Source organism: Patella vulgata, chromosome 8, assembly GCF_932274485.2.
Source record: "Patella vulgata chromosome 8, xgPatVulg1.2, whole genome shotgun sequence".
Classification (NCBI taxonomy): Eukaryota; Metazoa; Mollusca; class Gastropoda; family Patellidae; genus Patella; species Patella vulgata.
Window position 1 is genome coordinate 30,096,595 of NC_065886.2, and position 55,831 is coordinate 30,152,425.

Genomic DNA, 55,831 nt, shown 5'->3' on the forward strand with positions numbered 1-55,831 from the left:
TACAAGCCAACGTGCACAAGGGACCTCGGTTGTTCCTACCGCTCGATGTCTAGACGATGGTCACTGTTGGACCACCCGTCCAACACCACTGACAAGAGGACGCCACGCTGAAACTTTCTCGGCCAACACCGCGATCGAACCCGTACCCCCTGTTTAATAAGCGAGCGTTTTCACCGAAAAAGTGAGTAGATACTAGGCTTAAATTATAATTGATGACACACAAGCTACACAAGACTATATTTGCTAAATTTCTTTTATGACAATCTTTAATTCGTAAACGTTATATGAATAGCCTGTCCTGTGATTGAGTGTATTGCATGGTATGCTGTGCATCTAAATCTTACACAATGCATCTTTAATTTGTAAAATTTATATGACTAATCTGTCTTGTGATTGAGTCTATTGAATAGTGTGTTGTACATGTACGTTATCTGATACAGTTTACTGTTCTCTTTCTACCTAGGTTTCTCGTCTTCTTGTGTTTATAACAAGACATTGGTAGCCAGTCGCCGGTACGTGTGTATTGGTCGATAACATAGGCTGCTAAATTCATGACTGATAAATTGGACTCAATTCTTTATTTATTCTTGACAAATTGTAACATGAGCTATGTTTATGAGCATTATATAGAAGTGTTCTGTTTATAAGGTAAGCACGTATTTATATATGTAACAGAGATTTCTTTAATAACTTAGATAAGGGTACCTTTTCCTTCTGTGTAACTTTTTGTTACGTGCATGGGTTTACTTTTCGTTGTTCTGAACGATGTACTTTATAAAATCACTGACCACTGAAGTTTGAACTCAATTATTTCTAGAATTTTAATTGAATATTACGTTGGAAATTTATTGGTTTTCTACGTACATTGATAATGTGCGCGAGATATGATAGGGTTTTCCTTTTCGCTCATCTGACAACACTGACCACTAAAGTTTGCAATTCAATCATTTGTAGGATTTTATATGGACATTCCATTCTTTCTAAATAAGATACGTGGGCCAAATCTTTTTAAAATAGACTCGCGCAAAGTTTGGAAATACGTCTATGAAGCAATTATGTCTCAACTGCTGATTATCTCTGGAACAGAAAGTCCTAGATTGCTGAAAATGAACATGGTCTATCCTTTCTGATTCCAATGCTTCACACCAAATTTGAAAAACAATAGGACTAATCGCCTTACAGTCATAATGTTTCCAACCAAATGTAAAAAGAAAAATAAGTAGTCTCAGCTCTCCAAACCAAATTTGGAAAAAAAATATGTTAAAAACCGTTACATCTATCGTTTTAACAAGGTTGTTGGAAAAGGGCGGATAACTCCGAACCTGAAGGTCACAGAGTGCTGAATTTCAAGAGAGTTCATCTTCTCATCGTGTTAACATGTATTTTCGGACAAGGGGGGTAACTCCGGAACGCAAGTGCTGAGAATCAATAGGGGTTGTTCTCTCATGATCCCAACTGAGACCAAATTTTGGGAAAAGGGTGGATAACTCGGGAGAAATGAAAGGTCGCGGAACGTTGACAATTGCCCAGCGTCCTCATTTTATGACCATAATGCTTCACACCGAATTAGAAAACAATATGTTAAAAAATGTAACCTCTATCGCGTTAACAAGCCAATTGTTGACCAACAGACGGACGGACATGACTGACGTTATAATACACCCACTTTTCGCTGTGACCATATGTTTGTGTTTAATTGAGACTTGCATCGAACGGCTCTAGTTTGAGATACGTCGCAAAATTTATATGTTTACCGATTACTAACATTCATCTGTGTCGAAACCTCACCTCATCTTAAGAACTTATCTAACTCATCAACTCTAGAAGACAAGTGCCCTTTAACGACAGTAAATTATGGCAATTTACAGTTGTATGTTCGTTCATAATTAATTAATAATTCTTATTATATTATACGTCATGTTTGGTCGATTAGTAATACATCAAAATATGACATTGGTGGGTATCGTTCCCTGGCTAACTTATTTTTAAAAAGAAAATCTGTCGATGTTTATTAGCGTTTAATGAAACATCGTTTCATTCTGCACAGGTTAATAAAAGTCCATGTTCTGTAAATGATCAGAACAAACTTGTAGTGTCGGAACTTTCATTCTCTTGCGGAATATTTCATGGGATTGTCAAAAAATAGTAGTATATGTGGACATTGATTAGACTATCCGGGGTATGCACAAGAAAGAATTTCCTTTATCTTCCAGATATAAACTGATTTGACTTCGCTGTTTAGTCATTATGACCGTGAGGTCCGTCAGATATTACAAGAGTCTGGAATGGTTCTTCAAATCTTTAATACTGGAAACTTATAATAACAATTATCTACATACACTTACAGGACCGCGGATAACCGACTAGTACCTTATGCTACTAAGTCGGATAGACCTAAATGACTGACGTATCAAGTACAATCACATATTTATATGGAATTACTTCTAATCACTTGGCTAGATCAAGTGTTGACGTAAATAAGCATTGATGTAATAATGTACAATATAAGAAATAAAACAATGGTAAATAAAACAATTAATAGATTAATCATACGATTGACATGTTCACCATGCAGGCCATATTGTCAGTTACTTTCTATCTATAACAGTTTTATAAACAATAAGGGATTATAATAAATTAACATGTCATTAGGATTACATAACATTTCACCCTTGGCTAGTCACCTTTTAATAGCACACATACAATTAATGTTTTAAAGGAATAGAAGTTATTGTCCCGAGAGTTTAAATAAATTCAATTTGAAGGCTTTCACTTTTAAAATTAATAATACATTATCTTAAATATTCAAGATTTAACTTATAACGTATAACTACTATAACCTGCACGGTTATATCATTCTTATTATTTAGATACTTGCTCTTACGCCACTATAATATTGTATTATGTTGATATCCGATATTACGTCTCTATGAGTATTATTATTTTGATATCTGATATTACGTCACTATTGTGAATTATTGTTTTGATACATGACATTACTTCACTATAGCGTGTAATTATTTTGTTACCTGCTATTACATCACTATAGAGTATTATTATTTTGATATCTGATATTATGTCACTATTGTGTATTATTATTTTGATATCTGATATTATGTCACTATTGTGTATTATTATTTTGATATCTGATATTACGTCACTATTGGGTACATGTATATATTAGTATTTTTTTTTTTGATAACTAATATTACGTCACTATTGGGCATTACTTTGATATCTGATATTAAGTCACTATGGAGGGGGGGGGGATGGCCTAATGGTTAGCACATGCGCGCTGTATCATAAGGTCTGTCATTCGATTCCCCGATTGTGCGTGACCAGGAGTAGTGACGCCTGTCCAACCTCGTGGGTTTTCTCCGGGTCCTCCGGTTTCCTTCCACTGCTAAATACCCCTACGCGCAAGCGAATTATTAAAATAAAACTGAACCATGTGCTAGTCCCGAAATGACCTAGTTTGTGTCGAGTGGACGTTAAAGCCCATTTCTCACTCTCTCACGTCACTATTGGGTATTATTTTTTATTCTAATTTCTCATTTTTCAATTCTACTAATCATTTCCTCTCGTTTTATGATTTATTTTTGAGTTTTATTACGTATATTATTTCTAATTCCTTAAATAATTTTGTTTTGGGGCTTCAATGAAGCCACAAACTGCCATAACTAAAAAGGATATGCAACAGATAGAGTTAATTAGTAATAACAATTACCAGTTGTCGCCAGCACTTTTCCATTTTTCGTGTCACTTCAAGAGTTTGATTTATTTTTAATTTCAGTTAGTTTGTGACAATGGAAATATAGTTCTGTGATTTGGGATATATTCATCAAATGAGAAGACAAGAACTCTGGATATTAAGTGATCATCTCTGATTTAAAAAAAAATGAAAGTAGAAGGCTTCTCTACACTTCTCGTGATTTTCAGGTAACATTTTATTTGCTACCTGCATAGTACTATTGTTTACGTGTCATATAGGAATAACACATGATACAAATATATAGAATACGGGTTACTTGGAAGTTAATTCCAACTTATATCCCATATAATTTTTTCATGTTTTATTCTGAGTCAATGTGTATGACATCTAGCTGTTCGTAGATATATATATATATATATATAGGTGTTGTAGTTCTTATTTCAATATAAATATTGTATTCTTATGTATATATACGTATTGTAGTTCTTATTTATATATACATGTAATTATTGTAATTCTTATTATATATAATTATTGCAGTGCTTATTTATATATTAGTATTGTAGAATATTGTAGATATAATTATTGTTGTTCTTATTTATATATAATTATTGTAATTCTTATTTATATGTAATTATTGTAGTCCTTTTTTTTATATATAATTATTGTAGTTCTTATTTATATATAATTATTGTAGTTCTTATTTATATGTAATTATTGTAGTCCATATATTTTAATATAATTATTTTAGTTCTTAACGCCGCCTCTAATCTCGAACAAAATGGCGCGTTTTTGGCATTTGGCAAATCTAACCCAACCGTATATTAGAATTTATGGGAATAGCTTATTCGTAACCATAGTAGTTGCCAGAGAGGGAGAAAAATGGGGTTTAACACCTACTCGACACAAACTAGGTCATTTCGAGACTAACATGGTTCAATTTTATTTCAATAATTTGCTCGTGCGTAGGCGTCTTTAGCAGTGGGAGGACCCGTAGAAATTCCTCGAGATTGGACAGGCGACCCTACTCCTTGTTATGTTAGTAGTTACCAATTAGGGCAACTTTTTTTGGGACACTGTATAATAAACAAGAATAAGGAGCCTTTGGTAGCTTCTATGAGTGAGGGCTAGGTGATAAATGATTTGTTTTTTTACAGATGCTCTGTGTAAGATTCAGATAAAGAGCTGACAGTTCTAGATTTAATATATTGAAACATTCAGTCATATTATCTTATTATGAGCGAAGTAGTCTGCGTTTAAGTTTTGATACGAATAGCATATTCTCAATTTGTAATGCTACTGTTGTTACGACAATAAACAATGTTCGTTCGTTCTTGGTGTTTAACGTCTGCTTCCACATAAGTGATATCGCAGACAAGACATAGGAGAGCCGAAGCTGATTCCTGTTTTTTAGAATATGATTTTGCAATCTTTGCATTTGGCCTTAGGCCATGGATTTGGTTTAGTGGGACGTTCTTCCCTTTATTTAATGTAAAACATATCGTTTGGTAGATGATCTCGTCTGCTTCTGGATTGGTAGATGTCATGTTAGTGTTTAGGTGCCAGGCCCGTCTTATCGTGGCCTCCCCTTACTCCACTATCCCACTCTCTGGGTTTGATATCAGTTTTATTTGCGGAATAGTGTTTAGGTGCCAAGTTCGTCTGACCGTAACTCCCCCTTACTCCACTATCCTGCTAGTTTGGTAGATGTTTAGGTGCCAGGCCCGTCTTATCGTGACCTCCCCTTACTCCACTATCCCACTCTGTAGGTTTGGTGTCTGTTTTTGGTGGAATAGTGTTTAGATGCCGAGTCCGTCTGATCGTGACTCCCCCCTTACTCCACTATCCTGCCAGTTTGGTATAAATCCCCTATGTAGTTTAGTGTTTAGATGCCGGGCCCGTCTAACCGTGACCCCCTCTTACTTCACTATTCTACTTAGTCCAACTGTGTCCATTAGGGCGTGGATTTGTTCGAAGATTTGCAGTTTCAGATCTGGTCTCTGGAAGAGTAGGTTCTTAGTGTCGAATGGTATGTTGTTGGACTCCATTGTTCTCACTAGTTCCCTTGTCTCCTCCTTGTAAACCTCGCAGTCTACCAGGACATGGTTGGTGGTACATTCTTCTCCGCACTCACAGATGATGACTTGGTGTTTGTAGTCTCGCAGCCGCTCTTTCACCCTTAGCTTCGATATAAGTCTACAAATATCTCTTCTAGGGTGATTGAGTGTTGTCTTTGTGTAGATCTTGTCATCCAGCCGGAATCTGTATGTGTCAAGTTCAACGAGATTTAATTCCCAGATTGAATTGACGTGTCTTTTGACCATACTGTAGATTTCCGTGGTGCGGTAATCTATGGTGCGGAGTGGTGCTGTGTCCTTGAGACCTTCATTGGCGAGTCGATCTGCCTCCCCGTTTCCTCTAATGTTGACATGTGATGGAATCCACACGAGTTCTACGTTGCTTCCCTTCTCTAAAACCCTCTGGTACAGCTGCCTGATTTCCAAAATAACTTCTGGTCTTGAGTCCGAGTTGTCATTTTGGATTGAAATCAGACTGCTCAGAGAGTCGCTTGGAATGACGAACTTATTAGTCTTTTGATGGGAAATCTATGATATAGCGTCACGAATGGCCACAAGCTCTGCAGTGTACACCGAACAGTTATTGGGCAGTTTCCTGCTTATTCCCTGTTCCCCGTTTAGCAGGTATATTCCAAACGAGCTGGTGCCCCTTTCAGGATTGCGTGAGCCATCCGTGTACACATGGTACCAGTCATCAGACGGCCAGTTGTCTTCCAGGTGTTCTAGAGAGAAAGCACGTGCAGCAGTGGGGTTGTTTTTCTTGTCGGTTTTCTGTAGTAGATCTAGATTAACCGGCGGTATAGGGAGCGTCCAAGGGGCGATCACTGGGGGGTCGTGTTCATTTATCACGAGCTCCCCCAGTCGCAGTTCCTTCCTTGTTTCCTGATACCCTGGCCGAAGCTTTTCTTTCTAGGATCTCTCACATATCTTGTATTTTGTAGACTGACATAGGTTGGGTAGCTTTCGCCCAGTTGCGAGATCTTAGCCCAGTACCTTGTCGCTAGTTCTTTTCTTCTTAGGGATAGGGGCAACTCCCCGACTTCCTGTAGTAGTGCCTCTCTCCCAGTCCTTTGCCCTACGCCAGTCGCAATACACAGAGCTTTGTATTGGATGGTGTCAAGCTTCCTTAAGAGTAATGGCGCGCAGTTCATGAAGGCCAGAGAGCCGTAGTCTAATACAGATCGTCAGCGAAAGCTTTTGCAAGTAGATCTGCCTTTTCATTGCCGTTGGTGACGTACTCATCTCCATTCTTCAGGTTTGGTATGTTGAATGATCTGCGCTTCCCGTTCATGGCGTTCAGCTTCTTCCAGACGGCACCTGTTTGCGTGTTTTGATTCAACGCATTACAGAATGCCATCCAGTGTCCGCTTTGTGCCTTCCGGATCGTGTCTCTTGCGGCGTATTTCAACTTCCGGTAGTTTTGGTGATTGACTTCATTGTAGTAGCGTTTCCGTAGGCGTAGTGCCTTCTTTCTTTCGTTAACCGCTTTCTGACATTCTGGTGACCACCAAGGTTTTCTAATCCTTGATTGCCCTCCAGAAGTCTTGGGAATGGAGTCGTCTGCGGCACCTATAATAGCACTCGTGATGTTGGCTGCGTACACGTCGATGTTAGCCTCTTTTATTTTCCAATTGGGTTTCCCGTTATAGACTTCCCTGGTTGTTTCACATTGGATGCAGAGTTCTATCAGTAGATGGTCGCTACCAAGTGTTTCATCTTCGTGTACTTGCCAGTCGCAGCGGTTTGCCATACCAAGCGTACAGAGTGTGAGATCCAGGTGTGAAGGTGGGGCATTTCCTCCAACAAAAGTAGGGCTCTCGTCGTTCAGTACGCATAGGTCGCTCACTTCTATTATTTAGCATAGGCTAATCCCCCGACAGTCATTCCTCGGTGACCCCCACAGGACGTGTTTTGCGTTGAAATCCCCGCAAAACACAAATTCGCCCTGCGGCAGCTGGTCGAGAAGTGACTGGAAGTCAACTGGTTTTCTCGTGACATCTGGGGGTACATAGACATTCACTATTGTCAATTTTGTATTATTGCTCAATGTGATGGCTATGCCCATTGCTTCTAGAGGGTCCTCTACGTCCAGCGAAACAGAAATATAATTTAAGTTATCACTGACGTAGATGGCAAGACCGCCGCCACGTGTCGTGCTGCCCGGTCTGTCCCTTCTCTGACAAGCGTATCCGGGCAAGTAGATGTCGTTCTTGGTTGGTAGTAGCTTGGTTTCTTGGAGGCATATTACATCTTTGGGGCTGCAGGTGATGTATTTTCTCAACTCAGCACATCTCGGGGCCAGTCCATTAACGTTTAGTTGTAGAACTTTTACCTGGCCAGCCATGATGACTGCCCGGATGGATGCCTCTCTGTCTTGTCTATTTATTGGTCAATTGGCGTTTCACATTCCATAGGAGGTACCTCATTAGTGTTCGTATTTGGTGTTAAAACCGGCAAGCAACTGGGCATATCGCCAGTGCTGTAGTGACGAACATGAGATATCCTTCTACGGAGTGCGAGGTTTGCCGTTTGATCGCCTTTTGTGGTTTCTTCGTCGTCGTCTTCTTCTCTTGATCTTTTTTTACCGTGTTGATTGAATTAATCATGACACACAGGACATCAGGGTTGACCATGTGTGTCCTTATTTTTCCGAGTAGGTTTGTCATCTTGGTAGTTTGGTCCTCATTGGACACGGCCACCCTGAGGAACTCGATCATGAAGCCGCTTTCCATTTTAAATTTAGGAATGAAGTGTGATTCATGAACATTCGTTTTCGGTTCCTCTTCCTTCTTGGATTTGGTCTTGTTCTTTGGTGTTGGTTTGTCTTTTTGGTTGGGTGCCGTGGTGGGTTTTTTCGGCGTTATTTGGGATGTCAATGGAATCGGCTCCGGAGTTGGTTTTTCAACCGGAGCCCTATTCCTGACATCTTTTGTCTTCCCTTCCTTCTTTTTCAGCATCAATGAGGCTTCATTGAAACTTACTTTCTCTTTTACCTGGATCTTTAGAGTTTCCTTGGTGTTCTGGATTTTCGGGCATTCGGGAGAGTTCGCTGCGTGACCGCCTTTGCAGTTCGAACATTTTTTTTGAATGCCCGCCCTGCAGTCGGTCGCCGCAAGACTCCCCCCACACTGGGCGCACACAGTCTTTCCTTTGCAGTACTTGACTGTGTGCCCCAGCGTCTGACAGTTGGCGCACTGCCTTACCCTCTGTACATAGGGTTAGGGCGACGCTTCCCTGGTCCTTCCCCTCGGCCACTTTAAACCGATATACCTCGGTTGCTTGGTACCCCCTCTTTATTATATCCTCCAGAATTTCGTCCCCGGTATATTCGGCCGGTATCCCATGAACAACCACCTTGTCTATTGACAAGGTGGACGGTTCGGACACTGTCACGGTCATACCGAGAAGTAGGTTCTGGGCCAGCGCTAAGTCCATGTCAGACCTACTTTTTAGGGCAAGTCTAACATGTCCCGGCACTGTGATTTTTATGTCGGGTATGTTGATAATACCCCACTTACTCTTCAATTCCTTCCCCACGGCCGTAAGTTTGGCTCCTTGGAAGGACTTACCTTCCAGTGGCCTCACAAGTACGACGTGGGTCTGTTCGTCTCTCCTTTTTGTCGCAGGAAAGAACTTTGGTGCAGGGCTGCTTTTAAAAGCGTCAGCCATTGACATGGGTGAGCTAGCCTCTGTCGCCATCGTTCTTATGCAGCCGAAAAGTAAAATCGAAAACAAAAGGAGTGACTGAACAGTGTTGATTAAGGTTGTATGCTGTTGTTAATTAATGACGTAAGCTGATATAACTGTCGTTAACCCGTTCCACAAAGAGCCGCTAGAGTTATGAAGTTGGTATATAGGGAGAATGAAAAAACAAATAACAAAAAGTAAAAAAGGGTGAGGGGAAGGTAACTAAATAAAGTAGATTAAATAAAGTAGATTAAAAATGTAGAAAATAAAATAGAAGGAGGAATTAAGGAAATAAGCTTATATCTGATATAAAAAGAAAAAATAGTATCCTAACAATGAATCAAAGAGAAAAGAAGCAAAAAAAAGTGGAAGAACAAAATAAAATAAAATAAGGTAGATAGAAAAGAAAAAAATGAGAACAGCTTATACCTTGTGAAGGTATAAAAATAAAGACAACCTTAAAATTACTTATGGACTGGAGGATCTTTGCAGAATCTAGTAGTCCTGGGTTTGAGGAGTCTTTTGGAGTCTGGGCTAGGCTACTTTATCTATGATAAACTCAGCAATAGCTTTGGAGCTCTGGTGCACTAGGTGTTATCAGTACGAGTACTCATGACGAATAGGGATAAATATAAACAATGTCTCGATTTCATCCCACAACTTATGAAACCGATGCACATCCTTTAAAAAGTAAAGAGGTTAGTACCACAGACGTTCTCTCTCAATTCGTTCTGTAACATATCAATGAATTGTGTGAGCGATGTATAAATATGGTTCAACAATTAAAGGGAAGGAATTGTATGATGGATAGGCCGATTGTTAATAGCCTCAAGTTTGTCTGGATTATATAATGGATGGACAAAGACTGTGATAATAAATAAACTCTACTATTTACTCCACATAGACAATATCAATTATCTAAGCCATTTAATTATTGTAATTATGTACTTATTCAGTTTTAGAATTAATACATGCCTCGTGTCATTGTAGACCACTCTGCTTGTGTCTGGACATTTTAAATACGTCCGTGACAGAATGACACTCACCAGAACACTACTCATCCCGATGTTCGACATTTTGTGGCCAAACCTTTGTTCGTTGGGGTTAGCGATCGCCTCCATCTATTGTGACATCGTTGAAACGTTGCACTATTAACGTTGCTAGTGATTGGTATCCATAAAGTTGTGTTTGTGTATTTCAATGATTTTCCTATCACTAAATGACTTACAAACTAAAATAACAACTTAACTTTTTATGGCCAATACGTTTAAAATGGTGGGTTATCGTCTCTAATAATTTTGTAAATTATTTAAAGTTAACCTTGGTCTTTTGCATATAGCTAATAGGAATGAACATGGTTTGATGAATCAGAATTAATTAGAATATACTTATCCCTGGAGTTGTGAATTTATTTTTCCTGTATCTAAATATTGTTTTACTGACGTTTGTAACGGGTGTTGTTGATAATTATATGGTTTTACATATTCAAATAGATATGCTGATAAAACTGTTATACCAATTGTATTTTAGCGCCACTGAGCTGCTTAAACTTGGTGGTAGCACACACACACTCAATAAATGCATTATTACATCTTGCATAACATCTAAAACTATAAAATTAATGTTGGACTTTAAGTTTTAGCAGAGTTTTGAAATGATTAACGTCCAACATTTCTGCACTAACGGTGGTGAGGAAGACGACCATATATGTATTATGGTAAGGGCTAATTTTGATCGGATGCAGGACGGAGGGGCTGACAAGGAAAGCTGTCTAGTCGTTCGGATGGGACGCAAAACCGAGGTCCCGTGTACACATTGGCGTGCACGTAAAAGATCCCTTGGCAGTTGGAATTCGATATAAGAGTAGGCCGTAGTGCCGCTGTCCGGGCAAAATTTCCCTCATAGCACACTGTATGGCGTATGCCCGTCTTCATTAGCCCAGGTTAGGAGCAGAACAGTAGGACGTTAAACTCCATTTCATTTCATTTCAATTTTGATCAGACAGCGGCCTGCCAATTTTTCGATGCAATTCCAACTGTCAGTAAGGACGCCTTTTTCCTTGCCAGCCCAAGGGAAACCATTCTTGGGAAAATACTGTGGAACTGTCACAAAGCAAGCGTAATACTCACTGACCCACAGTGGCCACCATAGCCGTTTGGATTAACCAATGCCGGAGCTTATCGCTATAAGGTTGTGATCAGAACATGACATGCGGTTAATGTTGTAATATGTATTAATGCAATGCATAATCTTACATGCTTTTATACGAAACTATCTTTGTCAACAATTTTAACCCGTAGTAATATTGTTAAAAAATGACAGATTCCCATGAATACTTAATTATTCCGTCTAATTAACCAATAATCTTCACATGATTGCAATAAAAGATAGAATTATAAGCATGCTACAAGAGCATCAAAAGGTGAATCAGATCATAAAAAGGCCATTCTTACAATTCTACTTTATTGTGTTCTTGTCTTCTTCTACACAGTGAGATTAAAACGGTTCAATGCGCATAATCATAACCTGTTTAGGTATTCCCTTTATACACACATAAACCATTCTGTTTTTCTCTGTGTGAAAAAAAGGGGATTTGTGGTTCACAAGCAATTTTGTTTTAAACGTTTGTAGATCAAGGGACTAAAACAATGGATATTATTGCATTCACGGAACCAAGATATAAATGATTAGCATAAACTCCAGGTTTTTATTGAATTACGAATGTGTAATATTTGAAAGAACTATTCGTAACAAAGACATAGCCAGTCTGATTGATATCTAATCGGCGCTGTTACGTTTAATTTAAATATCGCGAAAGATATGTGGAATATAATATATTTTCCTGATAATTTGAAACTACTTCATATTGAACCGACGTGTGATATAACCACACAGAAAGCTTATTCTTTGATTTAATCCTGTTCTAAACACTAAACTTATTGGGTATGTACTCTTGACCATTTGTTAACATTTTAAGACAATTTACCACAAGTCAACTGGATAATGGGGTAAGATGTCAATACCATTGGTGAATATTATTACAGCAGTGTGTAATGCCCAGTACAAGTCTTACAACTGTGTGTTATATCATACTCAGTACAAGTCTCACAGCAGTGTGTTATATTATCCTCAGTAAAAGTCTCACAGCAGTGTGTTATATCATCTCCAGTAAAAGTCTTACAACAGTGTGTTATATCATGCTCAGTACAAGTCTTACAGCTGTGTTATATCATGCTCAGTAAAAGTTTTACAACAATGTGTTATATCATGCTCAGTACAAGTCTTACAGCTGTGTTATATCATGCTCAGTAAAAGTCTTACAACAATGTATTATCATGCTCAGTACAAGTCTTACAGCTGTGTTATATCATGCTCAGTAAAAGTCTTACAACAATGTGTTATATCATGCTCAGTACAAGTCTTACAGCTGTGTTATATCATGCTCAGTAAGAGTATTACAACAATGTGTTGTGTGTTTTATATCATGCTCAGCACAAGTCTCACAGCAGTGTGTTATATCATGCCCAGTATACAAGTCGGTCAATGGAATGTCTCGTTACGTAGATAAAGGCCCGGTTCCACTGCACTTACGGATGCAAAGAGGGTGTAAAACATGGAAAAAAAACGTGCCCACGGCTATGGTGGCCACTGTGGGTCAGTGAGTATTACGCTTGCTTTGTGACAGTTCCACAGTATTTTCCCCAGAATGGTTTCCCTTGGGCTGGCAAGGAAAAAAGCGTCCTTACTGACAGTTGGAATTGCATCGAAAAATTGGCAGGCCGCTGTCCGTTGTGTACTCATTGCATGAGTGTTTCATACGCTCTATCCATCGAGCATCCGTTCACTTTGATTTCATCCGCGCAAAAAGTTTTGAGCTGCACAAAACTTTTATAACGGATGAACTTTCTGCCGTGTACGATGTAAATGCGCGACATATACGAGCACCAAACGTTCCATGTCCGTTATCATCCGTTAAACGTCCACTGTATCCTCTCTGCATCCTCTGGGCATCCTCGCAACTCACATCCGCTCCAGCTGAAAACGGAAAGAGGGAGGACAGATAAGGTACATGGAACGTCTATACATCGTTAGTTGCACGGAAATAGAAAGGATATAAGCGTATGCATCTCGTATATAAAGTTTTCAAAACGGACAAAGCGTTTCTATCTGGTATATTGAAGGATGTCTGGAGTTTGCCTAGAGTATGTAGAAGGATTTCAGGGGCTTCAGCATCAGGGCCTTCGGGGGCTTGAACATCAGGGCCTTCAGCAGGAGGTGGGGTGCTGGTTCTGGCCTTCTTCGCCTTGCTAGGGCTTGAAGGAGTAGGCACGGGCTTATTTTTCTTGCCTGACTGACGCACCATGGTGTAGATACCAGATGTAGTGGAGATGTATCGACGTAGCCCACCAGCACGTCTTTCCACTTTATGCGGACTGCGCGCTCGTTCGTTCGTTTCTGGTGTTTTACGTCCACTTCCACCTAAGGTGATACCGTAGACAACGAACGTGCTGCATCCCTTTATATCTGCGGAGCGAACGCAATTCATACACCCCGCATGCGCAGTGAACAGTATGCATCCGATATACATCCGCGCGGGATCCCCTTTGTTTCCGTATGGAGTACGTGATGCATCCGCTTCACCCGATATGCTTCCGCCCTTTCCGCTATGCGTCCGCTTCGAAATTATCCCCGATAACTCCTTCGGAGCTGTCCTCCACTTCCATCCGCTTTCATCCGCTAGACTTCCGATGCACATCCATTTATCATCCCCGATACATACTTCCCACGTTCGTTCTTTTCCGTTCTGTTTTCGCAAATTTTCGTCAATTTTGTCCATTTCTGGAGCGGATGAAAACGGATGGAGCCACCCCCGAAAGTTTGCTCGTCAGCTGTGTCCTTTTTGCATACGTTTTGTGTCCATCGGCCACTGGGAACGGGCCTTAAACGGGTTCATTCGTAATCTTCTAGCAAGCCACCCCAGCTTCTTGAATCCAAGTCGCCTTAGCTTCGGAAATCAAAGTCGCCTTAGATTCCGAAATCAAAGTCTCCCAAGCTTCCGAAATCAAAGACGCATACGCTTCTGAATTACAAGTCGCCTTAGCTTCTAAATTCCATGTCGCCTTTGCTTTTAAAATCAAAATCGGCTTAGCTTCTTAAACCCATGTCGCCTTAGCTGCTTAAATCTAAGTCTCCTTAGCTACATAAATCCAAGTCGCCCTAGCTTCTTAAATCCAAGCCATTCTATCTTTGTAAATCCAAGTGCCACTATTAGCAAACATGCCCATGCTACCCCGAAGATCAATAATAGCTAATCCCGTTGAGCAAATGTTTTTCAAATTCAACAGAAGTTTTAAAGAAAACATGGTGATTTACGATCGAAAATTGAAGTTATATCAATAGATCTGCTCACAAGAGTTCATACATTTCAACATAAATGGAGATGTAATTCCGAAATTGGCGACGAAACATTTTGAAATTTGATAGAGTTCTTTCTTTTGATCGAATGAGTAATCCCTGCATATTCAAATATAATTTGACAAGAACTATGACCTGTGGAGTGTTTACAAGAAAACGTGGGCGGATCGGCGGACAAAGATGGTGTCCTTAAATAGAGACGTATAAAAATGATTAAAATCAGCGAAATGGTCATTACAGAACATACTAGAATAATAAAGGACCGACAATTTACCCTCGAGTTAATGTCGAGAAAGAGAGCTCTTCATACCAGTGAAGAATCAATTAGACACGTTTACACAGTAAATCAGATTCTACTTGCATCAAGGAGTTGTTATTAGTGATTTGTATAACTTACTTACTGTCTATCATTTTTCTCTATGGTTTGTTCGATTGTTTCAGATCGATTGACAAACCTAACACAATAATTGTCGATGTAGACATATTGTAAGCCGCTGCTTGACACTGATGACCGACAGCCATTTAATTATTACACTCTGTCAAATCACTGATAGAAGTTGGGGATAGTTCGGTAGTGATCAATGGTCGTAGTGTCAGACGCAAGGCAGATTGATTTAGACACTATATTAATTTTCTGGCATGCAATATATTTGAATTCACAAATTATTTATGCATATTTTTTTGAAAATTTTCGGATTGCTATATTTTATATTAAACAGGATAAACTGTTTTGATCTGGATCAAAAATGAAATTGTCGATTTCATTGGTATTCTGTATTTGTTCATAAATTTACGCCTATAGATAATGTGCATAATGGATTGTGTGTTCCTGAGCGTGTGCATTAGATCATACGGTCTGTCATTGAGGTAAGTGGCGTAGTTTCGATTCCCCCTTGTACCTGACAAGTAACCGAATGCTAAAGACCCGCGCAAGTGAATTATTGAAATAAAATTGAACCTTATGTTAGTCCCGAAATGACCTGGTTTGTGTCGAGTGGACGTTAAACCGAAATTCGCTTTCGAGTTTCGTCGCTAATCGAAATAAAACATGAGATCCACGGAATGAAATGTCTTAATTTGAGTTATATCAAAGAGGTTTACCTCTTTTAATTTAATATACAGATTAAGAGACCTGTCACTAATCGGAATAACACATTCGAGCAATCCTCTTCTCAATGTTTTCAATATATTCATTTTGCATTATCTATTTTCGAAAAATCATACCAAGAACGACCAGCTCTTTATCTAAATCTTTAAGTGTCACAGTTGTTGTGATGGGACGAAAAATCGTGGTCAGGTGTACACATTGGCGTGCACGTAAAGGAAAATTTGGCATTTGGAATACGAAATAAGAGTAGGTCGTACTTGCGGTATCCGCGCAAAATTTCCCTATTCGAACCATAGCACACTGCATGGCGTATGCCCGTCTTCTTTAGCCCATTTTTTTTAATTTCCTAATTATACTTATATAATTTTAACTATAGAATAATTGGGACGAGTCTGTCAATTCGTATCCATTTTTACTATATCATTGATAGATATGTCAGTTTGGTGATGGCCAGACTGCTTGTTTCGGTATTTTAAAACCTTTGTAGAATATATCCATTTTTGTGATAGTCCTTGAATATAAATAAAGTTTATGTCTGAGATTACTTTAAAGTAGCTAAATCCGTAACTCAATATGATCCAAAATCTTCGACATTGAAAATACGATTTTTTTTTTGCAATTTAAATCAGCATTGGTGTTGTGATCTTACCTGGAAAAGATGGGCTTCTTATATCCAATATTTAAGACAAAATAAACATTTTACCATTGGTACACGAATCGTGTACCATAATGCGTTTCAGCACCATTTGTAACAAGGTGCTCAAAGAATGAGGCTAGATATATATCACAAGTCATGTCAAACGGTGATATCATGTTCTTATTTGGAGAGCATGCGCAATAAATAATATCGGTGTTGACTGGAATAACCAGACACTAGAAACTGACTTGCGGTTGAGACGTATGACAATCACAGTAAAACGGACACGATTGAATGTAAAACAGTTTATATAAATTCATATTACATTATTATATGTGTTGCGACCCATTTGTGCCAATTTCTAGGACCAAAATATTAGCGATTTAGCTCCTTTAAGTCTGGTTATCTCATTAATTAGATCACCTAATGAATATACCATGCCATGATATCCGTTTCTAGAGATGTTGTTTGGTAGTTCTGTGGTATATGTAATTATTGTATATACAAGTATAGGGAAGGTTATTCGTAACCACAGTATTAGGGAAAAGTTTCATTGGGACATTCTGTATAACAATAAAAAAGTATAGGCGTTAGGTGTATTCTAGTCTGACTCCATAATTGTCATTTTTTCCAAAGGTATTTGCAATTTGGGGGAGGGGGGATGGCCGAATGGTTAGCGCGTGCGCGTTGTATCATAAGGTCTGACATTGAGTCAGCTGGCTGGTTTCGATTCCCCGGTTGTACGTGACAAGTAGTAGGGTCGCCTGCCCAACCTCGTGGGTTTTCTCCGGATCCTCCGGTTTCCTCCAATGCTAAAGACCCTTACGCGCAAGCGAATTATTGAAATAAAATTGAAACAGATGTTAGTCCCAAAGAGCAATCTGATTAAAATACAGATCTATATTTCGTTTCGTCTTTTTATACTTTCCATGGCCAACATCTGACAAGTTATAGCCATAGGTCACGTCAGGGGTCAAAAGACCGACTTATGACCCTATGACGTCAGACATTTGATTAACCAATCAGCATTGATGTTACTAGTGGATTACCCACAGTTCCGTGCAAAACACGCCTAAAGCTCGCCGTAACAGACCGTTTCATTGGCTTATCCCTGACACCATTCAGAACACGAGTTAAATAACAACTCTTCCAGATACAAGTGTAGTAAAGACAAGTAAAACGAAATTTTGAACTATAAAAACAAAACGAAATAGGATCTGTGTTTTAAACAGATTGTCCCAAAGAGTGGACGTTAAACCCCATTTCTGTCTTTCTCTCTCACGAGAATATCTTTATTCGTGAACATAGTAGTTGTGAATATTCTCTTCCTATCTTATTAGCTGTTTATTCAGACCACGAGTTATGTAGGAACGAATTTGTTAACTATGAAGGTAGCTCGGGGGAATATGTCGCTGACTCACTAACCGGGAGATTCTGGGGTTAGCTGAGAAACTTAGCTAATCAAAAAGAATCAAGGTTAGCTAAGAAACTTAGCTAATCAGTACTGTAATCAATACGAATCAAGACTATTGTAATACAAACTTTTGTTGGTTTCTCTAATTAATCTCTATAAGTATTAGATATCTTATTACCTCTTTAATCAGACCATGAGTCGATATGTTATTGTCTATTCAATCAGACCATCAGTCAATATGTTATTAACTCTTTAATCAAACAACGAGTCAGTAGTATTACCTCTTTAATCAGATCACTAGTTAATATGTTATTACCCCTTTAATAAGACAATTAGTCAATGGCAATACCCCTTTAATTAGAACACGAGTCAATATGTTGTTACCTCTTTATGTAGCCTATGAGTCAATATGTTATTACCTCTGTAATCAGACCATGAATAATATCGTATTACCCCTTTTATCAGACCACGAGTCGGTATGTTATGCCCGCTTTAATCAGACCACAAGTCAATGTCGTATTAACCCTTTAAACAGACCACAAAGCAATATGTTATTACCGCTTTAATCAGACCGCGATTCAATGTTATTACGTCTTTAATCAGGCAACGAGTCAGTATGTTATTACCTTTTTAATTAGACCACTAGTCAATGTCATTACCCCTTTAATTAGAACACGAGTCAGTGTGTTATTACCAATTTAAACAGGCCAGGTTCCAATCCGTTATCTGCAGATTTTATATCTGGTATTCCTATGATCAATGGTACCGTATTTTGTTATCTCTAGAACTGGTGGCGACTGGAGTTTCTATTATCTCACAATATTGTTCTTATAACACGATTAGATCACTTTTATTATACATTGACCACATTGCTTTCGTCTCTCCCATCAGATCTTTTCTTTTCTGACCACCGAATATAGTCATGGTAGACACCGTTTAAGTATATAGTTTACTCCAGCAATAAGGCTCGATCAGGCTTTGTTGCCCTCACTCATACAATAAATGTAAATACATCATTGCTGTAGCTGACCCGGAAGACCTTTGGGTATTAATGGTGGTATAAATGGAAACCGTTTAACAATCCACATTATTATTACTGGAAGTCCATTCAGTGTTTGATGTCCCAGTGACTTACTTTCGTGGTAATTTAGCACTGATTGGATGTACGTTTATGAGTAATTAAGTTGTATCAATATTGCCTTAAGTCGTCTAATGGCACAAATAAAAGATGTTAGGCCAATCGCGTCCACCTTCCCCCACGTACCATGTTGTTTAGTGTGCGACTATTAACAATAAAGTTCGTTATTGCAGAACATCACCCATATTATAACTTTAAAGGTACATTCTGATTCTTCTGAGCTCTCGCGTAGCCCTCGGCTAAGCAGGAGACGGTCATGTTTAAAAGCCAGGGTGTGCGGATCGGCGAATTCCTTGGCCAGGATAGCAGCCGGTGATCTTTTCTCCACATCTCTCACCAACCCCAAGACTGCCATTTGCTCGATACCCGATAAGGAGTATCGCGATATCCACACGAGCTCAATACCTTTGCCGCAAAGCCCGTTGCCTCGGAAAAACTGTCGTATCGCCTCTGCTTCTAAGATTTACTAGTAGCAAAATACTCTTAAGCCATCCACAGTAGCATTGTCTTGCATGTGGAACCCAAATATCTAAATGTGAATATCAAGTATCTAACAATAGAACAGATATATTTGATTGACACTTCTTATCGTTTTAAGATTTTCAACGCATTGACAAACCAATAGTATTTTCAAATAATTAGTGATAAACATTAATGACATTGTAGGAGTCTTTCTTTGCATTATTTAGATAGCTTGGTTGATTTAACAAACCCGTGAGTAACGTTTAAACAGATGATGACTTTAGAGCGTCAAAATAAATTGTATAAAATTAATTCCATTACAGGCTTGGATTTATGTTAATCATAAACAACATTTAACTGGGATGAGTCTGCAATTTACACAGATACCCTTTTAGCTATCCTGTGACCGCATATAGAAGCTCTCACTAAGAAACGATTTATATACAAAACTAGTGTATACACAAGAATTCTGCAACACCCTGGAATAATTTGAAATAAACATTGCTTTTGTGTGGATGAACAAATATTTATTTAACAACTGTCTATAATAATATCTTGCAAAAGTTCCTCAAGCCAATGAAAATTTAATAGTCAAAAATTTGTTATTGTACTCCCTAGTCTCGATGCTGCCGTAAATATATATTATCTTACATCTGTACACCTTTTATTGCAACTTATTGATAATCTTTTCTTGCTTTCAAATTTTCTGCACCTCCAGGGATAATGAAGATCGGCACAAGCCATATCACATGCCGTGTGATATGAGGGAAATTTGGATCGGACGTGTACAAGTCTATAATTGTATTGGAATGTTCGCCAAGATAACATTTCTATATTCTAGTTGATTGTTTGACAAGAAAATATTTCTACATTATATTGTTTTGAAATAACATACATATGCAACATTTTAAACGTCATAGCATTCAATAACAATTACAAATTCGTCTTTCAAAAATTCTTGTTTTTATCTTCTCTAGAATATGTATGTAATTGTGCCATGCCGTATGCTGCACTTTTTTGCTTTCGTTTTTTTTTTTGTTTTTTTTTGTGTTGTACATGTAGTTTTTTTTCTCTCAGTTGGGATTGACCGTAATCCGATTATAGAATAAAGATTAGAAAAAACGAGGACTTGAAAAGAAAAAGGCATGAAAACATTTTCCACCAAATTAACCCTAGTTGACATTTTATGCAATTCAATTGATGTCAATAGATTAATGTACGTGCCCATTGTTGCATGTGATAACAAAAACGTCTTTGAAGATTCATGTCGAATTGAAGAAAAAATCGGGTGATCTGATAAAACTTCTCTCTGTATTTTCTGAACCATACTCATTTCCGTGAACTTTAAACAAAAAAACATGCTATATTTTTTTCTTTCATTTGTACTCCAAAGGCTATAAATTGCTACGAGAAATAAAATCTCCATCGACCATTCACAGTAAATTAAATAGTGTATGTACAAGTCAATCTCGTAACATCCCTGAAGGGAACTGGAAAATATATTCTCTTTGTAATCCTTGTCTCTTGTGATTTACTTTTGAGTAGAAATTAATCTGGCGATTACATCAATGAGTATTAAAACAATTAATATAACACAAGATAGAAAAACATTTACAGTTACAAATGATGTAAGGGACTTTTATTCTCAAAGGCTATCTCATTTTCTCAAGGTATAGTGTAATAGACAAACCTGCAGACAAGACAAACCTGCTAACACAGACATTGCACGAAATGCACAACAAATATCAAATCCGTGGGTCAGCCGTAAGCTCCCACTGCGCTCTAGGCCTACAGTCTGGGACCTGTAATGATACAGGATTCAATCAAAATAATATCTGTGAATCTTTGACCATTGAGTTAAAACATTATAATCAGTTCGCTTGTCGAATTTGTAGTCTGATGCAGGTTGGGGTCGACACTGTTCAACCGAAAGGACGATTTACCCAATGCTACGCAATCTATACTAATATTTGTGACTGTCGTTTGTCTGTCTGTTTGTCTGTCTGTCTGTTCGGGGTTGGCGGCTACACTAGGTCTGCCCCGTGTCTGAAATTTGGGGTATAGGGGTAGCTCGGACCGGGGAGTAACATAGGCCAGGTGGCGTTAGTCTAACACTTCCGGTTTCGGGGTTATGACCCCCGAGCGAAGCCGGGCATTCTTCTAGTACCAAATAATTACAACCCAATACTAACTAAATACTACCGAATACCACCACGTCTTACCAACTAATACCAAATAACACCACATACTACCTCGTTATTGTGAAAAACTAACAGAAAAGTTGTATTCTATGCATAAGCACAATTTTTATGATAAACTGGGAGAGTCTATTTATAGTAACAGTAGTATCAAGAATGTGAAAGAATATAACCAAACATTCCTTCCTTCATTCATTCATGTATTGATTGATTTATTTATTGATATTATTTCAGCTCGTTCAAGGTGTGTGAGGTACACTGCTCTCAGAAGATGAAGAATATGTCGAATTTATTAGACGGGCTATTGCATGGATATGATAAAAGAGTCAGACCATATTCTAAAAGTAAGTCAAAGCCAACCGAAATGAGGCTTAATGCCATACCCCTGTGCACCAACCGAGATAATGAAGACAGGTAACGCCTTATAGTGTACTATGGAGGGAAAGTTTTTTTTTCAGGACAGCGGCGCTACGGTCTACTCTTATTTTGAATTCCAACTGCCAAGGGTTCTTTTACGTGCACACCAGCCTGTTGTACGCATTACCTCGTTTTTCTGTCCCATCCGAACGACTATGAAGGCTCTATTGGCCATTTTATATTTAATTGCAACTGTCAAGGATAATTGTACGTGCACAGTAACATGTACACGGACATCCGTTTGTCATCCCATTCTTTCCTTGCCAAGCCCTCCAACCGGGTGTCAGTAGTGGTGAACGGTTGAGGGGGTGGCAAAGAATATCGTCTAGTGTTCGGCTGGTGTGACAAACCAAGGATCTGTGTAAATGTTGCCGTGCACGTAAGAGAACCCTTGGCAGTAGGAATTCGACGAAGAGTAGGCGGAAACGCACAGTTTACCTCATAGTACACTACCCGTCGTCTTCATTATCCCGCCTGGTTCACAGAAGTAGGTTGTTAAACCCCATTTCATTTCTCTTATGTTCAGTTCCGGTCACAACTACCAAATCATATAAATAGTGAATTATCCGAAAATATGTACCAAGATCTGTGTAGATAGATAATAGTCACAGACACATTAAAAATGAATAATTTCACCAAGGGAACCTCGTTCCGACTGATATACTCAATTAAAACAATTTATCTAGTAAAACTATTGGCATTGGATCGGCCTTTACAGATTTCTCAAAATGATTACATTTTTTAATCTACTTTACACCTTTGTCATGTTTGCTGTTTAGGGACTATTTTTGATGGATTTTTTTTGATGAACTAATTTTTTCTTGATCGCAACGCCATTTGTTTGGGATTATTCTAACCACTTCACTGTTTACAGCAAATGGTTTAATCGTTACAGTCTTTGAACATTTAAAATTTATTAAAACAAGATAAAAAAAACACGTCCGTCAGAAACAATAAATACTTTATCCCGTTTTTTTCGCGTGACAAGGGAAGTGAAATGAAATGGGTTTTAGCGTCCTATATTTACATCATCCACGTATCTTGCTCTGATGGTCTGACATAGATAGCTGTCTAGTCGTTCGGATGGGACAAAACCCCGATTTCTCTTATACACATTGACGTGCACGTAAAATAACCATTGACAGCTGGAATTCGATATAAGGATAGACCGTAGTGCCACTGTCCGGTAAAAAAATTCCTTATGGCATACTGTATGGGGTATGTCCGTCATCATTAGCCTAGTTGGGACAGAACAGCAGGACGTGTCGTTTCATTATCTTGATCAGAGTAAATGTGAGAAAGACTGGGCATAGAATTAACTACTTTTTTTTGTCTGGATTTCTTAAAAATTAAATCATTAAAATGTTCAACTTGTATATACATAAAATGAAATAAAATTAGGTGTAATTCTTATTTCGTCTTATTCTAACTGCCAGGGGATAATTAAGGTACCACCTATGGTATATTCGTTACTTCAGAATTGTATTCAACTCCAAACGACTAAGCGCTCTGCCATCAACCCCTCAGGGCCAGATACGTGGATGATATAAACATACATGTATGTATAGTGTTAAAGAACATATACTAAGCAGCAAAAGAAACGTCAGGCTGGTATGTTACTCTGAATAGACGCATTGCATAAAACTTGCCAAATATTTACTGTATATTTGTGACCACATCTCCAACTGAACTGAACCCAGGAAATGTTCTCAAAAACGCAACCTGACTTCTGAGATGGTAATGTGTTCTCCATGATTTTTATGTAACTCATGCTGCACGTGCTGTTCACCGGGACCAGCCCTATAAAATACACCCCCATACGTGTTTGAATCATTCACACTACAACGTCAGCAGCATGTCAAGACTCACGACAGCTCAGAGGAACCAGGCGCTTGGAAGACCCGGCGCTGGCCGCACTGCCCAAGCCGTTGCCAATCACTTCCAGGTCAATGTTCGGACCATCGGCCACCAACACCACGGATGATCGCCCCGAACTGGTAGACCAAGGGTTACAACAAGGCGACAAGGCCGCCATGTTGCGCGACAGCACATACAGAATCCCTTCACACAGGCATCTGAGACAGCATGTCAGACAGTGGGAACACACGGAAGACCCATCAGTAAGGATACAGTGCGCCGACGTCTCACCAGAGAAAAAACCCATTGGCGTAGACCTAACCGTGGACCGATCCTCACCCATCGCCATCGACGTGAACGTCAACAGTTTGCCTGACAACACCAGACCTGGCGACACATGCAATGGAGGACTGTTCTGTTCACAGATGAAAGTCTGTATTGCGTATTATCAACTGCAGATGGTAGGACCAGAACATGGCGTCGACGTGGCCAGTGTTATTCTGACCAATGTGTCATGGAACGAGACTCATTGGGAGGTCCAAGCATAATGGTTTGGGGTGGAATCGGCCTGAACAAGAGAGTGGGTCCTGCGGTGTTTCAAAATCTACTTCGATCTAGCTCTCAGGCCCCACGTCATACCACATTTCGCACGTCATCGAAACAACGTTTTCCAGCATGACGTAAACCCGATTGAACATCTTTGGAATGAAATTCAGAGGAGACTTAATAACGTCGTACCGAGACCAAACACAGCCGATGGACTGCACCAGGCTTTTCTGAGAGTATGGTTACAGGTGCCAATAGCGTTCATCAATCGTCTGGTCCACTCCATGTACAGACGCTCGCGGTGGACACGCCAGATACTGATGTGTAGACTGTGTACAGACTCTAAACCTTCTCGTAATGTCTTGGTATTGTGATGAATTAATCACTAACGTGTCAACATACTGTTCACAAAATATTGCTTTGACCCATTTAGTAAGTCGTTTTCTAGACTGATTGGATTAAAGTGCCTCTCTGATTTTGAAATCGTACTGACGTTTTTTTTTTGTTGGTTTTTTTTTCTGTTTTGTATATAAGTTTACAGAAAGAATATAATCAGCTGGTTGATATTTGTTTAGTTCATCAATCTGTCAAAAGCATTTACGAGGTAATCGTAATTGACAAATACGGTATTTACGAGGTAATCATAATTGACAATACAGTATTTACGAGGTAATCATAATTCACAAATACAGAGAGAGAGAGAGAGAGAGAGAAATGGAGTTTAACGACCACTCGACACAAACTAGGTCATTTCGGGACTAACATATGGTTTTTTAAAATTTTATTTCAATAATTCGCTTGCGCGTAGGGGTCTTTAGCAGTGGGAGGAAACCGGGGACCCGGAGAAAACCCACGAGGTTGGACAGACGACCCTACTCCTTGCCACGTACAATCGGGGATTCGAAACCACGCCAGTTGACTCAATGACAGACTTTATGATACAGCGTGCACACGCTAACCATTCAGCCATCCAACCCCCCCTCACAAATACAGTATTTACCGGGTAATCGTAATTCACAAAAATACAATATTTACGGGGTAATCGTAATTCACAAATACAGTATTTACAGGGTAATATTACATCGTAAACACGATGGTTATGCTCTTTAACTCTGTTTTATATCCTATAAAAACTAATCAATATTCAAAAATAACTTCTGCTAAAACAACAAAAAAAAAACAACAAAAAAAACCAATCATTTTTCTTTAATGGATTATTCGTCAATACTCTGATCTTTTTACTTTTTAAATCCAATCCTATTTCATCGTTAAATAACGAGGATGATTCCGTATTAAATAATAAGAAAGTGCACAATGCAAATCAAATTCCGATAAAGATACTAAAAAAATGACAAATCGGCTAATGGAAGAAACTACTGATCCAAAAGCGAAAAAATCCTATATTTTTCTCTACATAGGATCAATAATAATGATTCTGATTTGGACAAACTTGAGTAAAATGACTTACATTCATGTTGACTTTTATAAACTTAGTTTCAGGCCTGAGAGGATATTGGTAAATTAACCACAAGCGAGGACATTTCATGCTTGGAAAATTATTTCTAGTTGCGTCAATAACCGACGGGTTACGACTGTTTGATATTGACAACTAGTCGAGTTAAAGGCGAGGTGATCACGACTCGGTCCTACGGGTGACCAATTCTTCAATTTAACAAATCAATTTCACAGTCTAGAAAACAGCAGATTTACATCCCATTTAGACAAGAGCCACGAGCCATGCACGGTACGTTTCTATAAAAGGGGGTTTATACGATATAAAAGATCATTGTGTCTGTTTAAAACATTTGTCTTCGAGGTATGACAGGGTCGTGGTTCGGACATTGTATTTACAGAAAATGAAATGAAATAGGGTTTAACGTCCTACTGCTAATGAAGAGGAGCATACGTCACACATTGCGCTAGGGGGGAAATTTAGCCCGGACTACGGCCTACTCTTATTTAGAATTTCAACTGTCAAGGGTTATGTTACGTTCACGCAAATGTGTACACGGGACCTAGGGTTTTCGTCCCATCCGAACGAACTTTCTCGGTCAATATCGGGATTGAACACAAGATCCCCAGGTTAGCCATCCAACGTTATACTCACTGAGCCACTATGGATCCCTGTACTTACAGTACAGCAACACGCAACTACGAACGCACTATGGTACAGAAAAGTAAAACATTTAACCCCATTTCATTTGATTTCAAATGCGTAGCCATTTGAACCAGGAGCCGGCCATGGCGTCATCGCCGCCATCTTGGAATTCTGACGTCGAAAGAGCAAGAATGCCAAGTTTCATGTCGCTCGTACTGAAATGGTGCACCGAGTGTTAGGCCGTTTTAAGATCGTTACCCCAAGAAGAAGTCACGGAACTATGTAACTAATTCATGGTTCAGTAATAGGAATCTATCTAATTCTCAGAATAAAAGTTGCTAGTGTTTGTTATGGGCGAGTGTTGTGTTTGCTTTCCTAGAATAGTGCAAATTCTCGACCTTGTTATATGGTTGAGATGTTCATATGACCAAGTCTTTAAGTTGTATTTTTGTTTGTTATGGATAAGTGTGATGAAAGCTTTCTAGAATACCGGAAACACCTTTTTTATATATTTAAAGCTCTCTGCGTTATTCGTGTACGCTACTTTCATGTCGGTCTATTTTTTCATATAAGATCAATTTTATGTTATTTCTTTACTAACTTTAGTTCCATTATCACCCAGTCTCGAAAACATCTCTTATGAGTTCTTTAACGTGCACGGGGCCTCGGTTTTCCGTCCTACACCACTGACAATGGGGAACCACCCCGGAAAAAACTCGATGTACATTCTCGGCCAACACCGGGAGAGAACCGGAGACAGCCAGTTTAGCGAGACAACGTCTTATATTGAGCCACCACGGAGAAGAAGTTGGTTAGTTGCCTGATTTAAGAACCACACTTCGAGCTAGGTTTTCTCTACAGACTATAAAAACTTATGTTTCTCAAAACCACGTGTCTCCGTTGCATGGTTCCGGCTTTCACCGTCGTTATGTTAAAGGGTAATTTAGATAGAACTAATTCGACCGACACTGAAAAAGCACTAAACTTGCCTTCATTATTGTTATAACTTTTAAAAGTCAGTACATAAATATCGCAAGTTTCATGGACATAAGTTAAATATAGTTGATCAATATGACATAATGTGGATAGAAAGATATAAATATCTCTGTTATAAAAGATGAATATTTGTTGATCCTAACTACGCGTGTGTTTTCATCAACATTTAACACTTGCATACCATTGTTTGGTTTGTTTGTATTGCATCTATAACTGCTTCTGTGTGTAATGGGGTTGCCTCATAAAATGATCGTCTTCAGAAAAGCAAACATGTGAGAACTGTTCATTAGTACATTTCCTATTGTGTTTCCGGGATGGTATTTTCTCGCGTGTCCCACGTCTTTTACTTTGTTTATAACGTTGTTGTGATTAAGCAAGCCAGCTTCCGGCTGTCGGGAGTCAAATCTATTTAAGTTGACGAAGTATTGAAACAATGCGAATTTAAAGCAGTGAGTCTCTTTCCTTAATGGATTAACTCTTCCCAATAAGATCTTGAAAGCTTTGAAGTTGAAAATGATCATATGGTTATTCTGTAAATATATTGCGGATGGATTGAGTAATAAAACGTGTGAAATAAATAAAAGGTAATTTGGGGACTAACATAATAATGGTTCAATATTATTTCAATAACGTGGTTGCGCATAGTGGTCTTTAGGTTTGATAGGTGACATTATGCCAGTTGACTCAATGACAAATCTTATGATCTAAAGCGATGGCGTTAAACTATTCGCCTGCAAACGACCATTTAAATGATTGCGTTTGCCGAGGTCCCGTGTAGACATTGCCGTACACGTAAAAGAAACCATGGCAGTTAGAATTCGATATAAGAGTGGGGCAGTCGGAACAGAATAGAAGGACATTAAACCCAATTTCACTTTATTTCATGATTGAGTTTGTTTAGAGATATTCGATTGTCCACAATCTGTTGGCAAGTTCACGTTATCTGTGTCTAAATATCACCAACAATTTACTCATATACTCTGTGATAAAAACCCGAGACTAATTCATTTTAGATGTGAAAAATGACACCTCTTTTTAATTAAATTGGGAGTCGAACTGGTAAAGAACACCGTCTATACAGGAAGAGTGGTCATATCATTTACAATCTTGCACCAGTGTGTCTTGCCACAACAAGGGTGGGATTCTCTAGGTAGTATGGCGTCTAAATCAAGTCTAGGATTGTGTGTGTTCTAATTCAAAATATGACAATTCCTAGACAGATAAAGAAATATGTATTCATATAGACCGTTTTTCCACTACTCGCAGACCCCCTGGGACATTTTCTAAATATCTAAGGAACCCTCCTACGACAAAATCTGTCTTTACTCTGGAACGTTAGCATTCCTTTTAACGACAGACTCATATCAGTTAATGAAATTCATTGACCGAATATCAACAATTTTCTATTCAGTTGTATGTGGTTATCTTTCTTTTATGGTTATCTCCCCCCCCCTCCATCGACTTCGCACCGCGGTGTTGTCCGAGAAAGTCCCTTGGGTTTTTCCGGTGTGTTTGCCATTTGGGACGAAAAACAAAGACCGCGTGTTCACATTGGCGTGCACGTTAAATAATCATTGACAGTTGGATTTCGAAATAATAGTAGGGCGTAGCCCCGCTGTCTGGGCAAAATTTCCCTCATAACACACTGCATAGCGCATCCCAGTCTTCATTCACCCAGTCGGTGCGGAAAAACAGGACGTTAAATCCCATTTCATTCCATTGCATTACTTCCACTGATGTAATCTTATAAAGAAAATATATTTTGCCCTTCGCGTACATTTTAATCAAAAATCATTTACAACGCTGAAACGGTTAAGGTCAATTTGTTTAGATTTAAATGTAACAATTTATAACTATATAGTTGGAATATCGATCTGTGACCTTTAATTATAACGGTATATCTCAATAGACGTCTGCAAAAACTTGTTATATTCCTGTTGTTCTGATAAATTCCCAAAGAACCACACAACTTTGTTAAGAAAGTACAATTAAATGAACCCCGACTAAATCAAAGTAAAAGAGAAAAGATTAGTGATTTTTACTAAGTTCCTTAAAAAAACCTACAAACCTTTAATAACATCACATGTGCGTGCATTAGCCTGGTGCGAAGGGTTAGTCTGTTGTAACACCGACGCAACATGTGCGTCACATGACGCAACCGGGGCGCCATCCTGCGTCGCCGTGAGTGTTTTCAATTGCAGCAAAAGGCTAGGCAAACCTGACGCAAGTACCGCGGTAGCTGATGCGTCACAACGCTAAGGTGCGCATAGAACTATAAATATCTATACAAAAAAACACATACTTGTATGGTGTTACTATTTGCGTTACCGTTGAAGTAAAGCGGATTTTGGCAAAATTTTGAACTCTTTCAAAAATGAAATGAAATGGGGTTTAAAGTCCCACTGTCCAGCTCCTATATTGGGCTAATGAAGACAGGCATACGCCATACAGTATGCTATGATGGAAATTTTGCCCGGGTAGGCCTAGTGGCACTATGCCTACTCTTATATCGAATTCCAACTGCCAATGTATACACGGCACCTTGGTTTTTCGTCCTATTCCAACAAGTAGACAGCTGTCCTGCACCACTGACGAGGGGAATCCTCGTTGGGCAATGCAGCGATCGAACACGCGACCTCCAGGCTAGCGAGCCAGCGTCTTGCCCACTTAGCCACCGTGGCTCCCTCTCTCTTCCAATAAACGACGGGGCTTTTAACATTACGTCATCGAAATAACGACACACGCCTTGCGCTACCTCGGTTTTCACAAAGCGCATGCGCAAACATGACGAGTAAAAACTAATTTTAACTGAGCTACATGATTAGCCACTAGCCAGGACGAAGTAAAAACTGTCGTCATCTAGTCTCGGAGAGTTTGTTGTGAGTTGCACATTCTTTATGTTTGTGATTTGCTCGATCCGTTTTGAAACACAGTTTAAGCGCAGGGCCCCGATTCACGAAATCTTAACTAAAGATAAAATCAAAATTTTAGTAGATACTTCAATTTTGATTGGCTAAGCAATAAAATCAATCTAATATTATCCAATCAAATTACTAAAATTTGGATTTTATCTTAGTTAAGTTTTCGTGAATACGGGCCAAGGTTAAGCTAGCCAATATGAACTAATTTACAGGTCACGTGATACATCATTTCGTCAACGCTAGCAGCTTAAGCGCAGTTACGATCCCGACCTATTAGTCTAACTATGATCGAAGGCGACATTAGCTGGCAGTTTTTACTGATGCCATATCAATATGGAGTCGTAGGGTTTTTGCTGGGTTCCAATAGTTTTGTTGTACATGTATATGCTTTGCTTAATGTTAAACTGATTCCAAATTTTTCAAATATTCCATCTTACTTTAGGATTCCAATTCAACACATTTACATTCATCGATACTTCATGTGCATTATGGATGCTATTATTTTTATAATGCGTTAAAATTATACAATAATGACGCAAGACCAAAAGGCAAACTGATCACTATATTATGATAATGTCATAGTGTGATCGGTAAACCGAATAACTTTATGCCAGCATTATATCTAAAAATCAGGGACCAGACGTATCAAAATATAAGTCTCTTAACAAACAAAAAATAACAAATTATTCTACCGAATTAAGCAACTGACAGGTGATCCTTTTCCGGTGAACAGAAAGATTGTGCATCATTCGGCGTTAAGCCCATGTGCGCGTTTTAAATTGGCCTGGTCCATGCCAGTATCATGCAAAGCTCCATGTAGGTCGAGAAAAACCTTAAGAATTTGTCAGTCACGGATCTCACTTGGCATGGTTGACGCCTGTGGGACTTTGTGTAGAGCCTTTGGGGTGGAACGATAAAACGAGAAGAACCCCTCTACTTATTGGGGTATACTCAAGGACCCGCAACAATTGGAATTCTAAAAAGAGTAAGCCGCTAACATCTTTATTTTAATCCGATGGAATCGAAGTTGAAAGATATTTTGATATTAAATGATAAATAATTAAACAGGCGTTATGCACGTACCGACTTAAGTAATGATGATCGAGACTAGGCCTAAAATTCAATCGCTAAATTCTCGGTTCAGAGTCGATTAATTTGACTGAACTGCAAGCTCTTTATCTAATCTCCAAAATAATGTATCTCTAACGTAAAAATGGAAAATCGAGACTGTTTATTATCGTAGCAATGACAATCGAGACTACACTGTAACTGTAGCGGCGGTAGCTCGGCTTAGAGTGAAGTAATTTGACTGAAATTTTCAACATATTCGCTTCCCATAATCTATTTTTTAACTATTATAGCGAAAACTGTCAGCTCTTTATCTAATCTTACATAATACCCCTTCAATTTAATTATAATTTAGCATGGATTAAAACGTGGGAAATTCAATATTGTTCCAAAAGTCAGCTTGTTTAAAATAGAGTATATAATAAGGACAATAAATACATCATATATATATTTTAGGTGGACCTGTAACAGTGAATGCTGATATTTTATTACGATCCATGGGACCAATATCTGAACTAGAAATGGTGAGATGTATTTATTTATAGTTTAAAATGTTGATAGTATTTCCTTCGCTGGGAGGCTGGATGACCGAATGGTTAGCGTGTGCGCGATGTTCCATCAGGTCTGTCATTGAGTCAACTGGCGTGGTTTCGATTTCCCGGTTGTACGTGACAAGGAGTTGGGTCGTCTGTCCAACCTCGTGGGTTTTCTCCGGGTCCTCGGTTTTCCTCCCACTGCTAAAGACCCCTATGCGCAAGCGAATTATTGAAATAAAATTAAACCAAATGGTAGTCCCGAAATGGCCTAGTTTGTGTCGTGTGGACGATAAACCCCATTTCTCTCTCATTTCCTTCGCTTAAGCTGTGACTTTGGCTCACTAACTTGGAGGGGGGGGGGGTCGATCCGGGTGCGGGCCGAGAAAGTTCATCGGGATTTTCCAGCATGGCTCCCCCTTGTCTGTGGTGCAGGACAGAGGGCCTGATAAAGGACAAGTATAAAGTCGTTCGGATGGGTCGGAAATCGTGGTCAAGTGTACAAATTGGCGTGCATGTAATAGAACCCTTCACGCTGTACGGGGAAGATTCTCCTAATAGCCCTGTAGCTGCAGACCAGTATGACATTAAACCCAATTTCATTCCATAGCAACCTGGGTGAATTGACCGGACATCTAAGTCGCCGTTGGCGTATGCTCCGTTGTTTTCAATGGATTAGATACGCTTGTTGATATTATGTTTCTCATATCAAATACAACACATCCTTTTTAAACTTTCTTTTGAATTTCAAGTAATATTCGTTGCCCGTAATTTGTATGTATACTATTAGTAGGGGTCACAACCCCGAGATCCGTGATCAATTTTCAGGCACAAGGTTTAACGATGAATTCTGATAGAAGGGGCTCTATAGTGAAGATACATGGAGTTTGCTATCTCTGAAAACTACGGACCAACTTTAGGAGGGCCAACAATGGTCCGAAATAGAATTTTGCTTGATAACGGCGCAGCAGTCTACGCCAAATGTCTGGAGGGTTTGGTCGGCCGAATGGTTTAATGCTTTAGATTATACAATATGTCATTGAGTCACGTGGCGTGGTTTCGATTTTCCGCTTGTAGCCTCGGGGTGGTCTCCATTTTCGTCCCACTGCTAAAGACCCCTATACGCGGTATCAAAATCCCTTCAAACGCTTCCGGCAGTGCAAAATGTCCCTCAGGGCACACTGCATGGTGTATACATAAAATAAAAGGAGGAAATGATTATACATTTCCATAATAAATATGCGTTTTTGTTAATTTGTTTTTTAAAAAAAAAGATAATAAGTAACCTTTTTTGTTTAAAAAAATTATCTTTTCAGTCGTATTCGTTAGATTGTTATTTTCGTCAGACGTGGGTGGACAAAAGATTATCGATGAATATATCCCTAGAAAACGTATCACTGGGTATTAAAATATTGGAACGAATATGGCATCCAGATACCGTCTTTTATAACGGTCATAATTCCTATCTCCACATCATTACAACTCCTAATAAATTTCTCAGAATCAGTCCAGATGGTGGGATTCTATACTCTCAAAGGTAATTCTAACCCTTCATGGGTTTCTTTTTTTAAGCTTTTAATTCCATTTATAGCCTGTTTCATTATTGTATATCATATAATGTTAATCACGTTGTGAATTATGAGTTATTCAATGTAATAATAAGACTACAATGTCATCGTGACTCGTGCTCATGGTTGTAAAACGTGGATATACTGGGAAAGGATCAGGGCCGCTGGACAAACAATTGAAATGAAATGAAATTGGGTTTAACGTCCTACTTTCTGCTCCGATTGAGCTAATGAAAACGTTCATACTCCATACAGTGTGCTATGAGGGACATTTTGCCCGGACAGCGGCGCTACGGCCTACTTTTATATGGAATTCCAATGTGTGTACACGGAACCTCTGTTTTTCGTCCCATCCGAACGACTAGACAGCTGTCCTTGCCAGGCCTTTCTTCCTGTACCTTTCTAGGCCATGAGCACCGAGAGCGAACCCGCGGCCTCCAGGCTAGCGAGTCGCCGTCTTGCTCATCTAGCCACGGTTGCTCCCATGGACAAAGAAACAAATTGTCATTTTGTGACAAAAAATATTGTACGCTTTGTATGTTTATGGTAAAGTGTACAACAATTTGCAATTATAATTCGACAAGACAAGTACCATTTGTCCAATTATTTACATGTTTCCTTGTCTGAGTCATCCTGGCTAGATGAGCAAGACGTTGGCCCATTAATCATGAGGTCGATGACTCGAAAGTTCATTCCTCAGGATTTCCCGGCGTGGTTTTCCCTTCTTGTCAGTAGTGCTGGAAGAATATCTTAGCAAGGAAAGGTGTTTAGCCGTTCGCATGGGACGAAAATCCGAGGTAAAGTGTACTCGTTGGCGTGCGCGTAAAGTCTAGCACTGGTTGAGGGATTTGGTAGCTCACAGACCAGCCGCAAGAAATCGGGTGAAAAATTTGCATATGCAGGACCAATAGTCTCTACGGCCTGTTTGCGATTTTCTACGGTGCTGAACACACGGAAGTGACGCATAAGTCTCGCGCACAGGGTTACTAAAAAATTTCCCCCGTAGAATGCCCGTAGTAGCTTTAACAAAATCCCTTGAAACTCCTCCGTCATTCCAAAATGTCCCTTATGGCACACTGCATGGTGTATACACGTACGTCTATATTAAACCGGTTGATGCAGAAAGGATGAATGTTAATTAAACACCAGTTTATTTCATTTCGTTTTCATTCCATTCATCCTGAAAATATAGCGTGGTTTATAAATAACATAGCTGTAAGAATATCACCATCTCAGTAATTCTATTTTACTTAACCGCTGCAATTATTTCAATTCGATTTATTAAGTAAATAAATAACAAAAATATTAGTTTGTCAATAAATTTATCTCACAGTTGTCACTGGTGTGATCATGCACCTAATCTCCAAGAAAAAAAAATCACTTATAAAATCCAACGCTATATAATGAGTTACAGCTTTTTTGACTGCTTTATACACGAATTTGATTTATTGCGTCCATAATTCGTAAATGATGCGCATATTTTTATCAATTTGAAATGCATTAACGAAAAAGGTAACTTGTTTAGTGTTAATCAAATCGTTAAGAGTTTCATTAGATAACCGTATAACAATATTATTCACGGCTCCGTACTTCATGGATTGAGGTGGGCTAATTTCCTGTTTTCGTATAAATCATGCACATTAACTGACAGTTATTGACTATCGATTTCCATAAATATCAGATATTATGACACTCGCCAGCGACAATGAGCAGGAAATGACAGCAAAGACTCGGAATCATCACCGTATATCACGATTCACTGTCATAGATAAATGGCGCGTTATGCTCATGTTCATGATTTGCTTCCGTTCATATTGTTTGATACTAGACAGAACGTGTGGTTAACGTCACAATTATAAATCACAGGATACACGGTCCTCACCTGGATAATTTAATATATGACATATTGATAATATAATACTAGTCTCATTCATCCAGCATATGCAAGGCCATTGTTGCTGGGGTTTAACGTTTTACTTTTCTGTATCAAGGGAAATTTTGCCCGTATTCTATATTGTCAATGATACTTTTTTCTTGCACGTCGACGTGTAAACCTGACCTAAGTTTTCCATACCACCTAAACGACTTGACTGTCGTTCCTTTTCCAATTGGCATGATGAAACCACGCTAGAACACCCCGAGGAACGATACCAGGACCCTTTGGTTAGTGAGCCGGCGCATTACTCAATAAACCACCAGTGAATCCCTACTTTCATCTATAAAAACAATAGCAATATTTAAAGAAAAGCAAGTTTGTGGGTTCGATATAGGAAACTTGAATACATTTTAAAATAACTTCATGAAAACAAGTTTTTATAAGGAATTTTATCGTGTTATTTCCATTGTATTCGTAGCAGTATTTAACGATAAACAAGCTTGCAGAGATGGTGCATTGATTACGTTAGATTGGAATGAATTGTTCTTCAAAAAATATCCTGTTCTAGGTCCAGAATATCTTGCTGTTTACGTGACAGATATGAAAGGCAATTTAAAAAAATGAACAAGATAGCTAATTAATAATTCAGTTTTCATTTCACGTTGCATGACAAGCACCCACCAAGGTGGCCAATAAAACAATAGTCACTGACATTCGCAGATAATTAAGGAAATTGAAACTGGCGCATTCTTATGTTGTTACTTTTTTGTTTTGTTTTTTGTTTTTTGTTTTTTTCTGTGCGAAAATGTAAAACAAAAATTGTAGAACAATCTAATGTTCTTAATACCATAACGAATATGTATTATCCATTTTTGTTTGGCAAACATCATTTATTCCAGAAATAATAAGCTTACTCTGACCCGCACATGACACTCGTCACAGTCAATAGCGATCTGCAGCAATGATGTTTTAAACACATTTCGCGAATTATTGTACACCATCGAGAGTGACAATTCAGCGAAAGATCAATGCAAGTCTCAAAGTTGCATGGGGCAGAATATGCTTACTTTGTTTGGAACATCCGAAACTGCTTTCCAATCGGCGCTAGTTTTACCCTCAGGGTTTTATTGTCGATTAACAGGAGCCCGCTGTTGTTTAGCCATTAGGGAATTGAATTCTGGTCTAGAATTTAGCGATTTCGAATTCCGGTGGCAGTGTCGTAATTCCGATGGCACAAACCAATGGCGTCCATTCTTGTACAAATTTGCATACACATACCACACCCCTTCCAATAATTTAAAATTCAGCCAATGGCCATTTTTAACCAGTCCGTTATGCTAGGTCCTACTATCACGATTCACGCTACGATAGGTAATCGTAATGATCCTATCTGGTCTTATCATGTATTGAGGTCAGTCGTAGAAATCGTGTTGATCGTATCGAAACGTATCATAGCGTATCTGCACGTACAAGATCGTGGACTCAATAGGGAAAGTCTTATTGTAACACATCGGGCGACAGTGGGGACCTAGCGTAAGCAATATAACGATCCGTTAGAGTTTAACGAATCATTAAAATAGCTGAGTTTTGAGCAACCGGTCCCTGGTATTGACATGAATTTCAGTTAAATTTCTTTCTGTTCCAGGTTAACAATTCGAGCTAATTGTATGATGAATTTAAAGAAATTTCCTCTAGATGTTCAACAGTGCCCACTACGTATTGGAAGTTGTAAGTAAGATAAATATTTTTTAAAAAAAAAACATCATTAGCGCATTGGGAATCTTCAATGTTGTGTAAAATACAATGCTCTTAGATTAGCGTTTCGAAACTTATACGAGTCGTAATTACGTTTATCTTCTTTAAACAAGTAGTAATGTCCCTTAAAAGTGTTTCGGGATTATGATCAATCGTCTGAAACTAGAACGTCTAATTCCAGTTAAATGAACCGTCCAGAAGAAGGGAAGATGAGAAGAAGAGAAGAGACCGATTAATGTCCATTTATACTACGCGCGAACACGAAATCTGCGACTTTGCGCGAAAGTGGTCGTATTCGCTTTAAGAATTTGACTATGTATTAATCAAAATTGTTCGCGCAAACTGTTCCCAAAACTTCACACAGAAGGCAATCTCCACCATTTTCCGCGGGAACAAAACTCGACATTGTTCGCGTTAGCCGTCTGTGTAAAAAAGGGTTGCATTCAAATAGTAGTTGATCAGTCAAATGCGACCACCGCGTTCGTGTTCAGATTCGCGGTCGCGGTTGTGTTCGCGCTCCGTACGGACTTTAGACCCCTTATTGCGGCGTGAAGTGAAATGAAATGGGGTTTAACGTCTTACTTTTCTCTACCTTCTTTGGCTGTAAAAGCTTCGACAAATAAATCAACCACCCCAGTATTAATTTTTGCAAGCTTTCTAATTTTCTCAGATATTTAAATGCCGAAAGTTTTAAAACGAAAAACAGAGATAGAATCTTCCACACTTCCGTTGATGCTCTTTATTCTTTTCTGATTTAACTGTCAATGCTAAAGAAATAAATGATTCTCATTAAATAATTGTTAAATAAAGATTAAAGATCTTTTATCAAGCCTGATGTTAAGCCGGAGGGGGGAGAACAAATCTTAGAGCTTTAACCAGCCTTAAAATAACCAATAGGTCAATACGAAAGTAGGATAATTACACTTAAAAAACAAACCTTTTCCTCCATATTTTGTTAGATTTTAACCAGACATTGATTACCCGAGACCTTAAATCAGAACTTCTCATTTAACTGTTGACATGTCGATCGGGTTTATAGAATGTAAAAAAAGGTCGTAAAACTTGGACGTTAAACAGTGACATGTTTGAAGGTTTGAAGATATTTATCAGAGGCAATACACTACAATTATATGGTAAATTTATAAGGATTAGAACTGAATACTATTTGTAATTCTATTTCCACGGGGGCTCAGTAAAGGCACCGACTCGCTAACAAGGACGGTCCAAGTTCGATCCCGGTATTGGTCGAGGAAGTTCCTCTCATCGGGATGTTTTTCTAGCGTTGTTTCCTTTGTCAGTGTAGCAGACATGGTCTTAAAACATGGCAACACTTACATGTTAAGTTGCGCGTAAAATAAAACCTGACAGTTGTAAGTCGTCATGGAGTAGGCAAAAAAGATGTTGTCGGACACGACGTATGCCCATCTTTATTACCCGGTTGGGACTAAAAAGTAAAGCGTTAAACATTATTTCCATTCATTTCATTTCTGATTTGATATTAGATTTTCGCTGTATATTTTTTACCATAGCTTATCTCGCCTACATATCAACGGCATGACTGGACAACTTAACAGCCTTTCTGTCTGGTCATCTGTATTGAGGTTTAATTTTAGGTTCATTGGTTTCTTAATATTTCTCAGAACATCATGCTTATTATGAATTATGTTGAATCATTGGTTCTTGTCCAACTCAATTAGTAATATAATCATTTACTGTCACGACATTCTTCATGCTTTCATTTCTTTTTAAACCTTGGGGAAATCCCACGGTCGTCTTTCAGTGTGATTTACTATATCCGGCGCCATTGAAGGGCGATGTCACAATATGTCATAGTCAGACGACCAGAAAGATACAGCTATCTTCTTATATATGAATTGTCGAGATTTATTTATCTCGATTGACTAATAGAAACTCTATATGATAAAAACATTAATGTCTCTTAGTTTATATACTAATGTCAGCTAGATTGTATTCATTCTATCAATGAGATAACGTTAATCTGAATGATATTTACTGTCGGCAGAAGAAAGACGACAAATCGACTTTGAGGACAGGGTGGCTGCGAAGAGTTGCCATGACGAAAGCGGTCAAACGGGAATCATGGTGCCATCTGAAAGCTGTCTATTGTGATAAACTTATACACTTACTTATATGGAAAAACGCTTGGCGACGAACAGCGGCTAGTCGTTCGGATAGGACGAAACACTAAGGTCCCTTGAATATTATTTCTTCATTATTAATTCAGTGTTTCGTATTTCAAATACAAAGATGTATAATGTAAGAGCTAAATCTTAATGTTGCATAAATTATTATTTATTGACATGACAGGCCCATAATCAACTCTCCAGACCATCGGCCGTGATTTTTAACGGATTGAAACACGGTCGACATTTAATAATTAAATTTAACGATTGATATTGAGGACTTATTATTATTGTTTATTATTGCCACCATGGTAACACCAAGACTACACTATTCTTATAAACACTTCCAGCATTTATAACTTCGCTCAGAAGAAAGTTTTAAATGAAATGGAATGGGGTTTAACATCCCACTGTTCTTCTCCGACTGGGCTAATGAAGACGGAGAAACGTCATACAGTGTGCTATGAGGGAAATGTTGCCCGGACAGCGGCACTACGGCCTACTCTTATATCGAATTCGAACTGCCAAGGGATCTTTTACTTGCACGCCAATTTGTACACGGGACCTCGGTTTTTCGTCACATCCGAATGACTTGACAGCTGTACTTGTCAGGCCATCCTTCCTCTACCACTGACAAGGGGGCCAACACCGGGAGCTAACCATCCACCTCCAGGCTAGCGAGACAGCGTCTTACTCACTTAACCACTGTGGTTTCCTCCGAATAAAGTAATTTGAAATTTCAATATATCACCTCTTAAACTATTATAGCAAGAACTGTCATGTCCCGAGCACACTATGATCTGTAAAGCGAGAACTGTCATCTCCCGAGCACGGTATGATCTGCAGTAATAAAACTTAAAGCCGCTGATCATCATTTGGGCATTTCAGATTGATTATTTACCACCCACATCCCCCCTCCCCCTGTCAGACCGGTGTGGCGTCTTTACTGCGACGGAAAATGGTCTCAGAGCGCGTCAAGTCGCCATAAGCGTGGTAAAAGCGTGGCGGAAACGCCAGAGATCGTGCGGTGGTCTCCATGGTCGCCAATGATCAACACATACGCCAAAGTTCTGCGATCTGACTCTTTTCAAGTTTGTAATTTTTGGGTCGTAGCAGCGCAGTAAGGACGCCACCCGGGTGCGACGTGGGCATTAATAATGAACGGCTTGGATTACAAATAGGTCTATCAAAACATTTTAACGACAATCATAGTTGCAATGGGCTTGTGTAGACTATATCCTATATCTTCTGGTGTTGGTGGTGAATGGTGACAACATTCAGTTCATCATGTCTTTGTAAATACGGATTACTGATATTCCCTTCAGATGTCCAACTTTCACCATATTGTAGTTTGGAAGGGATTTACAATATTATGTACTTTCTGTTTTTCTATTTTCAGTTGCTTATTCGACGGCTGATGTATTCTATAAATGGCGAGCCAAGCTGACGTCACCAGTTGATATATATCCTCATCTGACCCTGTCTACTTTCGATTTAATTGGCTACCCAATGACCAATTACACAGATATTGTAAAAGGAGGTGGGTCACTTTCGTCTTGTCCAGTCTGTGACGATATTAGTGAGTTCTATATCAGTGATGTCGAAAGGTTAAATTGTAAATCAGGACCTTTCGCTTAACCAATTCGTTTATGTGGTGTTTGTGTCATTGGCTATTTGTAGACCAATCCATAAGGAACGAACTGGACATTCTATTTTTGAAATACATGTAACGTATAATTTTGAAAATAATGAATGAATGAACGATTATATATTTATACAACCACATTTTAGATGGAAATATATTGTCGTTACCCCAGCCTGTCTGTCCGGCTGCATGTTTAAAACTTTTGTAAACGCTCTACAGATTTCGGTTTTAGTTTTTATTAATAATTTTTAATTCAACCTTGTTCGGATGGGGATTCCAAGTTGTGCGTCGAATGTTTGCGAAATTATCACCTTTGTCATCGAAACAGCGCAGACGTTTTGCAAGTAAGAGATATTGCGATTTCTGTTTCAAGTTCCCTGGGAATTTTTTGGCTTGTCGAAAGTTAGAGTTAGACAGTAATGTGTCGTAGGATTAATTACAAATATATTTTTCACTTTTGCTGGAACTGTTTGTCAAATCATACGGAGGAACTTCAATTTATGCGGATTTAGATTCCAAGACAACGAAATATTGACTGTGATGTGTGAGGAAAGGTCATTTTTGTTTTTAAGAAAAATAAGAAAAGTTCAGATGTTCGTGAAGAGCAATCGTTTTGAAATTAAAGCTTGACCATAAACTTTCTGCGGTGCTATATTGTCACCGTTCAAGAAACCTAGAAAGCAAGTCTTCCAAATGCCGCTAATAGATTATATTGGTTGCCTGGCAACAGTATGTTGTAATTAGGATGTAATTTAATTTCCAAAATTAGTAAGCGCAATTTAAAAATAACTGTGATTAGTTATTTTTGATTATCGTAAAAGAATATTTAACAGTTATTTTTTATTTTCGTAACTGATTAATGAAACAAACTTTGCTGCTGTGAATACTGATTTGCTTTAGAGTTTTAAAGTTGTACTGACTTGACCTTTCATTCCCTCAGATTAATTCTTACGCTATGGATACACACAACCTATTACGTTGCTGGAATATAAAATGTTATGTATCTTGTTATATCTCTGTCCTGTACCCAGTTGAACTTCCCGTCTTCAAATTAACACTAACAAAAAAACGTATTACGTTGAAGGAATATGTAATTGTGTATATCTATAGTTGGGTTTAGTTACAGTCTGTAGGTTTATTAAAGTTGATATAATGTAGAATCAAGGAACGTGTTTTTCACAATACTGAAATGAAATCGGGTTTAACGTCCGATTGCTTCACTCACTGAACCAGATTCATAGAGCGGGGTATTACTTGAATTCATTGTGCCATCATGTGATACTGTATGTTCTTACTTTAACAACAGGCGGGGGGCGCGAACGGTTTAAAGCCTGCGTTTAAGATCATAAGGTCTGGCATTGAGTCAACTGGCGTGGTTTCGATTCCCAGCTTGTACGTGACAAGCAGAATGATCACCTTTTTAACCTTTTGGGTTTTTTTACCGGATCACACGGCTTCCTCCCACTGTTAAATATGTTTACGCGCAAGCGAATTATTGAAATACAATTGAACCATTTGTTAGTCCCCAAATAGCCCAGTTTATCTATCCTTACTTGTACAAAAGGGCTCTTTCACTGTTTTCACTCCTTACTTTGTAGACATCGTCTAATTTTGTATTTCCACCATTATTTATGACAGTTTCTGTGTTTTAAAGAGAAACCTGTATTATATGCTGTTATATGCTGTAACCCACAGTGTTTTTTTAATAGACCGCAAGTATTAGCAAAGTTATTAATAAAACAGCTTTTCTTTTATGTGTTTCAGAATTACATTCCATATTAGCTGTGAAGTTTTATCTACGACGTCATGCTGGTTATTTTATTATACAAGTGTATGTACCCTGTGCCTTATTGGTTGTCTTATCCTGGGTTTCGTTCTGGATCAACAGAGAAGCAACAGCCGATAGAATAGCTTTAGGTTTGTAAATATACATAGTAATATATTTACTGGGCCTTTCACAAATGCAATGAAATGGGGATGAACGTTCTATTGTTCTGGGTGGGGGTGGGGGATGGATGGCCGAATGGTTAGCACGTGCGCACTGTATCAAAAGGTCTGTCATTGAGCCAACTGGCGTGATTTCGATTCCCCAGTTGTACGCTAAAAGGAGTCGGGTCGCCTGTCCAAAGCCGTTGGTTTTCTCTGAGTCCTCTGGTTTCCTCCCACTGCTAAAGACCCCTATGTGCAAGCAAATTACTGAAATAAAATTGAACCATGTGTTATTCCCGAAATAATCTGGTTTGTGTCGAGTGGACGTTACCCCCCTCTCTCTCTCTCTCTCTCTCTCTACCTCTAACGCCCAAACGACACAAACTTTTTTATATCTGGACTATTACAATTACAGAGCAAGCTCATATTATGTATCATATCTTCAACCAAAACCAAAGCTCCTAAAATCGAAGTGTATTATTTCTTTACCAATATAGCCATTTCTATCCTAAAGTATTATGTAACCAAATATTCAAATATATTCCAGTCTATAATCAGCGTTTATTTGTGTCGAGTGGACGTTACCCCCCCCCCCTCTCTCTTTCTCTCTCTCCCCCTCTCTCTTTCATGGAGTATGCTATGAGGGAACATTTGCCCGAACAGCGACGCTTTTATATCGAATTCCAACTGTTAAGACATATATTTTACATGCAGGGACCGTTTAGTTACCTCATAGAAAGCTTTAGGTTAGTAAATATACACACCTTAGAAATGCATCTACAAGGCCGTTCAGTCAATAAATAATACATTTAGCCATACATTTATGGGGCCGATGAGTTAGTAATATATGGTTTAGTGTCTTTAATGATACTTTTTTGGAGCCGTTCGGTTAGTAATGTAGCTAAGATAGTACCTTTAGTTATATATTTGCGGGGCCGTTTTGTTGGGTCGGCAATATATTTTGAGGGTCGTTCAGCCAGTCATGCATTTGTCGAGCAGTTCCTTTATTAATATATCCAGGGGTGGGATGGAGGTTGGGATATTAATGTATTTGGTAAATTGGCCCATAGTAATACATTTACCGATGGTCTGTGCATACCATTGGCAGCACTTTACATATCCCCGGGGAATCGAAATAAGAGTCGACCCTGACACCGTTATGAAGTCACAGTTGTCCCTAAAATAGGAAATAAGCAGCTTCGCGGCATGTTTTAAACGACTCCATGGCAGTAGTAATGTTAACAGAATTGAGTCTCAATTCCTCGCCAAATAATCCTTTATTATGAATTCGTGAACTTTATTTAATCCGAGGTGTAACTTGTTGGGGAAACTTTCATTTCCCTTTCGCCATAGAAGCAGATTGACAATAAAGCCTAAAAAGTTCAAGTTGAAAGAAATTATTCTTATTGGCGTGCTGTGCTCGCACATCTGTAAAATCGGTCTCTTTTACTTGAAACCCTTGAAATGTCATCGCAAATGAATGAAAACATGAAAGCATTGATCGCCCCAGGGCATGCTTCTTGGTGATCCATGTATTCTAGGGTAAATTGGCAAATTGGTGAAAGATCTGAAGAACAAAACAGTAAGGGAGTAAATCTTCGGTTTTTGTTCTGTTTTCTTACTCTTCGATGTTTTTAGTGAATTTGTTGTGTTAAGTCTGTTGTTTACCTGGATTTGGTTACAAACTAGTCGACATCAAAGTCTGGGATTAATCAACTTAAAGACTCGTTTATTGAATACATCAAAGGCGGCTTTTCGAATAATTGCCATTGATAGAGGAAATTGTTCACGGCAACCAAGCCATCACACGATAACAGGAAAAAGACAATTTTGTGACCTTGTTCATTCTAAGTTTTTTTTTCTTTAATTTGTATAAGGATAACTGTAAGTGTTTCTCAAAGTGACTAAAATAGAATGTCGATGGGACTTGTTTGGTACATGTGGCCTAAGTAAAATAATTTGAGAGCATATAAAAATGAATGAATGAAATGGGGTTTAACGTCCTACTGCTCTGCACCGACTGGGCTATTGAAGAGGGACATGGGGGAAATTTTGCAAGGACAGCTATTCCAGCTGTCAAGGATTCTTTTACGTGGAACTATTTTAAACCGAGGTCAGGTGTACACATTGGTGTGCACATAATAGACCCCTCTTTAGTTGGAATTCGATATAATAGTAGGCCACAGCACCACTGTCCTGGCAAACTTCCACTCATAACACACTGCATGGCGTATGTCTGTCGTCATTCACTAGTCGCAATCGGTGCAGAATAGTAGTTTAACGTCCGCTTCAACCGATAGTGATATCGCAAACAAGTTGCCTTATTTTATTATGCTTAGTGCAAGAGTTTGAGAAGGCACCCCTTTCTCCAAGACACATACACGCTCACACCTGGGATCGAAACCAAGACCGAAAGACAGAGGTGATTGGCCACCTAGAGCTCGAAGCGCGACACTCTAGACTACCTTGGCCATCCCAACCCCGGTCTCAAATTTATAAAACGTGGTCGTATCTATTAATCATGCGGGCTAACATCGGTTCATCCGACGTGAACCACGCAACTGACACAATGCTTACCCCAGACTGAACTTGAATGACCGTTAAAACCTGGTTAAAGTGAAACGGGTCTCTCAGCCATTGTCTGTATGGTATTGTCTGTCCGTTATTAAGTGGCTTTATACTTCCTGTTTGTAACTTCCCTTAACGTAACCATTAAACACAAATTCTCATTCAGACACGGTTAACGAGATTTATTTGAAACTACCGAAATGTTAAAGATGAAATTTCACAAGTTTCTTGTACTCAGTATAGCTGATGCTAACTATTCCAATAAATTCTGTTAATTCTGGAATATCCCGAAATGAATTGAAATCGGGTTTAAGGTTCTACTTTTCTGCACCGACTGGGTTGATGAAGACGGGAGTACGACATATATTGTGCGTAGGTCTACTCTTATACTGAATTTTAACTGTAAGGATCCTTAGCGTCTATACCAATGTGTACACGGGACCTCGATTTTTGTTCTATTCGAACTATTATACGTTGCCCCTTGCTAAACCCCCTGTCCTGCACCAATGACAAGGGGGAACCACGCCGGAAATACCCGACGAACTTTCTCGGCCAATACCGGGATCGAACACAGGACGCACTGTCTTACTCACCGAGCCACCATAGCTCCCTAACTGGGATATCCTATCCAGGAGAGTAATCTTAACTACGGAAAGTTACCTAGACTGTTGCCCATACTATTAGCCTTAGTGACGTTTACTATTGACGTCAGAAGAACATACCGCTATAACATAATATTGTATAGACATTGGCTGCTCACAGCGTCAGCATTTGTTATCATGGCAAGTTTCTACAATCACCTTTAATGTTTTAAGTTCAACCAGACAGTTTTTTTTTATGCTTCATTACCCGATATTGTTTTCCAAACTTTTTGTCTGGGATATTTTTTTTTGTTGAAATGTCACTATCATGAGTTGATAAACTTTGACTTTAATAAAGAACAAGACCAGGAAGAGGCATCTGTCTCTTCCAGTCAATATGAACAATAAAATATGTTAGAGGTTATTTTAAATATGTCCACCATCTGCCACTATTGGCTTCTATATGTTCTTCATTCTAACCCGTTTTTTTAAACAGAATGTAAACCAATTCCCGGTTTCGACTCCAGTGTAGACCGACACAAGACATCGGGATTCCCCATGGCGGTTTCTACTTCTCAGTGGTGCGAAATGTTGAAGTCTCGTGTATACGTTTAAGTCGTGAACGCAAAAGAACCCTTTAGGGTTAGAATTCGAAACAAGAGTAGGCCGTAGTTCCGCTGTCCGGGCAAAGACTCCCCTATTGCACACTGTATTGCGTTAGGAGCAGAACAGTAGGACGTTAAACTCCATTTCATTTCATTTCATTTCATTTCGTATTGCGTATGCCCGTCTTTATTAGCTCAGTCGGGATAGACAAGTCGGACGTTAATCACCATTCTATTTATAAGAAACCAAAGTGGGTAAAAAGAGAAGATTATTTAAATAATAAAATTTCCATTTTGCACCATCGTTTCCCCACAGCCCTATTCTGTCTGAGTAGTAGACATTATAATAATTTTAGTCTCTCAATATACACGTAAATAGCGATACGAATGGGAAATATTTAAAGGAACCTATTTTGTTCGAAAAGGAATGACATACGGTGTTAAACCAAATTCCTCGTTCTTGATGAAAGTTCTAATGCCGCTTTAAAAGTTAATATTTATATTTGTTTTAATTTCAGGAACGACAACTACGTTAACTATGACCATATTAGGTATAGAAAATAGAAACGATTTTCCAAAAGTATCCTACATTACCGCCTTAGATCTATATATAGCCGTGTGTTTTGTGTTTGTTCTTTCAACAACTGTAGAATTCGCCATTGTGCATTCTTTTACCAAATATGGCACTGGAGAACCATTGTTACCAGAATCTACTGATGATGAGGAAAGTGAAGAGGAAGTGAGTATAGATGAATAATTTTATGAATCAAAAGTTGTCATTAGAAACTTTTTTTTTACTATAGATTATTTAAAGATGGGTTTCACAGAAAATGTATTTATCGGGTGGTTATTTCCAATAAAAGTATGGCAATTTTGGTATATATGGAAAGTAGAGATATCCAATCTTACTAGAAAAATACTGGATTCCCCGAAAAACACTCATGGAGCGTATACAGGACAAAAATGTAAGGCTTCCCCTAATCGACAGCCCGACGATTAGGAATTTCTGCACGCGTGATGTCAAAGGTCACACGCGAACATTGAGCGCTTGATGTACAAGTTGATAAACTTTATGAAGAGTTAGACGTATAACACTTTCTGAGATAAAAATGACGGAAAAAGACGCGGGTAGTGGATAATTTGAGAATTTAATTAGGATTCGATATTTGTAATAAACAGTAAGCGATTAAAGACAACATAGTCTTATGTATACAATGAATTCTACTCTGACTTCCAAGAGAGGTAAGTCACTTGACGTAAACATGACCTGGTTTGATCGAATTTTTATAGCACGGCATTCCTTCGCAATTACAATGTTTGAGAAGGATTTGAAGCAAAATTATGACAAATTAATTAGTTTGAATATGTTTTTAGTTTTTACCGGGAAGGTATCTTTAATACATTTATTCAACGTAATAAGTGTTCAGATGCACTTAACGGGCGTTGGTTGGCCGAATGGTTTATAAGGTCTGTAATTGACTCAAGTAAAGTGGTTTAGATTTATCGCTTGTACGTTACAAGGAGTAGGTTTTCTCCGTGTTCGGTTTATTCCCACAGCTAAAGACACCTACGTACAAATTAAAATAAAATTGAAGCATACGTTAGTATTGAAATGACCTGATTTGTGTCGAGTTGCCCTTAAACCCCATTTCTCGCTCCGTTGCGCTTAACAATACGTTATTAAGTTCTATCGTATGTGCGAGCTACACGATTCGTTATTATAATTTGATTATTACAACAAGTTATTTATGACAGAAAAGATTTATTTATATTCCTGAAACACATTCTATAAGTAATTGACTATATTTATATACTGTAAATAAATTATTCCCGAATGTTACCTGATTGATTAAATGCAATATGAATTATTAATTATACATTTATTAACATGACAAGCCCAAAATCAACTTTCTAGACCATCGGATGGTTGTGATTTGGGGACGGATTTAATAATTGATATTCAAGATTTTGTTTTTTATCGTACCAACATTAGCAATGAAAATCGAGACTACACTATTCTTATCAAAACTACAAACATTTATACCTTCGCTCGGAATAAAGTAATTTGACTCAAATTTTCACTGTATTCGCTTTTCATTATCTATTTTAAAACTATTATAGCGAGAACTGTCAGTTCTTTATCTAAATCTTACAAAATTGCGCTTATGGATTAGATTAAAATGTAGTATTTAAAATACATATTGCTAGCCGATTCGTAATGTAAGGTAACATAATAAATCAAGATTTTATCCCCACAGGATAAATTGTGAAAGAAAATGTTTTAAAAATCTGGACACTACTTCTGTATCTTATTAGTTATATGATTCGTTATTTAATCAAACCAATACTTCCGCTCGTTTAAGGTCAATAGTATTCTTTGCCACATGAAAGTATCCTGAACATTGAGACCAACAAAATAAACAAAAATGTTATTTTTTTCCTCTTAATTTCCGGCTTACTTGAAATCCACTGTTAAGTAAAAAGCCTATAATAGGCAATGTATATGATCATTGGTGTATTTAAATGGATTTATCTGGTCGGTTTATAGAAAAACGTTTAAAAGCGTGATGAGATATCGATTTGTTTAGTATCACTTCTTTTTATCTCCCCCCTTTTTTGCTCTTCTATCAATGAAGATAACATGCAGGTGGATGAGGGGTTTTAACCTTCCTTTCTTTTCTTTTCTTTTTTTTTTGAACGATATTGTAAGGAATCGCTAAGATTTACTGGGTTTTTTTATTCTCTTATAAATAAAGACCTTACATTGAATTCTATATATTTTTGGGTTTGGAGTGTCTGTCTCATTTCCGCATACAGACGACATTGCTCTTTTTTTCTGGTACACGTGTTCTAATTTTGAAAATCAAACGTTGGTCGTAATTCTTCTGGTACACGTGTTCTGTAACTATTGGCAACTGGACAGTGTAAATAACAGCCATACATGAATCATAAATGGTTTAGAAAATTAGAAAGCCATTTTTATTGACCATGGTTAATGCGGACGGGACTTTGAATCCCAGCGGTCACGGAAATCTTACTGATTATCGGACATGCTAATTCATTAATCGACTTCTATTCGAATAATATATTCAACTAAAATGATCAATTTTTCTGGAAACAATGACCTGTTCAAATGAATATTGTCCTGCATTTGTTTGTTTAATTTTAATTAATGGATTTCATTATGATATTGTACATTATATACATAAGACCGATTACATTTCATCAGTTAACCACAAACCGAATACTAAACGGTCTGAAATGCCAATAGAATTCGAATATTCAAATACTTGCGTGAACACAAATTCAGATAGCTTAGAATTCTAAATTTTGGTCGGTTGAATCTCCCATATCTTTAAGACTTATTAATCATATTGGGAATTTAAGCTTTATTAATTATATTGTGAATTTGAGCCATTAATATATTAATGATTTGTGTATTTACAGAATATGAACTTATCAGGAAAATGTGATTTAGAAGTTTTAGAGATGGAGAGAATGAAAATAGAAGGACATAACAAAAGACGTTCTAAAAGTTTTTTGGCGCTGCTGTGTCAGTGTTTAACTGGTACAAAAACTGGATTTAATCGCGTGAAAACTGGAACCGTGGGGTTACACGATCTTAGCAACAGTGTTAGTCAAATTGATAAAGTGTCGCGTGTGCTATTCCCGGTAGTATTCATAGTTTTAAATCTTATTTATTGGTTCGCCTATATGCCATAAAAATAACTATACTCGTCTGGATCAATGTTACTTCTAAACGAGACAATTTGAAAAAATGTAAATTGAAGAGTCCAATAAAAGAAAGGCGTGTCAGAGGAACGGAAACGCATTAACTTAACAACACAATTGAATGCAACATTGACAGTTGAAATTTATTAACTCAGATGAAACTCGATATGGGACCTCGCGGAAAAGGTCATCAGCAAATGATGAAAATGGATAGGACTGACATTGATTTGGTGGCCGTGACCTGCTACCAAAAATAATTGCATGTGTCTTTTTATTATGAGTTGAAATTGAAGCAAACTTGAATCGTTTATGGTCATGTTTCCTGAATAAAAGTAGAAAAGTTGTAATACTGGGCGATAACCGGCAAAAATACGACATGGCTTTAGTTTCTAATTAATTGAAGTAGGGTTTTTTTTTGCTACCGTTTGTTGAAGTGTTTCTTGTTACAAGAGTACAGACATATTGTGAACAGTTTTATTTATCACTAAATCAGGCGATACACTAATCCGCATTATAAGGTAACAATTCGATCCAAAAAAAACCCTGAGACTCTGGCCATCTTATCCAAATAGACGACAAATGTCATCAATATAACCGCAACAATACCTTATAGATTCAAATGTGTCACATTTTCTTTACCCAAAATAAACACGAGACCGACTTTTATACGCAAGAATCTTACAACTTGGTACTTTCAGACAGAACGTACAACTCCAAGACATGGGTCCAGATATATCGAATTAAACTTGTCGAATTGAATAGGTAGCTACTGTTGGAACAATACTGTCTTGACCATTTAGTGATATCATGTATTTAAACTTGCATACATGCGCATTTCAGATGTATGAATACGATGTAGCAGGCAGGTTTGGAGATGAAACTGGCCGATTTATTTTTTCTGTGGCCCTTTTCTACGGGTGTGGCCATTCTAGGAGACTACGGTTGTGGCCCTCTCTCTCTGACTGGCAAATTACTCTATAATTTATATATGCTATGGAAATCAACCCACCATGTACACAACTGTAATATAAGACGTTAACGTCTACAGTTGTCATCAAGAGTATGATAATAAATCAAGACTACAAGTAGCTACATTTGACAAGTCCATCATGTAATATCTGACATGTCATTATTAAATGTAGGCGGTGTGGACGGACAGCAGAAAGCACTTTGATATATTAGTTATATGAGAGGTTTGTCTACAATTGCAGTTGACAGATTAGCCATCTTGGTTCCTATTTAATATCTGCGATGACCATGAACTATTATTGACCGTCTCAGCTGTATACTCTGTCTTTTCCTTATTAAATTTTACAAGTACGATCTTTCCAGTGTCTGGTTTGTAATTATTAAAATGTGTTATATCCCAGGATGTGGATAACACCTGATGTTTTAGCCGAGTTTAGGAGCAGAACAGTAGGTCGTTAAACCCCATTTCATTTCATTTGTTATCCGCGATACCACATCGTTTTGGGAAGAGGACGTTAAAGTGAATAAATCTCTAACTCAATATTATCCATAATTGCTAACGTCTTACTCGCCGAGCGACTGTACAAACGACTGATATAACTGATTAAAATGAAATTAAAAATGTCAAAAATTGAATATAAAACAGTTTACCTACATTCATGTTAATAATGTGCTTTACGGTCCACTTTGGTCATTATTCGTTTCTACAGAAAAGAGAATCAGCTCCTATAAATAAAGCGATTTCTCACACACACACACTCCTGATTTCGTTTCCAAACCTGGGTAGTCAACACAAAGTATTGTTTACTGGAATGTTCCGGGTTCGACAGGACTGTCGGGATTTGTCAGGCTCAGTTTCCACCTGTCAGGATTGTGGCTGCGACCAGTTCTTTTGATAGGACGCAAATACGACAACGACAGGAGTACACATTAGCGTGCACGTAAAAGACAACTTCTCTGTTAGAAATCGAATATGGGCCTTTATTAACCATGCTAGTTAGTTAGCAATAATGTAGGGTCCAAACGACAACTTTTCCCATGAAACTAGTAGTCAGGTCAATATAAGGAAAATACCTCCTCAACCCCCCCCCCCCCCAAAAAAAAACAACAATTGCTACAAAAGGTTTCTCAACTACTAAAAGTTTACCAAAGTAAGACCCCCGGAAAAGTGTTTTTTTCAAGATGGCGTCAAAGATGACCACCGAAACGTCTTGATGATCATAACTATGTCACTGTCAAGTCAAATTTGATGATCTTGGTGTCTTTCCCTAGGTTTTTTGGGACACAGAACACATTAAGATCATTAAAAATGATGTTGGTCTATTATGTCAAAAATGGCCGCCAAAACCTCCAAATGACCGCAAGTCCGTACCTATTGACTCAGATTTGACGATCTTGATGTCTATCCCCAGGTTTTAGAGGACAAGGAACATATTAATAGAACTTTGGATATCACTGAGCTGTTGAATTGTTGTTGTTGTTGGGGTTTTTTCGGCAGGGGGGGGGGGGGGGGGTGAGGAGGTATTTTCCATATATTGACCTGACTTCTAGTTCCATGAGTTAAGTAGTATGTTATAAGGTACACCAAACCCTGCCAGCATCAATTAAGAAACCTTTTGTAGCAATTTTGGGGGTTTAAACTGTATTTTGACCTGACTATAGCATGTACAACATATACAAATTTAACCATGTTACTGGGTCATCAGCTTGGAATGGATGCAACTAACTCAAAAGTTCCTGAAAATCTACTTGCTCATAATCAATTGACAGATACCTGTCTCAAGTCCAGGGCTTGGGTAATAAATCTTCACATATTCGACAATTTGATTGACTTGTGTAACTTTCATTTTCTATTCGGTCTATTAAAGTTAAAAAGGGATACGAACAAGTTCATCAGGATTGCCAATATTTTTTTTTCAGGTTTTAGTTAAGAAACTATGTCTTTAATCTACTGTCCTCAATATCTCGATATATCTTAGTCATAAAACAGGTTATATCTGCAAGATCGATTCTTGGAAACCTTTACTAACACTGTTGAAATATAATAATTTTACACCGTAATAAAAACATTTAGATTTCATGTGTGCTTGGCGATAGGTGTCCAATAACAACAGGGGAGAGTGTGTGTATGTGTGTGTGTGTGGGGGGGGGGGGGGTCTAACGCATGCCCTTTAGGTCAAGTGGCGTAGTTTCGACCTCACGCTTGTACGCAACAAGGAATCGGGTCGACTTCCAGACCTAGGGGTTTATCTCCAGGTACTCCGGTTTCCTACCACCGTTAAAGAACCCGATGCGCAAGTCAATTATTGAGATAAAATGACATAGTTTCGGTCGAGTGGACGATAAACCCCATCTCTCTCTCTCTCTCTATACCTCTGTGTCATTTCTGGGCTATTACAACTATATTATGTATCATATCTCCAACCAAAACCGAAGCCCCTAAAATTGAAGTGTATTATTTCTTTACCAATAAAGTCATTTCCATGTTAAAGTATTTTGTAACCAAATATTCAAATTATATTCCAGTCTAATCAGCGTGTATTTCAATTATATGATAAAGTCCTGATTCGGAGATGAAACAGACATTAGCGATTTTCAGGATTGGCAGGACAATTGTACACTAGACTACTAGCTACCTAATATAAATTCTACATTTCGACGGTGACAAAGAAAAGCGTCTAGTCGTTCTGATGGGACAAAAACCCGAAGTCTCGTGTACACATTGACATGCACGTAAAATAACTCTTGACGGTTGGAATTCGAAACAAAGGTATGTCGTAGTGCCACTGTCTTGGTAAAGTTACTCTCATAGCATACTGTATGGCGTCATTGGCGAATGCCTGTCTTCAGAGCAGAAAAGCAGCATGTTAAACATCATTTCATTTACATTGTTTATCATACTTTTGATGGGTGCGTTGAGAAAACAGAGGGCTCCTTTACGTGTGCGCATAGGATCTCGATTTTTGTCGAGCTAAGGCTCTATTGGCGAGATACTACATTGATTGTTTTAGTCTTTCCCACGAAGTCTTTTGCTATTAGATTTAATAAGTGGCTTGTCCTGGTACGAACAGGAATGTAGAAGAGAAACAAGGAATACGATTACTCAGGCTATTCACCACCCATATTATATTGTTCGTGAATTAAGTGGCTCAGCGATGAGGAACTGTCTATCCGTTATTCAAACAGTATTTGAAATCAATACTTGAATGTCAGTTTGGTCTCAAGGTCCTGATAAACCTCCTCCATTGTTGATAAATAATCACCAAAATACTTAACTCGTTTGGAAATTTCATTTTCTTGAAAGCCCTTCTAACTGAAGTTATGTGGTTTTCTGCTTACCTCAAATTTAAATCAATATGTTTTTCTGTTTTCTTCAACACTAAATTTTTGTTTTTGTGCTTTCAAATTTACATCAATCTTGTTTTTAGGCATGGCTATTGTTCAGTCATGGCTATTGTACATTAAAATTTTAAAGTTTGACTCCGGGGCCCCGTTTGAATCTGTAGCTATAGCTAGCAGAACATGATGGCCATGTTATATATATATATTTATACGGCGGTGCTTTGATAGATGGAATTAACAGAAGTTTAGGACAAACCATCGTTGAAATCATTAAAACAACATGATAATAATTGTTAGATTTGTTCACTTGCCACATTCTGGGATAGCGAATCTAGAATGAGTAAAACCATACTCTGCTTGTTACAAGACCGGTATCCCTATGATCATGTGACCGTTTCACGGCAATTTACATCCCGGGGTTGGTAATCATAATAATATGATTAAACAGAATTCCTGGACGCATATAACATTCACGGCCCAATATACGATATAATTGGTCAGTTAAGACGGAGTGTTGCCATTATTAGTATTGGAACATCGAGGTCGTATTTCAAATATGAATTGTTCACGGTATAACTTTAGCTAAACTTTTAACCACGACAAGTAATGGGACAAGGACAGTATTCATATTAATACATATTATTTTTAATAAATACCGTTGATTATAATATGATATATGCTATGTTTAAAATGGCGTTTGACAACAAGATATCTACCATCATAGATAATCGCATTAAACTTGATTAGGTTGTATCATATGGCAGTATTATACGCGACTTTGTAAACCGGGGCACTAGACGAAAACGCAGGCGTGATTATCCAGACGACCGTT

General features: G+C 38.3%; 1 protein-coding gene across 2 annotated transcripts; it reads left to right on the forward strand.

Moving 5' to 3' along the window:
* Nucleotides 1–558: 558 nt before the first annotated feature.
* Nucleotides 559–51,079, forward strand: LOC126830612 (gamma-aminobutyric acid receptor alpha-like). 2 transcript variants are annotated; one of them, XM_050561013.2, is made up of 10 exons: nt 559–648; nt 3,794–3,939; nt 22,084–22,193; nt 32,209–32,276; nt 33,602–33,822; nt 37,375–37,457; nt 41,028–41,168; nt 43,038–43,190; nt 47,475–47,695; nt 50,404–51,079. In XM_050561013.2, exons 2-10 carry the CDS (start codon nt 3,899–3,901, stop codon nt 50,677–50,679), a joined length of 1,314 nt encoding a protein of 437 aa, XP_050416970.1. In that variant the 5' UTR covers nt 559–648; nt 3,794–3,898; the 3' UTR covers nt 50,680–51,079. The 2 variants fall into 2 exon arrangements, with proteins under 2 accessions (XP_050416970.1, XP_050416971.1); XM_050561014.1 differs by lacking the exons at nt 559–648; nt 3,794–3,939; nt 22,084–22,193 and adding an exon at nt 26,375–26,413.
* Nucleotides 51,080–55,831: the final 4,752 nt, after the last annotated feature.

Excerpts from the sequence above, each read along its gene's own strand:
- LOC126830612 (XM_050561013.2), top strand. The coding sequence starts at position 3,899 with ATGAAAGTAGAAGGCTTCTCTACACTTCTCGTGATTTTCAG. Across the intron at positions 3,940-22,083 it reads ACACTTCTCGTGATTTTCAG|CTCGTTCAAGGTGTGTGAGG; the intron begins GTAACATTTTAT and ends ATATTATTTCAG. Across the intron at positions 43,191-47,474 it reads AGCCGATAGAATAGCTTTAG|GAACGACAACTACGTTAACT; the intron begins GTTTGTAAATAT and ends TTTTAATTTCAG.